Source organism: Panthera uncia, chromosome X, assembly GCF_023721935.1.
Source record: "Panthera uncia isolate 11264 chromosome X, Puncia_PCG_1.0, whole genome shotgun sequence".
In the NCBI taxonomy this organism is placed as follows: Eukaryota; Metazoa; Chordata; class Mammalia; order Carnivora; family Felidae; genus Panthera; species Panthera uncia.
The window spans coordinates 93,217,228-93,287,991 of NC_064817.1; the positions used below are offsets into that span (position 1 = coordinate 93,217,228).

The window sequence follows — 70,764 nt, forward strand, 5'->3', positions numbered from 1 at the left end:
GCCTGCGGCTTCTTAATTTAGAAGACACGGATCTCCAGCCATCTAATCGAGTTACTCTGCGTTTCGTGAATAACATACAGAAATAGAAAATGCCCATTTTATTATCACTGGCTTGATCTGATTATGCCTAAGAATGTTTTCGCCAGCTGAGGGCAAAAGCTATATTTAAATAAGGCCACAGATGTCCTTAGAAATAAAGGGGACAGGGGCGCTTGCGTGACTCAGTCGGTTGAGCATCTGACTTCGGCTCAGGTCATGATCTCGGGGGTCGCAAGTCGGAGCCCCGCATCAGGCTCTCAGCTGTCAGTGTGGAGCCTGCTTCGGATCTTCTGTCCCCTCTCTGTCTCTCTCTGCACCTCCCCCACTCATGCTCTCTCTGTCTCTCAAAAATAAATAAACACTAAAAAAAAAAAAAGTAATAAAGGGGGTGCGAAAGCAGATTTGCCAGCTCAGGAGTTATCCGATCTTTTTACTTCTGTTGAAGGCACATTTACTTACTTTCCTAAGCTCACCATTAAATAAAAGTGAAGAGAATCCTAAAATAGTTTGAGGTAATCGCAACTTGCTTTGTATTCGTGCAATTCTCTTTTGCTCTTACCTGGTACCCACACAAACTTGGGGGAAAGAGAACCCAAATGGGTAGAAGACACACACCCCACTTTGCACAGTGTAGGGAAACCAAGCACTGAAATGCCTATGGGCTCCCTGTTCTGATTAATGGAGGGGAGGAGAGATTGTATCATTTACCATGTTTTGGCCCTTAAAAAATTTCCTTCTAAAAGGTATGCCCTTGTCCTAATACTGATGCTTTCCTCGGTGAAGACTCCCTTAGAGCAGACCGCCTGTCTAAAACATCTCAGCTCCCCATTACCCACACCTCTTTTGCCTATGTGTCTCCATATCACTTACCGTCAGCTAATATGGGACATGATTTGTTCGTTGTCTCCCCACCCCCCACTCGAATGTCAGGTTCATGAGGCACGGATTTTTTTGTGTGTGTCCATTTCATTCATGACCGTGTTTCCCCCCCATGCCTAAACCACACTAAAAACTAAGCACGTGCTAAACAAACAATTCATTATTTAAATAAACTTTTAATTTTAGAAGGGTTTCCGAGTTGAGAAAATGTTGCAGAGGACAGAGATTTCTCCCACTGTTACCATGGCACACTCGTATGAGGCATGTGTGACAGTTAGAGAACCAATATTGGCATATTATTATTTTTTAATGTTTATTTATTTTGAGTGTGTGTGTTGGGGGGGGGGAGTGGTGGAGGGACAGAGAGAGAGGGAGAGAGAGAATCCCAAGCAGGCTCCGTGCTGTCAGCACAGAGCCTGATGTGGGGCTTGAACTCACAAACCAGTAGATCATGACCTGAGCCGAAACCAAGAGCCACCCAGGTGCCCCTGATGGGTTTTTTTTTTTTTTCCCACACAACGTTACGTCAAATGTGTTCAATAAAAAATTGAAAATAACCATAGCTTTATAATAAGTCTTGGTATCATGGGGGGTGGTAAATCCTGCATTTATCATTAGTATTATCAGTTGGTGTTATCCTGGCTACTCTTGGCCTTTTATTTTTTAGTACAAATTTTACAATTAGCTTTTGAAGGAAAAATTTTGTTGGAATTGCATTGGATTTACATCTGATTTGTTTTTGTTTTTGTTTTTCAAATGTTTGTTCGAGGGCAGAGGGAAGGGCAGAGAGAGAGGAAGAGAGAGAATCCCAATCAGGCTCTTCACTGTCAGCACAGAGCCTGACTAGGGGCTCGAACTCACGAACCAAGAGATCATGACCTGACCCGAAATCAAGAGTCGGATGTTTAACCGACTGAGCCACCAGGGCGCCCCACATCTGGTGTTTTTTAACATGAGTTTATAAAAGGGTGTGGGGAGAGGAAACCCACAGAGGTCAAGTGCCCTTCTCATCACATCCTATCAAGGGTACACGCTATCAACGTAACTTATCGCTGTTGACGTTGACTTTGGTCACCTGGCTGGAGGGAGTGTTTATCAGCTGTCTTCACCCTTCCCCACCCTCCCTTTTCATACGACACTCTCTAGCACTATGCCCAGCCCACACTTGAACAGTGGGGAGCTTTGTGCCACCTCTCTAAGGGCAGAAGATCGACATACATTATTTGGAACCCTTCTGCACGGGAGATTTGTCTCTCTCCTCTCACATGTATTTATTTATTCGCTCATTTGTTTCTGTCAGTGGGGACACATAGATATTTATTTTATACTTTGGGTTATAATCCGATACTAGCATTGCCTATTTGTTCCAGCTTTGTTCACTGGAAACTCTTGACCCTACCTTTTACAACCAAAGAAAGGAAAATCTATAAAATGTGCGAAATATTTTATCTTTTAGTTTCAGGAAGCATAAATCAACACTTACTATGTGATATGCTCTTCCCTGTATATTAAACGGAGTTTCCCTTAATGATATATTTTTCTGATTTTCAAAGTTATATATACTCATTCTCGAAAGTTAAAATTGGAACTTACAAAGAAGAAAATTAAAGTTCCCCACAGCCCCACTACCCAGAAGCCATCATTACCTTTTCTAGCCTTTTTTCTTTGCATATATATTTGTAATCATTGAAAAAGCAAAATGGTCGGCGGGGGGTGGGTACACCTGGGTGGCTCGATCAGTTAAGCATGTGATGTTGGCTCAGGTCATGATCTCACGGTTTGCGGGTTCACAGCGCAGAGCCTGCTTCAAATTCTCTCTCCCCTTCTCTCTGCCCCTCCCCTGCTTGTGCTCTTTCTGTCTCAAAAATGAATAAACATCAAAACAATAAATAAAAAGGAAAAAAATGAAAAGGAAAACGAGAAGCATGCCGCATCTACAACGTAATATAAGTGTCCTATACTTACAGGAGAAGCAAAACCCTAACAGTAGGAATTAATGTACCTTCCAGCAATACATTTACAAAGCCAATAACTCTTAACTGCATAGCCAAATAGGAGCTGGTTTTCACAGGCAGCGGACATGTTAAGCCGTTCAAATGTTGTGGGACCATTTAGACATACATATTGGAACTGACAAACACACAACTCTTCCCTTTCTCTCTCATGAGGACTGTAGCCCAAGAAACTGAAGATAAAAACATAGATCGAGAATGACATTAATAGTAAAAACACAGAGGCTGGGTGAATGATCAACAACCAAAAAATGTGGCATATAGCATACAGTGGAACACTATTCAGCCTCAAAAAAAAGAAAGGAAGAAAGAAAGAAAGAAAGAAAGAAAGAAAAATTCTGCATTAGGCAGCAACACGGATGAACCTACGGGACACTATGCTAAGTGAAATAAACCAGCCACAAAGACGGACACTGCATGATTCCACTTATATGAGGTATCTAAAATAGTCAATTCCATACAAAGAGGGGCATGGTGGTTGCCAGGGGGCAGGGGGACATCGAGAAGTTGCTAATCAAGGGGCATAAGGTTTCCGCTAAGTAAGGTGAATAAACTGTAGAGATCAACCTATAGTTGACAATAACGTATTCTACACTTAGCAAGTGAAGAAGGTAGATCCCGTGTTGAATTCTTATCACAATTAAATAAAATTTAAAAAAAAAACTACAAAAATGATTGCAACAGCCAAGCTGGAGAGAAAAGTTTTCACTTTTGTTTCACTTAAGATATGCCATTAGTATAACTAAAGCAAAGTTACAGAGTAAGTCGTGGGGATGAAAAGTACAGCATAGGGAATATTGTCGATAATATTGTCATAACGTTGTATGGTGACAGATGGTGACTGCCCTCATTGTGGTAAGCACTGGGTAATGTGTAGATTTATTTATTTATTTTTAAAGATTTTATTTTTAAGTAATGTCCGTGCCCAATGTAGGGCTGAAACTCACAACCTCGAGATCAAGAGTCACATTCTCTTACCAGCTGAGCCCGCCAGGGTCCCTAAGGTACAGAATTATTGAATCAATAGGTGGTACACCTGAAACGAATATGACATTGCATGTTAATTATACTTCAATCAAAAAAGGAAATAGGGGCGCCTGGGTGGCTCAGTCGGTTGAGCGTCCAACTTCGGCTCAGGTCATGATCTCTGGTCTGTGAGTTCGAGCCCCACGTCGGGCTCTGTGCTGACAGCTCAGAGCCTGGAGGCTGTTTCAGATTCTGTGTCTCCCTCTCTCTCTGCCCCTCCCCTGCTCATGCTCTGTGTCTCTCTGTCTCTCAATAATAAATAAACGTTAAAAAAAAGGAAATAACACCCCGAAAAATAAAATTACACTGTCCTCAGAAAGGCATTTTAAAAATCACACTGTATGGAATCCTGTGTATAATGTATTAAAACAAATGAAACCACAGAGAACCGCATGGGGACAAAGTATATGAAATGTTATAAATAAAAATAAGCATATGACCACACACCTTGCAGGCCTTTACATGCTTGTGATTCTATGAGTCTATGATTTTTCCAAACGTGAGAAAACTGATATTTGATGAAATGTGCAGAGAGCTGCTTGGCAACATTTCCCAAGAGAGCTGGGATCGCAATTAAAAGGGGACATTTCTAGCACATCCCAGGTTGGTTCCAGAGGTCCTAAGGGAGCAGTGTATGATCCCCTCAAAATTACTTATCCCGCTTCTCTTTATACTAAAAATAAATCAAAGCGTAACATTCTTCTTCACCACCCCGCCCCAAAAATCTTTGATCTAAATTGTATTTTACCACCCCGGCTTCTTCCTCCACAAAGCTTTCCTAGACTCTTGATTTCGGCTCAGGTCACCATCTCCCAGTTGGTGAGTTTGAGCCCCGAGTCTGGCTCTGGGCTGACGGCGTGGAGCCCGCTTGGGATTCTCTCACTGCCCCTCCCCCGCTGGCGCGCACGCGCTCTCTCTCTCAAAACAATTAAAACGGGCTTGGGGAAGTCATAAACATAATGTCTCTGTCCCTATAAAGCATTTTAAAAAAATAGAGGAGGGTTCTTGCGTGCACGTTAATTGCAATTTTCTCCTAATGTTAAGACCAGAAGCGAATCACGTTGGGCTCTGTATTTAACCAGCCTGAAGCTTGGCCCCATCTCCCCTGGGCCCTTAGCCAGTGATTAGAGAAAACCCAGCCTCGGATGAATGTCTTGTTGGGAAGTGGGAAGGCACTGTCCCGGGTGTTGGTGTAGGAACAGAACTGGGGCACGGTCAGGATAAAAGGAAAGCACTAGGCCCAGGGGATCAAGGGGTTGTCATGTGTTGCTACCAACATTTCCGTCTTTCTGCCCTTCTGTCCCTGCAGCACCTGTGACTGTCCCTGTCGTTTCGTTAACCACGTGCGGTGGGGCCGCTTTCGTTTCAGACGCTTCTTCGGTTGTTTGTGGGCATTTCTGAACTCCGACGGGGTGGTAGGTCTGCACCCGTAGCCCTCACTCATTGTAGCGATAATGTCGATGTGCCCTAGCCACAGACCTGGCCAGATCGACCCTAGCCAGATGTTCCCTAGCCAGATCGACCTGGGTTTATCTCTTGCTGCAGTGAGAGAGAACGTACACCGTGGAGAACTATGAGGCAGCTCAAGGAAGAGGTATTGGGCGCCTGGGTGGCTCCGTTGGTTGAGCATCCGACTCTTGATTTCGACTCAGGTCATGATCCCAGGGTCGTGGGGTCGAGCCCCGAGGCCGGCCCCGCGGCTAAAGTGTGAAGCCTGCTTGGGATTCTCTCTCTCTCTCTCTCTCTCTGCCCCCTCTCCCCTGCTCATGCTCTCTCTCCCTAAAAAAGAAAAAAAAGAAAAAAAGGAAGAAGTATCAATATGCCGTATGGTGTTAGGATTCAAGCTTCGGTTGGGTGACTTGGGCGAAGGTCAAGGGCAACGTTGGTTCACTCTAGGCCGGGGGCTGTCTGAAAGCAGAACGATCCTGTGATTGGTATTATTTGTTATTGTTATTTCTGTACATTTTATCTGGGGTGGGGGAGGGCAGACGTAAGCGAAGCAGAAGCCACGATTGGTAGAGGAGCAGTGGTCACTCGTGTTATCTGAGAGAGACGGGGGGAGGGGCGGGGAGAGAGAGATTCAGCCATTTCTGTGGTTTGGACAGTACTCATATTTTGTTTGGGTTCAGACACTGAGGGGTAGTCTTGTTAGTTTTGTCTTGAACCATCATAGTTCTAGAGGCGCCTGGTCTGATACGAGTGTCCTGTGAAATTCTGTATGCTCAACAGCCCATCGAGCCCTAGTTTAGGGTCACTGCTGGTGCCGGGTTGCCTCCTTGCAACACCAAGGCTTGGCTGACCGTATCAGGCTAGCTCCTGGATGTCAAGAGATGCTCTCCTCTTTCTCAGTTTAGTGTGTTTTCAGTATTTTTATTGACTTATTTTTTAATGTCTAGTTATTTTTGAAAGCGAGAGAGAGCGCGCACAGGCAGGGGAGGGACAGAGAGAGCCGAAGACAGAATCTGAGGCAGGCTCCGGGCTCCGAGCTGTCAGCACAGAGCCTGACTCGGGGCTCAGAGTCAGGAACCACGAGGTCGTGGCCCGAGCCGCAGTCGGACGCTCAACCGACTGAACCCCTCCCCCGGGCGCCCCAGCTCTTCCTTGCGTGCATTTCAAATAACTCTGACCTCCCTGTCCACCCCACAGGCATTTCCGTCTGGCCTACCCCAAGTCCTGCCTCTTCCACGAAGCTATCTCTGACCATTACACTGTCAAAGACTTTGTTGTTTGCTCTATTTCGTGGGCCCTTTCGGGTTCTACCGAGACTGTCTGGCTCACTACCATGGCTTAGGGCCCAACACGACGCGCAATCTGTTAATTGCCGTTTACTGTGTCTTAACCTCTCCAACTGAACCTCCAGCTCCTTGAGGGCGGGAACTCTGTGCTGAGAGCTCACGGATGTCCCAGGCTCCCCTCTAAGATTTTGTATTTAATACTCACAACAAGCCTGTGAAGTAAGTACTGCGATGATCTCCATTTGCAGATAAAGGCAAAACGCCTCTTCCTAGCCCTTTCTGTTACCCCTTCTGCCCCGTGCCCGTCCGGTATAGTCAGAGGCTGGCTCATGATGGACGGCAACAGGCAGGGAGTGGTTTTCTCCCCTAACACTCCTCACGTATAACCCACTTTACGGAACACAGGTTCTTGAAAATAGGCATTCGTTTTCTAAATTTTTAAAAAATGTTTATTGATTTTTGAGGGAGGGAGACAGACAAGAGCGCGAGTGGGGGAGGGGCAGGGAGAGAGAGAAAAGTCTATGAACTTACTCTATGCCAAGGTAGATCAATGAGATTTGGCATGTAGTATCTCCTTAGACTCTCACGAGACTACCCTGGTCCTCACTGTACAGGTAGGGAAACCAAGGCCCAGAGTGGCTCCCAGGAAAAGAGGAACACAAGATCAAGCAGTAAAAGAGGAGAGAAAGGAAAGTGGGGCTACAGATCCGATGCAATCCTATTAAGAGCCCAATAGCATTTTTCGCGGAAACAGAATAAACAATCCTATAATACGCATGAAACTGTAAAAGACCCCGGAGAGCCAAAGCAGTCCTGAGAAAGAAAAGCGAAGCCGTAGGTATCGCACTTCCCGATCTCAAACTGTACTGCACACGGTGAACAGAACAATATGGTACTGGCATAAAAGAGACACATAGACCATCGGAACAGAATCAAGACCCGGAAATAAACCCACCCATATATGGTCATATAATATTTGGCAAAGGAGCCGAGAATATTCAATCAGGAAAGGATAATTTTTTCGACAACAGTTACAGTAAAACCTTGCATCGCGAGTGACTTGCTCTTGCGAGTGTTCCGCAAACATTTCTAATAAATTTTAACTTGATAAACGAGCGATGTCTTGCAATGTGAGTAGTATATGATGCCGAAGGTCACATGATCACAGCTGAGCCAATGGTTCTTCTCTCTCTTTCTCTCTCTCTGTGGGATTGTGGGTGGGTGATCATCTCCCATGCTCAGATGCTCGGTCTCAGGCCACGGTGTTTGGCAGAAATCGGTGATCTTTCAGAACGCTGGAAGGTGCCCACAGCCCACGCTAGTGTATTTTTTGTCACTTCACAGCACCTCTGGACAGTCCTTTGCTTCTCCAGACAAGAGGAAGCATCGGAATGCTTTGCTTCATTCTAGGTCAGGCTGCCGGCAGATATAGCCCTTTCCTCTGCTGCCTTATTGCCAGTTACATTAAATACAGCATAGGACCAGAGTATTAACACTGTACTGTAGTCAACATCCGTGCGAGCGTCTACAATGGTCCCCATGCGGAACAAGATTCCATTGAGCCAATAGATAGCAGTGATCCCGTTAGTGATTGTGAAAGTCGTCCTACACAATAACCCTCTTCTCTCTAGTCTCCCTGACACCAGCCACAAAAGTTTCCAAAGTGCAGGTTAATTTATTTTTCCTTATATTTTGTATTTTCTTTATTATTCTGTATTACATTACTGTATTATAATCATTTTTTTTCAATATATGAAGTTTAGTGTCAAATTGGTTTCCATACAACACCCAGTGCTCATCCCAAAAGTATAATCATTTTTATATGAATATTTTTGGGTTGTGAGACGAATCATCTGAATTTCCATCATTTCTTATGGGGAAATTCACTTTGATATAAGTGCTCTGGATGACAGGCACGTTTCCGGAACGAATTACGCTCGCAAACCAAGGTTTCACTGTATTAGGAAAACTAGATATTCACATGCCAAAGAATGAAATTAGATCCCCTCCTTGACATTGGTCTTGGCAATGAGCTTTTGGATATGAATCAAAAGTACAAACGACAAAAGCAAAAATCAACAAGTGGGACCACGTCAAACCTTTCAGTGCGTCTGTGCTTCTGCACGGTAAAGGAAGCAATTGAGGAATGACAAGGCAACCGTCTGGGATGGGAGAAAGCATTTGAAAACCATCTATCTGGTAAGGAGTTAATATTCAAAATACATAGGGAGCTCATACAACTCAATAAAAACAGAAAGAAAAATCTAATTTAAAAGTGGCCAGAGGACCCGACTCGACATTTTTCCAGGGCAGACATACAAATGGCCAACAGGCACATGAAAAGATGCTCGACATCACCCATCATCAGAGAAATACAAATCAAAACCACGAGGAGATATCACCTCACACCCGTCAGAATGGCTCACATTCACAGCTCAGGCAACAACGGATGTTGGCAAGGATGCGGAGAAAGGGGAACCTTTTGCGTTGCTGGTGGGAATGCAAACTGGTGCAGCCACTCTGGAAAACAGGATGGAGGTTCGTCAAAAAATTAAGAAGAGAACTACCCTGTGACCCAGCAATCCTACTTCTGGGTATATATCTGAAGAAGTAAAATCACCATCTCAAAGACATTCTGCACGCCCGTGCTCAGACCTGAAAATAACTAAGTGCCCATCGGCAGATGAGTGGATAAAGACAATGTGGTGTATATACAATGGAATATTATTTGGCCATAAAAAAAAAAAATAAGGACATCCTCCCGGCTGTGACAACACGAATGGCTCTTAAGGGCATTATGCTAAGTGAAATGAGTCAGAGAGAGACAAATGACTGTATGAGCTCACTTACGTGTGGAATCCAAAAAAAGCTGAACTCATCAAGCGAGTCGAATGGTGATTACTGGGGAGCCGGGGGAGGGGCTGGGGAAATGGAAAGATGTTGGTCAAAGGGCACAAGCTTTCAGTTTAAGATGAATACGTTCTGTGGATCCAATATACAGCACGGTGACCAGAGTTAACCATAATGCATTATAGTGGCGCCTGGGTGGCTCGGTCGGTTGAGTGTCTGACCCTTGATTCTGGCTCAGGTCATGATCCCAGGGTCGTGGGATTGAGCCCCGCATCGGGCTCCATGCTGAGCGTGGAGTCTGCTTAAGATTCTCTCTCTCCTTCTCTCTCTCTCTCTCTCCCTCTGCCCCTCTCCCCACACCCCGCTCTCTCTTGCTCTAAAATAAACAAACAAAAAACAATCCTGCATTATCCGCTTGAAAGTCGCTAAGAGAGTATATCTTAAAGGTTTTCCCTAGAAAACGTGGCAATTATGTGGCATGTTGGTAGTGTTAACTGTTAGTTAACATGAATGAATGTGATCATTTCACAATATATATATGTGTATTAAATCATCGCATTGGAGGCCTTGACATTGCACAGTGTTATATTTCAATTGTATCTCGATAAAGCTGGGGGGGGGGGGGAAAGGGAAAGAGGTCCACCAGAGGTGAGAAAATGGTGGCTGAGCTTTGTGGGGGGCGCTTAGGAGAGGTGAGGGAAGCTTTAGGCGGGTGTCCTTTTATCGTGAACGTGGCAGAAGGAGTAATGACATCTGAGGTCCGAGTGGCCAAACAAACACGGAACAACAGCCACAAAACCCCCAAACCACAAAAAACCCAACGTGTCTTCACCGCCTTGCAGCAAAGCGCGGCCTCTGCTCCAAAACACGGTCACACCTCTCCACCCAGTGGCAGCGTCTCGACACTGCACCTGGGCTGTCCTTCGGAGCCACCCAGACTGAATGGGACCTTGAAGTGGTGGCGAGGAGCGGCTGTGTTGCCCATACATTCTCTCCTCCGGCCCTTCCTTCCGTCTCAGCAACTGCCACCTCTCGGTGAGCGACTGTGCAGCCAGAGCTGAGACGTACGTTACTGCAGGAGACAAACCCGCCCTGCGCTCACGGGGCTTGCGGGGAGAACGACAGGCAAGCCAATGTCTACTTTGACCCGAGCTGAGTGCTCACTGGCACTTGGGGGTCGAGAGATCGAGTTCTTCCTCCAGACGGTCACGGCCCCACAACTGGGCACAGAGCTCCAAGGGCAGACCGTGGGCTCCACCTCAGGGCACCATGGGCCTCAGCTGGGTACCCTTGTGTCGAGAGCAAGCCGTGCCATCGTACGTGGGACTAGAGGGTAAGGACCCTGCTTCAACTCTTCCCACGGCCCACGTCAAGCAGCTGGAACAGCATGTGCGGGAGAGTATTTCGTGTGTTCTAGAAACCATGACACCAGTGGCAGGCAGAGGCCAGATCACGCAGGGCCTTATGGGGTAGAATAAGGGGTTAGTATCTCATTTAATCCACGAGAGGCCAGGTGAAGGTAGTTAAGCAGGAGTGAAAGAATCTGGGAAATACACACACACACACACACACACACACACATATAATTTTATTAATGTTTATTTACTTTTGAGAGAGAGAGAGTGCACAACCAGGAGAGAGGCAGAGCGAGAAGGGGGACAGAGGATCCGAAGCAGGCTCCGCGCTGACAGCACAGAGTCTGGCGCGGGGCTCGAACTCACGACCTGCGAGATCGTGACCTGAGCTGAAGTCAGACGCTTAACTGACTGAGCCAGCCGGGCACCCCTTATATATTTTAAAATCACGCTGGTTGCTGTGCACAGGATCTACTAGAGGGAGCACACTGAGCCCTCCAATACTAGCGACCTTAATTACTTCTGCAACCTTAGTTCCCCTTTGCCATGTCATCTAGCATAGTCCCAGGCTCCCAGGGATTAGGGTGTGGACGTCTTTGCAGGGGCCAACATCCTGCCTACCAAAGAGCGATTATAACAAAAGCCAGTGGGTGGACGCTACGCTGGGTAAGGGGGCAAACGGAGAAAACGGTAGGCACACGAAGAGGGAGAGACTGGGATGGAAAACGGACTGGAGAAGTATCTGACGGGACTGAAAAACTGGAACTAGAGTAGAAGTCATTTCAATGGCAGTTTCCGGTGATAAAAACAAACAAACAGGCTAGCGTAGGATCGTATCACGGAGATGAATGTGTGACGTAAGGTTGTAGAAAAGTCCAGATAAGGAAGTCATGGAGGTGAAAGTCCAGGGTGAAGAATAAGTGGCCCATGTGGATGTTAGGATCACCAAGGATGATGAACGAGCTTCAGTTTAGGGAGGACAACTGAGTCTGGGAGGGTGAGACATAAACCCCACAAGCCAGGTGAGCCTTCGAGTGGAGAAGAGCCTCCGGCCGTGTCAGCTCGCCCAGGACCAGGGCCCGGCAGGGCAGCGGTTCCTGCTTGACGGGAAAGGAGGAGCCCCCACATCCCAGCCCTCTCCCAGGGGCTGGGCTCAGGTCACAGGCCTGTGCAAGGACCCCTGTTGGGACGGGGGAGGCAAGGTCTAGTCCCCAGAGGCCGGCGCTCCTAGAGGTCCCCTGCCCCTCCCAGGGCTTCTGTGAACAGAGAGGGTGCTGGCCTGGAGCACCTTCACCTGAGGGCTTCAGGCTCCCGTAGGGAGACGGCACTCCCGTGCGGGTGCTTCTCTTTGGCGAGCACCCACAGCCCAGTCTGGCTGTGACACGGTGGACGAGGACGCCGGTGACAGGCAGAGTCGTTCCCTGTGTGGGGCGTGGGCAGGGTCTGTCCTGGGGGCCGTAACCCCTCACTGTACCCAGCATCACGGCCCTACGGGCCCCACACCGGCCACAAGGGCAGAAACCTCACGGGAGGCCATGGGGGGAGAGGATCCAGAGAAAGGAAGAGGGGGTGAGGCCCTCTGCAGACAGCCCAGCCCTCGGCAGGTAGAAGAGAGACGCCATTGATGGTGGCAGTGACTACAAAGCTCTTGGGATTCAGTCAACAAACGTTTGTCAGACACCTGCCTGTGCAAAGACACCAAGGCTGTTACAAACTTGAAGGTCCGGACGTTCCCCCTCAACGGCCTGTGCTTTCATAGGGGAGCTAAACAGTGTCTACACGGGGCACTGTAATTCAGGAGAGGCTGTGGGGGTGGGGCAGGGCGGGGAGCAGACACAGAAAAGAAGGCCGTCTGGAAGCGGTGAGTTTTGGACCAGGCTGTAAAGGAAACCTCTGGATTGGTCTTCGGGGAGTGTCCCTTGCCATGCCTGACATTAAATAGAGACTCCTTCAAGCTGTTGGGGCCTTGGGGCCTTCCCCCTGTCCCATCCTGACCCTGGAGACAGGTCTGCCAATGGAAAGGACTTGGCCACTTCTGTTGATCGACAGGGGGAGTTGAGTGGGCAAAAAGGATACTTTTCCCCAAGGAAATCTGAAATCCTGGGTTGTGCTAATTTCCTGGCTTGGAGAAGATCAGACATCATGGGTGGATGGCTAGAGATGGAGGTCAGGCACCAGCTACAGGGATCAGAGATAGGGATTCTGACCCCCTAGATGGGTTTGCACCCCCGGGAAGCCTCAGGAAGATGACTGAGGCCCTAAACTGTCCCAAGGACTTCTTGGGCCACATACTTGTCATGAAGAGAGCTTCAATGTCGGAGCTGGGAGGACACTCTCCCCCAGCTTTGCTTCGGGTATTTGCTGAACGCACATCTGCCCAGCTTTTTCCTGTCTCCATTGTTTGCTGGCGTTAATTATTCCCCCCCCCCCCCCACCCCTCGCAGACTCGGAGCCAACCCCGACCACCTGGGGGATGGTTTGCTGCCACCGTAAAAGGGCCGTCTCTTCCAGGGTCCTCCTCACTCCTGTCGTTTCATAGCCCTAGGTTTTCATTAACAGCAGCCCACCCTATGGCATCCCTAGTGCCCTGGTCCTCTGCTCTGGGCAGAGAAGAGGTTCCAGGTGCCCACTTCTTCACCGGAGACTTCACGATCAATGGTAGGTCATCATCTCATGTTTCGACCGCGCTGATGAGTAAAGAAGCCAACCAGAGAGGATATGACTGAGTATAAACAGAGTCTTGGCAAAGATATCAGAACACCGACACTGGGAGGGCCTGGCTTCCAGAAGTCTTAGCCAAACCCCCTAGAGGGGCGCAGGAATGATGCGAGGCTCTGGGATGGGGACCATGGACAGGTCCGCCGTCTTTGTGTCTCATGTGTCAAACCAGAACAGGTACAAATGAGAGTTCCAGTGAGACACAGCCCTGGTACATTGGAAGGCACCCAATACATCGATGTGTAAATGCATGATTTAATGAATACAGCTGATCAGTTTGGGTAGGAGGTGAGGAGGCCGGGAGGCACTGTGCTAGGTGAGAGGGGACGGGGTGGCCCACAGAGGGCCTCTGGAAGCCAGACCTCTGGAAGCCAGGCCCTCCCAGTGTCAGTGTTCTGCCACTCTGCCCATGCTGGAGCCATTTCATTCCCTAGACAGGTACACACACACACACACACACACACACACATCTCTTGTACTATCGATGCTGTTTCCTTTACCTACAGTGACCTCCCTCCTTATCCCTTCCTTGCTATCCCTTCCTTACTAGGTAATCTAAGGATCTTTCAGAATCCAGGTGAAATGCTTCCTGTCAAGCACTTTCTCAGGCCCCAATCTCTTCCCCTCGCCCTCGCCACTTAAGCATTCTTTCTCCCGTATTCCCATAGCATTTTGTGTTTATCCCTGGTTTAGCACTTGTCACCTGTGTCATCGGTGTCCAAGTGTCTGCTGCCTCTCTAGACCGTGAACTAGGGCAAGCCATGAGTCCTAGGCATCTGTGAATGGGGACTCACTGGTGTAACTCTACAACACTGTGAACCCCCATTAAACAAAATGTTATTCTCCCAAAAGAACTCCGTTCTTCTCATTAATAGGCCTTTATGATAAAAAAAAAAACTGTATGCAATTTGTTATTATATTTTTTAAGCTTATTTATTTGAGAGAGAGAGTGCACAAACAGGGGAGGGTCAGAGAGAAAGGGAGAGAGGGAGAGAATCCCAGGCAGGCTCTGAGCAGAGCCAGACCTGGGGCTTGATCTCACCAATTGTGAGGTCATGACCTCAACTGTGATCAAGAGTCACCTGCTTAACCCACTGAGCCACCCGCTTAACCCACTGAGCCACCCAGGCACCCCAGTTACTATTATATTTTTAATTTCAACAATCAAATATTTGTGGAAATGTGTTTTTTGTCTTGTTATGTAAGTACCTACATAATGGTCCCGATTTCACCCGTGAGCTTCCCCAAACCCAAATGTTTCCTCTCTGCCTCTTACAGGAGTTTCCCCAACCTAGGTGGTCCACATTGGACCACTATAGTTTTTCAGACAATGGTAAAACTTAAAGGACAAGAGTTGCGCGGACCCGAAAGTAATGGCAAGACCCTAAGGCCTCAAAGAACAAACAGGGAGGTAAAGTGGGAGCAACCCCTAGGGGCCTCGGTCATTCATTGGACGCCGAGCACGTCACTCTTTGCGTCTGGACAAATGAGGGTGGAGCTCAAGAGGAGGGCACGTGGCCCATTGTTGACGCCTCCGGCCCCGCCCACCGTCCTGCGGCCGGTGGCCTCACCCGCCGCGGCCAGCGTCGCCCGAGGGGAGGCCTGGGTGGGCCGCTCCCCACGACCGCCCCCTGCCCTTCCCGTCCGGGGCCTCCTCGGGCACTGCCACCGACTGCTGTCCCCCTCGGCGGCCACCTCACGCCAGGCCCCGTTGCCCTCGGCCTCCCGTCGGCGGCAGCGGGCAGCCTCTGGCGTCGCCGCAGCCCCGTCTGTCGCCTCCCCGGTGAGGTACTCCCTGGTGCCATGTCCGCCTCCGGAGATGGAGGCCAGGCCCCGGGTGGCCAGGAGAGCCCCATGGATGAGGCGGAGGCCCCGGCGGCCGGAGGGGCCAACGAGGTGGCCGGCGGCGAGGCGGGGGCCGGCAGTGATGGAGTAGCCAGGGGCGATGGGGTGGCCGCTGGAGACGGAGTGGCTGGTGGCGATGGGATGGCCGGAGACGAAGCGGTCGGTGGCGACGGAGAGGCAGTGGCCGGAGATGGAGACCGGGAGGCCGGAGACGAGGACAGAGTGGCCGGCGGAGATCGGGTGGGCGGAGGTGGAGTGGCCGGCGGAGAATGGGTGGCCGGAGATGGAGACTGGGAGGCCGGAGACGAAGACAGAGTGGCCGGCGGGGATTGGGTGGGTGGGGGTGGAGTGGCTGGAGGAGACTGGGCGGCCGGAGGTGGAGACGGAGCGGCCGGCGGAAACTGGGGGGCCGGAGATGGAGAGGCCGGCGGAGACGGGGAGGCCGGAAACGAAGTGGCCGGCGGAGACTGGGTGGTCGGAGCAGGAGTGGCCGGTGGAGACGAGGTGGCCAGAGGTGGAGACAGAGGGGCCGGAGGCGGAGGCGGAGACGGAGACGGAGGGGCCGGAGGCGGAGACGTGGTGGCCATGGGCAACAGAGTGGCCGGAGGCGGAGTGGCCGGAGGCGGAGACGGAGTGGCTGGAGACGGAGTGGCCGGCGGTGGAGACCTGATGGCCATGGGCGACAGAGCGGCCGGCGGCGGAGACGGAGCGGCCGGCGGTGGAGACGGAGCGGCCGATGGAGGAGACGGAGCGGCCGATGGCGGAGACCGAGTGGCTGGAAACAGAGTGGCCGGTGGTGGAGACGGAGCGGCCGATGGAGGAGACGGAGCAGCCGGTGGCGGAGACAGAGCGGCCGATGGCGGAGACGGAGTGGCTGGAGACGGAGTGGCCGGTGGTGGAGACATGATGGCCATGGGCAACAGAGTGGCCGGCGGTGGAGACGGAGCGGCCGATAGAGCAGACGGAGCGGCTGGCGGCGGAGACGGAGCGGCCGATGGCGGAGACGGAGCGGCCGGCGGTGGAGACAGAGCGGCCAGTGGCGGAGACGGAGCGGCCGATGGCGGAGACGGAGCGGCCGGGGACTCCGGGCCCCACCCTGCTGAGGCTGCCTTTTTGGCTGCGCCTGCGGAAGGCCTCAGGGAGGAGGCGGTGGGCCCCGAGGGCGGGAACGCCTTCGAGGCGGGCGAGGACTCGGACTTCGGGCCCGCAGACGAGGACGGGGCGGAAGAGCCGGAGGCCGCCGGGGACGTAATTGTGGACGCCCACCATTTCCCAATGGTGGGCTTCCGCTTTACGTTCCTGGACCTGGTGCATTCGCTGCTACACCTCGTCCACTACAACAACCACGTCCTCGTGCGGCCCCGGCCTCTGCAGCTCAACGTTCCCCCTGCGCCCCCAGCGGCGACCGCGGCCCACGAGTCCCAGGGCTCATCGTCGTCGTCAGAGGAGGAGGCTACCTGGGAGACCGCGGAGGAGCCTGACGAGGAGGAGCCGGCAGCCACAGAGGGTGAGGGGGACCCTCGCGTCCCAGGGGCCGGGGCTGTGGGCGGTTGCGGGCGCCCGGGCACAGAAGCCGAGGTTGGGGGCGCCCCCAGACTGAAGGCCGAGGGCCCGGGTGGGAGCCCCGTGCCGTAGCTACCAGTGGCTTTGAGAAGGAAACGTGCCGCCTTCTGGCAGCCGCGGCTAAGACAGCCGAAGGCCGCGGGGTAGGTGGAGGTCTGCACGGGGTAGGTGCAGGTGCAGGAGGGTGGGAGGATGTGCAGGAGGGCGGGCGGGGCTGTGCAGGTCAGCGCAGATGGGGGTGCAGGGGGCGGGAGGGGTCTGCAGTTCAGCGGTGTACAAGGGGTGGGAGGGGTGCGCAAGAGGGCGAGACGGGGGTGCAGCCAGAAGGAATAGAGCGAGCCAGGGGCACACCTCATTTTTGTCCACGGCTGTTAAAAATGCCAAGTTTTAGAACGTTCATCCCCAATCGTTATGAACTGACGTGGGAGCACTTGGGAAAACTGAAATATTCAGGCATTGAGGGACTAATGAGCTTCATGGGAGAATTTGGAGTTGAGGCAAAACATGGTTGCAAGAAATCTCTGACAAGAACACACACAATGCAGCAGACACTTGATGATTCTGATCCCTTCTTCTCCGGAGGGCCAGTTAGAATAGCAGCGCAGGGTGGCAGCTTGACTGGAAAGAAAGAATGTCACTGTGAAAGTGACCAAGCAGCAGAAGGGTGAGGGCCATGGAAGGGCTGTATCAACCAGGAGGAAGGGCCCCAGCTCTTCTCTTCGTTCCTTCTATCCTCCCGCTTCTCCTGCGGGTACTCTACTAGACGTCACTCTTCCTTATGCATCACGGTATTTCTTCCTGTGAATGTCTGCTCCAAAGTCTGTATTATTCTTCACCAAAGGAACAACAAACTATCAGCAGGAAAACTCTGATAAGGAGGCGCAAGTCTCGGAGAGCGGGGAAGAAGAGACGTTTGACAGACAACAAGAAGGATCTCACTGAAAAGCATTTGGACCCACCACAGAACAGGCCCAAAAAATCCAGGTATCCGTATAGCTCCACCTATCACCCAACCATTCCTGACATTTACCTGTTACTGACCGGGTTGTTGTTTTTTTTTCTCTTAATTCTCCCAATAAATTAATAAGTTTGTTTAAAATGAATTCAGACGTTCCGTTCTACCTACTTAGAATGTTAACACAACACTCAGGTACCTAGTAATAGAAATCACAGTATATTTTGAAATCTATTTCATGGCTCCCCATTCGTTCTTGTGAGCTCTTTTGTCCTCTACCTATAAGACTACTAACAAATGGTAAACGTATCAGTAACTGAGACCAGTCTTTGTTTAGAAAACAGCCGAAGCAGCAGCTAAAGTGGCTGGGCTGTTTCCTACTTGGGCATTCATTACTTGGCCATGGAAATGTACCCCCTTGTACTAACTAGGAGACTATACCCTTTCGAATGTGATTACATGCAAATGGCAAAAAGTTCAGAATTTCAAGTAGCACTGCATTTAATGATTAATACCTAAGTATTCGGGTGTGGACTTTTGTATTTTATGTGACAGTCCAAAGAAACTTAGTCATAGTATGGCTATTACTTATCACTGAATTGGTAATTAAGTCTTGAAGTATATCTTGTCTTTGAATGTATCTAAATGATTAACATTTGATTTTTTTTTTCTTTTTTGCGTTTTCAAAGCTGTGTATTTTACAATAACAGCCCGTTTCTCGTATGGTAGATACGGAGAATCAAGGGTCTGGGAGGGTAAGGGAGTATCGTTTGTGGAATGAGCATAGGCTTTTAAGGTGAAGTGATTTTCTTAAATCCCAGAATCCTCTCGAGGGAAAGAAAAAAGCATTGATGGTATTAGGCAAGAGGGAGGCCAGGTTGGTGGGAGCACGTGATCGAAGCCATGGGCCGCACGAGCACCCCAGGCACAAGGGTGCAGGTTACAAGAGGAAACTGTGTTCTCTCCTCGTTGAGAAATAGCCCACGGACGTAGCAGGTATATATAGGGCTGTTTTCATAGGTTTGGAAAGTCACCGTTGGTGGTTACGGCTCTATGATTGCTAATTTTCTCTCATTTCATCCTGCAGCTGGGAGGAACAAAACGAGATGAAGAAAGAAGAAAGAATCTGTCCACTGTTTCCGGTTTCTCATTTTTTAGAAGCGCATGGGAATTTTATTAACACTGACGTCATTCCAAACCGCATCCCCCAAAGAGCGATATCCCATGAAATCTGCCTTTTCTGTTACACTTGACAGATACGTTTGACAGCATGTGTTCTCATCAAAAATAAGTTTGTTTTAAAGTAATAAACTGGAAGGAAGGCAGATTTTATTTAGATAAATCATTTTAACTCCAATCTCTCTTTTATTTTACCTCTTTGTTTTGACGCACCATGCCTTCATTAAAAGGTATCACTGCCTACCATTTGACGAGCCTGTTTTAAATTATTTTATTACGGCCCCAAATAAATTAAAATGTCAAGGTGAAAACAACTTTTGTAAAGAGGGAGATGGAGGTCAGGTCTTTAGAGCTACGTGGCTCACTGTGTCAGGAACTAGCCGCATGTGGCTACTGAAACACGCCCGGTCTCATTTGAGACGCGCTGTTAGGCATAAAAAGGACGTACCTCACTGATAATTTTATACCGATTACATATCGAAACGATACCAAATTGAGTTAAAATGTACTACTGGAATTAATTGTGGCCACTTCTTTTTACTTCTTAACGTGGATACTAGAAAAAGTGACACACGTGAGTTGCATCGTAATGTCTATTAGCACTGCTCTAGAGTGTGGTTTGGAAGGAAACCTGGTGGATGGCCCAGCTGGCCTGCAGGCCACATGGTGCTGCTGGGCCTCGACCCAGACACCGATTTAGAGGGTGGTTCTCAAAGTTTGGGCCCCACGACAGCCTCGTCAGCACCAGCCAGGAATTCTTAGGTTCCACCCAAGACCTGCTGAATCGGAACCTCCGAGGGCAGGCCCAGAAATGGGTGCTTTCACAAGCTCTTCAGGGGATTCTGAGGCAGCTACGGTTTCAGAAGCACTGCTTCAGAGGCACAGGGGAAGCTGAGACTCACCTATGGTAGAACCAGCCTTAATTCACTGGCTTGGGACTTGCAGGTCAACTGAACAGGGTGGCAAGGGCTGGACTGGGGAGGGGGCCAGAACCCACAGGGGCTGAGACACAGAAGGGCTCACATTGGGTGATGGCAGAAAACTGCAGAAATAAAAAAGCTGATTCCAGAAGAATACAAACATGACACCATGTATATAAAGTCTAACGGCACATGCAAAATGATCACCGTGTACTGATCGTGGATACAAACATCTAGAGGAAAAAGCATGCATAGGAGAGATGCCTACAAATGTAGCACGTGTGGGTGGGAAAGGTAAATAACTCATTTAGGGTGGTGACTACCTCTTGGGGAAACGAAGGGAGGAGAATCCTACTGGGGAGGGCTCTGCAGTGGCTTCAACTGTATTTCCAATGTTACATTTCTTTGTTTACATAAGTTTATTTATTTTGAGAGAGAGAGAGAGTGCTCCTGCGCGCACTGGAGCGAGCACAAGCAGGGGAGGGGCAGAGAGGAGAGACAGAATCCCGAGCAGGCTCTGCGCCATCAGAGATCCAGAGTTGGATGCTTATCCAACTGTGCCACCCAGGCGCCCCTGCAGTGTTGCATTTCTTAAGCTGGGTGGTGGGTCCATAGACGTTGATAGAGTATTCTCTCTAATTTTGTATAGATCTGAAATATTTCCTAATAAAAAATGAAAAAAACAAAAGGAGGAGAGAAGAAGCTTAATCTCTAGACTCCGCTTAAGGGGGCAGAAAGGTACAGGCGTACCTGACCAGAGGATCAGAGAAGGGGAAGGGCCCGGGGGTTTGAGAGGAGGGGGCCTCATTTCTGCATTTAGTTAAGGTTTCCCAGGTGCCGCCTTGGAGGCATGAGATAGCTTCTCCCGCATTCTGTGGTAGCTCATTTCATATGCTAATTTATATTAGCATTATTTTTTCATTGAGGTGAAACTCACTTAAAATTGACCATCTACAGGGGCGCTTGGGTGGCTCAGTCGGTTAAGCGGTTAAGCATCCGACTTCGGCTCAGGTCACGATCTCACTGTCTGTGAGTTCGAGCCCCGCGTCGGGCTCTGTGCTGACTGCTCAGAACCTGGAGCCTGTTTCAGATTCTGTGTCTCCCTCTCTCTCTGACCTTCCCCCGTTCATGCTCTGTCTCTCCCTGTCTCAAAAATAAATAAAACGTTAAAAAAAAATTTAAAAAATAAAATTGACCATCTACAACTGAACAATTCAGTGACGTTCACAATTTTGGGCAACTATCACTTCTTCAGTTCCAAAACACTTTGATCACCCTCAAACTCTGTACTCTTTAAGTAGTCCCGCCCCATCCTGCCCTGTCCCAGCCCCAGGCAACCACCAGCGTGATTTCCATCTCTAAGAATTTCCTTATTCTAGACATTACATATAAATGAAAAGCATACAACATGTGAACTTTCGACCCCAGCTTCTTTCACTTAGTCTTAAACTCTTCGGAGGCATCCACGGTGCAGCAGGTAGCCGCACTCCATTCTTTCTTTTGACTGAATAATGTTTTCTTTTTCACTTTTTATTAACGTTTATTTATTTTTGAGAGAGAGACTGAGCGCGAGCAGGGGAGGGGCAGAGCAAGAGGGGGACACGGAATCCGAAGCGGGCTCCAGGCTCCGAGCTGTCGGCACAGAGCCCGACGCGGGACTCGAACTCACGAACCGTGATCACATGACCTGAGCCTAATTCGACGCTTAACCGACTGAGCCACCCAGGCGCCCCAAAGAATATTTTACTGTACGTATAGGCCACAATCTCTTTATCCATTCTTCTGTTGCTAGACATTTACATTGTTTTCCACCATTTGGCTATTGTGAATAGTGTTGCTATGAGCATTCCTGTTCAAGTATTTGTGCGTTACTTACACATACGTGCATCGACCTCCCCCTCACCTCCCCACCCCCTGGCCAGTGAACTTCTGAATTACTGGGACCTTAAAAGGTTTTTATCTTTTCCCCCCAAAGCCCTAGGCACCGAGTTTTTCACTTAGTGGATACTCCACCAAACTCCTGTTGAAGTGAAGTAAACTGAACACTTTCACCATCCTTTTTTTTTAAAGGAGCATTTAAAATGCGTTATCGTGTATTCCTTATGGCTAGAACCGCATGGGGGTGAGACAGAGGCCCAGATGCCTTGTCATCATTACCTGAGTCCACGGGGACAAGGGGTACGCCCCGCTGCCCATGCTCCAGGCCCCGGGCAGCCGGAACAGTCCCAAGCCTGCTGCCAGGGCCTGCGCGCTCCTCTTGGAGCTGTCCTGTGGGGTGGGGGGGTGGGGCAGGAAGACCTACACCATCGGAGCAGAACTTAGAGGGGTCTGAGAATTCCAAATCCCCACTGGCCCTTTCAGGTCATTACGAAGGTACATTTGTCATGGGAGGAGAGAAACTATCCAGTAAAACGTGCTGATTTAAATCTATAAATATATGGTATGTGGCTCCCCCTCCCGAGCTTTTTTTCTGACAACTGCAAATGCTACAGGAGGTCCAGGGTAAATATCCTCGTCCATCACCCCTTTAAAGCACATCCACCTAAATAAACGGCTCACTATGGGAATATAAAGGAAATCAAACCCGATCAATCAAAAACCTAGCATTATCAGAACGGCAAAGATACAGCATCGGGAAAAATCGTTGCCTTATAAAGAAAATGCAAAATCCAGCATATGATTGTACAAGGTCACGTCACGCCATCACCGGCAAAACCAAGCATCGAGGGTTTAAATTCACTTTGGCACCTCACTGCCTCTCTGAATTTTGTTTTTGCATGAGGCAGTGCCCCACTCTGAGTTTAAATGCACAGTTAGATGTCTAGGCTTACATTTCTGTTGAAGCAAAGCAGCCCCGTGGTGACAGAGGCAGACACAGTAAAACGTATACCGAGAAGACACTTTTGGGTCTCCTAAGAAAATGAGCGAGGTACGGCCCAGGCACCCAAAAGAAGCTCTCCCTTCGGTGTGTTTGGGGGCTGGAATGGAAGGAAGGGATCTGGGGTGAGTGGTTCACTGGGGGGAGGTGGGGGCTGTCTAGCCGAGTGACTTTTGAGGTGTGTGCCTCCAGGAATGAGGACAGGCAGAGGCTAGGCGGATGGAATTACTTAAGGCTTCCAGTTGGCAGAAAGTGAACTGTTCTATGGCTTTGGGGTTGTGGTCTTGCTTTGGGCTAAAATCTCGTGAAACAGAGGCTGCCGAGGAGAAGAGACTGGAAACCGAGCTACGTGGAGCTTTCCACCTTAAAACTAGAGCCAGAGAGAAGACAGCTCTCCAGGGGCCCCAGACTTCCTCCAGGAAGGCTTCCCATCTGCCTGATAGAAAGTTTTTGGCGTCTGTAGGATTTTGAATTGGGTCTTTGCTTAAAAAACAAGATCTATATGGCATTCAGCACATCTCGCGGCAACTAAAGAGTCACAGCGGCATTGGGGCAAGAGGTCAAACACTGATGAGCTAACCATCTAAGGGAGGACGATAATCCCCAAGAAATTCTCTGTCTCAGTGGGAGGTGTTCACGGCTACCAGACCTGTGACATGGGGACATGTGCACAGAGGGAGCTCTAAGCTGCAGGCACTGGGGAGCCCCAGGGATACAAGGGCGGTGCTTCAAAGGGCAATGGCGAATTGGAGGACAGGCTGGGCAAAATTTTCCTCGGAGCTTCAGTTCCACCATCTCCTCTAGGGGCCTCTGCAAAGCTTGGAGCAGGAACCAAAGAACTGAAACATTCAACCAGGCTCATAAAACCTAAAAGCCAATCCTTGGGCCAAGCCATCTGGCCATTTCCATTCGAATTAATTTATTTAATCAAGGGAAATGACCGCGTCTTAGTTGCTCCAACAAAATGTTTTTTTGCTTTCCGTCTCCTAAGGCACATTGTCCAACGTTCGAGATTTCCCCACCCTATGGCAGTGCAAACATTGTCACATCGTTTTTATAGAGGAAACGCTGGGTTTTCAGATGTTGGCGGTGACTGTCCTGAAGGTTAGGCATTCATGGCATTGGCTGCATTCTAACAGTTATTAGCTTGCATGACCATCTTAAGGCTCTTTTGCTTAATGAAGAAAAATGGTTAAAAGTCAGTCAGTCACGACTTGGCATTAATATAGCACTTGGCGATTATCATTTGAAATGTTGACTCTCCACCCAGGAACTACTCAATGCATGATTTCTGTTATGTGGCTCCAAGCTTTGGCTTTCTTCTTGGCCACGGAGAACCAGACTGGCTCCTCTGGCTGTACCGGCTCTTGGAGCGTGGCTGGGGGAGTGGAAGAGCGCTGGATTCCTTTTCCCACGGCGAGCTCTTGAAACGTCCCGTCACCTTCAAATCCTACAAGAACCACAGCAAATGACACACAAGCGGTAAGAGACACGGAGCTACGTCGATGGGAGAGCAGTACAGTTCTTCCTCCTTTCAGCTTTCCTCTGGCTTCTAAAAGCCAGCGCATGTGCACTGCCCCGGGTGGGATGTCGAAGGGACAAAATCTACGTGGCTATGGCCACAGGGGCCTGGGCATGGGAAGGCCTGAGAGAAAACACCTACAGCTGTAACGGCCAATCTTTGGCCGGTTGTTGTTACTGGATGGCCTTGCACTTTTGGATTGAGACCAGAGAGGAAGCAGATAGTTATGTTATCTCTTCATTCCGCTTTATGGTTGACTTAGTGGCTTAGACTCAACCCGTGGTTCTCAAGGCGGGTTACACATTAGAATCGCCAAGGGCTTTTCTTTCTTTCTTTCTTTCTTTCTTTCTTTTTTCTTTCTTTCTTTATTTTAAGCAATCAGACATTTGTTTGCTTCGGGAGACACAGATTTGAGTAGAAACCGGACTGGTGTTAATGTCGGGTCCTACTATTTCGTGGCCAGACCATGGTTTCCTAAATTCCTCGTCAAATTCTTCACGAAAGGGACTACGGGAGAGGACAAAGATGATTCAATACAAATCCCTCCCCCCCCCCCCCCCCCCCCCCCCCCCCCCCCCGGCTCCTGCTGAAAAGAAAATCCCCCTGGCACACAACTCTACTGATGAGACCACATTCTTTCTTAATTTTATTTACTTATTGTGTGTGTGTGTGAGAGAGAGAGAGAGAGAGAGCGAGCGCGAGTGGGATAGGGGCAGAGAGAGAATGAAAGAGAATCCCAAGCTGGCTCCGTGCAGCCAGCACAGAGCCTGACACAGGGTTCAAACTCACGAATAGTGAATCCATGACCTGAGCCGAGATCAAGAGTCAGCTCCGTAACCGGCGGAGCCACCCGGGTGTCCCGATGAGACCGCATTCTATTCTATCCCAGCCCAGTGCTCTCTCAGCTGTTGACATCGCCCCACTTCTCACATCTTGTTCAGAAGGTGGAGAAACAGGCGTTTTAAATAGTTAAAAGGAGGAGTGCCTGGGTGGCTCAGTCGGTTAAGCATCCAACTTGGGCTCGGGCCACGGTCTCGCGGTTCATGGGTTCGAGCCCCGCATCGGGCTCTCTGCTGTCAGCGCGGAGCCCGCTTTGGATCCTCAGTCCCCGCCCCCCCAACCCCTCCCCTGCTTGCATTCTCTCTCTCTCAAAAATAAATAAACATCAAAAAAAAAATAAATAGTTAAAAGGAACAATTCAATACCACTGGGCCTTCACAGTGGATTAAAGTGCAATTGGGGCTGTAGGAGGCAAGAAAATACTGTTTCCCATGAACTGGAAAGTAGCTTTTGCTTCTTTCCTCCTGAATACCAGCCGCAGGAACATTTTAGTGAGTGATCACAATTTTGTGCCTGTAACAGCGTCCTCGATGAGGCGGGAGCCCGGAAGACCCTCTGGAAGTTTCACAGTGGACTTAGAGCGGTCGTAATAACTGGATTTGCCTAAAACAAGCTAATATCTGCACCTAATGGAAGAGCCGTGAGAATCATGAAGCTGATTCGGGGCGGGGGGGGGGGGGGGGGGGTGAGAAAAGGAAGGCGGGGATTGTTGCCAGGGTCCTTTTTCGGGGGAGGGTGTGTTTTTACCTCCTTTGGTAGGCTGAAGTAGCTTCTTCAGTGCCATCTGCCCCTGTTTATTGACATTGAAAATACAACTACTTGCCAGTTGGTTTTCATCTTCTAAGATACCTCCCTTTAATACAAAAAGCGACAACGAAAGGCTTGTAAGTCCTGACGTGGAAAAGAGCCAGCCAATCGCTTATTCAGAAAACCACAAGGGGCAAAGCCTCGTCCCAGGTATGAGTTCAACATTAGTCAAAAGGAAAGAGAGAGAGGGAGACAGAGAGAGGGAGAGAGAGAGAGAGAGAGAAGGAAGGAAATAGCACTGGGAGACCTTGGTTCAGAATTGAGGTTCACAAAACCTTAGCTGGGTCAAGTTTACCACCTCCGAGATCTGGAAGAAAAAGGCTGTTCTAATCCCACAAATGGTTTAATTATGCTTAAAATAACATGATTATTTAACCTGAGAACAACCTTTTCCCAAGCACATCACCGGCACTTAACAGCAAGCTGACGGAATGTGGCGGTTACAAATGAATCTTGTCAGCGAATGGAAGTGAGTTCCATAGGATCTCACTTAGCCAAACTGTTGACATCTGCCTTGCACTCTTCGCATTAGAAAGAGATGTAGCCATGAGTCTTTTCGGAGTTATACAGTTGAAGCTTTTCAAACGAACCTCTGCACAACTGGTCTTAACGAATGGGTTTATACACCCTACCACATTTCCCCGACAACAGCTTTAACTAAGGTGGACTTGGCCCCTCTATGGTCCTGTTCCCACAAAGATACTAATGATGGAAGGTCAAAAAAAACTCTTTAAAGCAGAGTTCAACAGATCTGAACGTGATCCGTCAACAAATACAGGAAGCACTTACGAGTACGGGACCTTAGACATATCTCTTTTTTTAATGTTTCTTTTTAAAAAAAATTTTTTTAAGTTTATTTATTTTTGAGACATAGAGAGACAGAGCATGAACGGGGGAGGGCAGAGAGGGCAGAGAGAGAGGGAGACACAGAACCGGAAGCAGGCTCCAGGCTCTGAGCCATCAGCCCAGAGCCCGATGCGGGGCTCGAACTCACGGACCGCGAGATCGTGACCTGAGCCGAAGTTGGACGCTTAACCGACTGAGCCACCCAGGCGCCCCTAAAAAATTTTTTTTAACGTTTATTCATGTTTGAGAGACAGAGACAGGGCACGAGTAGGGAAGGGGCAGAGAGAGAGGGAGACACGGAATCCGAAACAGGCTCGGATCCGAGCTGTCAGCACAGAGCCCGACACGGGGCTCGAACTCACCAACCGCGAGATCATGACCTGAGCTGAAGTCGGACGCTCAACTGACTGAGCCACCCAGGTGCCTTTTTTAACGTTTATTTTTGAGAGACAGACAGAGAGAGAGAGAGAGAACAAGTGGAGGAGGGGCAGAGAGAGAGAGAGAGAGAGAGAGACAGACAGACAGAATCTGAAGTAGGCTCCAGGCTCCTTGAACTGTCAGCACAGAGCCCGATGCAGAGCTCGAACTCACAGACCAAGAGATCATGACCTGAGCCAAACTCACAAGCTTAACCAACTGAGTCACCCAGGGGCCCCGTAGATATATCTCTTGATATGCAAATTTGATTTGTTTTCTGGACAGTTTCGACAAGAGGGCTTCTCATTCCAACACCTCCAAAGACATTGCAAATGGGACACTGAAAGCAAAACACCACCCCATCACCCCCCATCCGCATGTGGGACCATTAGTCTAGCTCATCACGTAACTTTTCTTCTAACCTATAAGGAGGTGCCACACCAAACCAAAGCAAGATGTGAAACCCCAAATAGCAAACATTGCCTTTATAAGGTAAACTGCTGTGTATGATATGGAAAGGTATCCAGAAGTGAAATGTTACATGGAAAAAAAAATATGGCTAGTTTGAGTCCATTTATAGCTTTTTCTATGATTTATTCCTCACTTCTCAACCGACTTCATGGAATACTGCTCTATAATATTTAGGACAGGATTGGATTTACAGAACCTTTTTGTATTAATTACTTTTCATGAGCCCTTTAAGACCATAAAGCAGGGCACGTCATTTTTTTGTTTATTCATTTTTGAGAGAGAGAGAGAGACAGAGACAGAGAGAGAGAGCGTGGGAAGGGCAGAGAGAGAGGGAGACAGAGGATCTGAAGCAGGCTCCAGCTGAAAGCTCGATACGGGGCTCGAACTCACGAAACGTGAGATCATGACCTGAGCCGAAGTCAGACGCTCAACCGACCGAACCACCCAGGCGCCCCAGCAGGACACATTATTGTATGAGTCCAAGGCAAGACCTTTCCCCCTGAAGAGCCTCCCGGCCTTGATTAATGCACCGACAGAGGTGGGAAGCTGCACGCTTGGCCAAATTCCCAATGCGAGCTTAGTCAACCAGTTCTAACACCCTTCGGGAGTGTTCTGCGGGCGGCCGCACGTCCTACCGCACGTGAAGGCTCTTTGATCGCGGCTCTGTTCTTGGTTCTCAGCTCTTTCCTAGGAAGGAGGGCCTGAGAACTCTTCTGCTTCTCCTTTACCTCGGTTATCCAAGTTGGCTCCGAGATGCTATAATATTCCTGTCGACCAGGAGCCTTTCCTGAGAAAGGAAAGAAAGTAGTTACAACCGAAGTGAGGCAGGCAGCGTCTCGGGCCAGGCTGGGGCGGACCCATGATAACGTAACCGCGTGGGATCCTCATTAATTGCCAGATGAAAATAAACAGCTATCGCACAGAAAAGGCCCCTTTCTTCTGTGCCATCCCCACAACTTGGCAAAGGCAGGAGCTCCTTGTGGAGATAAGAGGCTGTACCTCCACGTTTGCACACTGTTCTCTCACCAGTCCCTTTCCCTCCCTTGTCCATCCCTCTTCCTGTCCCCAAGTCAGGGGAGGACAGTCGTTGCCAGGTGGGCCGCGAAAACTCCCCAGAGGCCAGGGGCTCAGGCTATTGATGTCATTCCTGTAACCCCAAGGGATACCTCATAGCCTTATGGCCCCTCACCCAAGTGTGTGGTTCCACGGGTGGGGTTACGGGCCTACTCAAGAGTATGTGGTGGCCAGTCTGAAGGTACAAAGGCTTTGAGAGAGACCAGTGCCCCAAAGACCACCTAGCTCAGGATTCTTAGGCATGTCAGGGGTGTGAAGAAGCTAAGGAACTATGAACATTCCCAGTGAATTAAGATTTCGGCCTGAGAGGCTGCCCATAGCGCTCTACTAATGAGTTGGCTTTGAAAATCCCCACGGTGTTGTGGGCAGAGCATAGGACGTGTGAAAGTATTTGGAGAAAAGTATACAATTCCACCTCAGGGTAAGGTGTACAGAGGGTCAGGGGAGAAGGAATAAGGAGGTGGTCGTGTGTCCATCAGAGAATGTGGACAGCTGTCCAGATGGCTGGATCTCCTCGGGAAAGGGAAGATTCACAACTGACCGTCTCCACGTCCATTCATCTAGAACGGGGCACCACCCTGCTCAGAAAATGCACCAAGACAGCCCCATCGAAGCATCAGCTCAGCCGGCCAGGCTAGAACAGACTTCCTCCCGTTCAAGGCTTTGATTTCTCGTGCTTCCCTCCACTCGGTACTTGCCCTCTGGAAAAAGAAAGTCTCACCTGGGACCTTGTAAGCGGGTTGATTCCCAGCTATGATTTCAGATTTGGGCCTGTCCTGTTGCTTCTCTGCAAACTCATATCCTGGGATGAGGTGCTCTGCGGTGCCCAGGAACCCATGGGAAGCGCTTCTTCTGATTCGCTTCCCTTTACGTACAGGAAATGACTTTGGGCCCAGGGAGAGTGAAGAAAGCTTGGTCCGGTCATCTTGTGTCTCACCCTTGAACTTGTCCGAGGTAGGGATTTTTCTCAGTCGAATTCCAAAGACGTTTTCAACATCAGCCTTGGTGGTGGCCACGTCTGAGTGGCTGTTATTTGGATCGCTGCTCTTGACAACTTCCTCCTTAGGGTACGTGACCCCGGAAGTGGATGTTTGGCTGGCGGGAGCAAAAGTGAACTTCACGGGTTTCGCAGCAGGAGCCAGGATATTCTTAATGAGGTCTTCAGAGCTGTGGCTACGCTTCTTGGTTCCGTGTGGAGAAGCCGGGCCTTTGGGGACGGACCAGCTGCTAGGATTGCTCCCAGAAATGGCTCCCTCAGCAGCAGCGCCCGCGGAACCGGAAGGAACCTGTTGCTGACGTTCAGGGTCTGCAAAAGCCCAGAAGGAGGATCTGCGAGGCAGGGGCTCCTCAGAACAACTCCACCCCACAGGCACACTCGCTGAGCCTGTTGAGGAAACATGTGGTTGTGATTCAGGCCCCTTCTTGGCTTGGGAAGGGCCTCCAGAAGGCAGCTTGTCTTCAAAACTCTTCCTGTCTTCAAGAGCGCTCACAGAGACCAGGGAGCCATCTTGCTGGTACTCAAGCTTCCCCAGTGCCTGGGAAAGGTATCTGGGAGGCGGCTGCTTTTTTGAACCACTCGACTTCACGGGAGCGCTCTCCGAATGCGAGGAGACTTCTTTGGGGTCTTGGGGCCTCCCTGAGGACTGTAAAGGGCCTTTCCAAGGCAGCAGCTGTGAGGAAATGCCTCCCCCCATGTTGGCGTTCTCCTGACCTGAGAAGACTTGGCACTGGGCCTCGGGCCTCATCGAAGGTTTGGAAGGTGGATTTGTAGATGGGGGATTCGTGTGAAATCCCCACTCGGCCGCGGGGCTCTCTGAAAAGACTCGTTCTGCCATGTACTTCACAAATGACTGGGAAGGATATCTAGGAATCGGTGACTTCTTAGACATGTTTCCTTCAAGGGCCTTGTTCTCTAGACGCAAGGACATTTCCTGGACTTTAGACCTGATCAAGACCTGGGTAGGATTCTTGGGAGGCAGTGGCTTCCCGGAGACGGCGCCCTCCACAGCATTGCTCTCAAAATTTGAAGATATTTGCTGGACTTTGTGTCCCGCAAGGGACCTGGAAAACTGCCTGGGAGGCAGTGGTTCTGCAGAAGCCTCCTTCTTGGCGGCCACGCTCTCCGGCCCTGCAGAGACTGCTTGTTTCCCCACGGGTTTCATCGGGGACTGAGAAGACATTCTGGGCGGGGGCTGTGCCTTGGACCCGCCCTTCTCGGCCACAGCGCCCTCCAGACCCGTGGAGGCCGCTTGCTTGGATTTACGGTTGCCCAGGGCCTGCAGAGGGCTTTTGGGAGGCTTTGGCTCCACCAGAGTGCTCCGTGCTGCGGGAGCACTCGCTGAACCCGAGGAGGCTTCTTGCTCAACTCTGGGGCTCACCCAGGCCCGGGAGGTGTGTGGGGGAGGCATCTTCTCCTCAGGACCGCTGCCCTCAGAAGCCCTCACCGAGTCGGGGGGGAGGGTCTGTGCCTGGAGTCTGGGCCTCCCCGATGGCTGGGAAGGGCCTCCGCGAGGCGGCTCGGCAGACGTGCCCTCGTTGACCGCAGCGTTCTCTGAGATCTGCTGGCTTTGAGGATTCACCAGGGGCCGAGCAGAATGTTTGGGGAGCAGTGGCCCCCCAGAAGCGCCCCCCTCAGCTGCAGCGCTCTCCGGACTCGCAGAGACTTGTCGCTGGACCAGAGGTTGCCTCGGGGACTGATGTTTGGGGACCAGCGGCTGCATAGAAGTGTCCTTCTCAACCACAGCACTTTCCGCACCGGGGGGGACTTGTTTCTCAACTACCGATCTCAGCGAGGTCCAGAAAGGACCCTTGGGTGGCAGCACTTGCTTCGAAATAGATACGTGCTCTGGACCTGGAGGGAATGCATCCCCCGCCGGGAGTTTCGGGGGAGGCTTAGAATGACATTTGAGGGCCGCGGGATTGACCCCTGGGGTCATAGCAATTTCTGGACTTTTGGAGACCGGTTGCCCAACTTTACGCCTCATCAGGAGCTTCGAAGAGGTCCTGGGAGGCAGCGGCTCCAGGGAGAGGCCCCAGTCCCTGGCAGTGCTCTCCAGACACGCCGAGGCTTGCTGCTCGGCCTTGGCACCCGTCCCGGACTGGGGCAGCAGGTGCTCCGCAGAGCCGCTCCGCTGTGCCAAGGCCCTCGCCGGGCCGGACGACACTTGCTGCCGAACAGCCGGCTTCGCGAAGGACTGAGGAAGCTGTTGGAGAGCGAGCCGCTGCATGGAAACATCCCACTCCTTAAGCGCGCTCTTCGAAACTGAGGGGGTTCCTCCTTGGTCCTTGGGCTTCTCCTTCCAGGCCCGGGGAGGGTCAACACTCTTGTACTTGTCAGCGTAACTGTGCCACTCGGTGGACGCTTTGGGCTCCCCCAAGACCTCGGAAGCGGAGCTCTTGGTCTCCGTGAAGACTTCCTGGCCACGGTCGGGCTTCCCCGCCGACTGGAGAGAGCGCCTGGGACGCACCTGCTGCTCCGAGGTGTCTTCGTCCTCAGGAGCACTCTCGGAATCCAAGGAGGCCTCTTCAGCTTCGGGCCGCGCCGCGGTCCAGGAAGGGGATCTAGAAGCCGGCTGCTGCCCGGGCCGGCTCGGTTCCACAGCTGAACTTCCTGGTTTGGGGAAGACTTTTTGGTCACCTTTGGGCTTCTCCCGCTGGAAAGCAGGCCTGGGAGGCACCTGCTCAGAACCACCCCCCACCTCTGAAGAACTCTCGGAATCAGAGGACTCTTCTTCAGCTTGGAACTTCACCACGGCCAGGGAAAGGCTCCCGAGAGGCGGCGTCTCCACAGAAACGCCTCTCTTTGCCAAAGCACTTGGCGGAGCCGAAATACCTGCTGTGAAGGCCGGGAGACACTTTCCAGGAGGCTTTTCTCTGCAGACAGTTGGAATACCTTGAACTGACTCCATTTTCAGCTGGATACCTTGCAAATCAGAGCTGCAGGCTTCTTCCCTCTCCGACTGGGTGCGAGAAGGATCCTTAAACACCTCGGCCTCGGTTGCCGCTGACGAGAGAGAAGCTATGGCTTCTGGCCTGTTGGCTCCCGGGGCCCCGTCCTCACGGCATGTCGATGGGTCGCCAACCGTGGACCCTTCCACGTCTTCAGGTACAGATTGGGCTCCTGCTGCGGTTCCAGCTTTAAAATCCATCCCAGTATTTCTCTTTCCCAGGCCATCTTTATCCGAGAGTCCCTCCTGAGGAGTCACGCTTTTGGCCGGTGGAGTCGTGCACTGCTCCAGAGAGAGGTCCACAGAGAAGACAGAAAACTGTTTGAAGGTTCTTCCTCTGAGCCCACACTCACTCATTCCTATAGCACCGGGACCTCTCCTTGCACATTGTCTTCCAAACGCCGCCGTCGACAGGTAGCCCTGAGTGCCAGCAGCCTCTGGGTTTGCGGTCTGCTCTGCCGTCTTCTTATCCGGAGTTTCGGTTTTCTTGCTCTGCTCCAGGCTTGAGGCACCTGTGCCAAAGAGGACACAAGGAAAAGAAAACCATATGGGCCTTTGACTTCCTAAAATAAGACTATTCTGCCCCGGCCCCATGGGTACCTATGTACCACTGAATTCCTCAGGCTAAAAGACGAAGCCATTCAGAAGAAAGGGAGCCCCTTGGTCACCGTCAGCCTCTGCAGCTGGAAATTTTGACATCAAAGTGAAATCCCAGTTTTGCGAACTGGTTACAACGTTGGCTCGTCAACATCAAATCCGTAGTCTGGTCCACCAGGAGGCGTGAGACACAATAAAAGGCAATGTTTTTGGTAAGATTTTTAAAAAAACTGTTTATTTATTTTTGAGAGAGGGCGTGCAAGGGGGGGGGAGGGGCAGAGATGGGGGAGGCTGGGGACAGAGGACCCGAAGCAGGCTCAACGCTGACAGCAGAGAGCCCGATGTGGGGACTCAAACCCACGAACCGTGAGATCACGACCTGAGCCTGAAGTCACGAGCTAGACGCTTAACTGACTGAGCCACCCGGGTTTGAACCCGTCCATAACAAGCATTACCCTTTAGGAAACTGACTGGGGCCGGGCAAAGGGGAATTTCGCTTCCTGATTAGTATTTAGATTTTTTACTTAATTCTAATTTCCATATCATGTGCAGATGTCGCTTTAATTTTTAGCAAGGTGCCAACAGGGGGTCATCTGGGAGGTAGGATTGCGGCCCCCTTTTCTTTTGCTTTTTACTCTCTTGTATTAAATCAATCTGATGTCATGCACATGCAAAGCAATTCTTGGAAAGCCTGAACAGTTACATCAGTCTATACAGGCTTCGGGTCAAGCACAAGACAGCAGTTACACAGATGGCCCCACGCCTCCCTCGTAATTTATGAGGAACCGTTGGGTCCCCAGGTGGGAGGGCCCTCACCGCCTTCTCCTGCTCATCATCTGCCACATGCCCCGAACTCTGTCTAGTTGTCTCAGGTCCCGCATGCAGCACTGGGCATAGCTGGCTGCACTCCAAATTATACGGAAAACCAGCGTGTCTGCCCCCACAGACACGGAAGCAGGTCTAGCCTCCATGTATAAAAGGGACAACTATTAAAAATAAATATGAGGGGCGCCCGGGTGGCTCAGTTGGTTAAGCGTCCAACTTCGGCGGCTTGGGATTCTGTGTCTCCCTCTCTCTCTGCCCCTCCCCCACTCGTGCTCCGTCGCTGTTTCTCTCTCTCTCTCTCTCTCCAAAATAAATAAACATTAAAACAATTTTAAATGTTAAAAAACTTAAACAATAAGAAATATGAGAAAAAGATTAAGAAAGAAGTAAATTGAATTTTCATCGCATTTTCTCCTTCTCCTCCTCTTCCCTCCTCCTCCTCCTTCTCCTCCTCCTCCTCCTTCTTCCTGCAGATGAGTTTTGTGAATTTTCATGGGAAAATGTGTCTAGGGAGCTCCTGTCTTTGAACCCACACGGGGAAATCCTTTGTGGCAAAAATATACCTGTTCAACTTAATTGTGGAGCTAGAATTTTGCTGTATCGAGTATTGCTTGAAATTAGGCTGCCATCGGCAGCAACCAACGTCCCCATACACACACACACACACACACACACACACAGAGATTTTCACCCCAGTGGTATTTGTTATTTGGGGGATTTGGTAGGTGCCGGCTGTCAAGGACACCTATCCACAGCTGCCCAGATCTCTGGCTGGAAACGCATTTAGATAAAATAGAGATCTGGGTATAATCTTTTACCTTAATCCCCCACAAGGGGCAATTGTATTAGCCAGGCAGTTTCAATGGAGGAACCTGGACCCCGTTGGTGTGCACCTGAACTTGAACGCTCTCCGAGGACCGGAGGCAGCAGGCTTAGCTGAATCTCACTCCACAGCTCCTATCACCTACCCCTGTGCCATAAAGCTCCTAATACGCGTTTCTGAATGAGGGTAAGGATGTGCCAACCTGCACTGTCGTTTTTCGGCTTCTTTTGGACAGCTTCTTGGGATGTCGTTGTACTCTTCTCTTCTTGAGACACCAGCGGAACACCTGGCTTCCCCTGTTTTGGCTCCCCCTAAAAGAGGGAAAGAAAGCGCTTGAACCCGACTGAAGGGTTTCCCACCCACCCTTGCGTGGTTGCCAAAGAAAGTAACATCAGGGGGGAAAAAAAGTCCTTGATATCCAAATGGCTCAGCTGGGAGCATAACGACACCATTAACCATAGAAATCATGTCCAATCGCATTCATCCTCCGCTGATCCTTTTCCCTGTTGGAAGTGATCATTTTACCTATTGGAAGCGAGTCACGCGAATTCCAAGTTTCTGACCCCTGAGCGATGTGCTGTAGGGAACCTTCTAAAACTAACCCCGGAAACCGCCGAACCACGCTACCAGGCCGTCGGTCTGCAGCCGTGGTTGTTGGGCCGGACGGCAACCAGCTTCTTGGCGACGCGGGCATTCCCAAATGCGTTGCACCCGACCTGGGAGCCAAATTCAAAGCCCGTTTGGCTTCTTTTCAGGGAATTTAGTGAAAGCACGAATCAGGCCTCTCCAGCTCCAAGGAAGCAAAGAGGATCGGAGGTTTGCTGGGAAAGAAGAGAGAACACGACGAAGGGTTCAGCCCTTATGCGGAAAGGGTTGGGCTTGGTTTAACAATAAACCGGGTTTACAGATGATTACAGCGCAGCTTTGGAAATGTCAGAGGAGCAGCGTGCCGAGCGGTGACCGAAATTTGGTCCGTGCGAGCCTTTATGGACGTACCTCTGATCTATTACTGATACTGATACTGATCTGATGTATCAAGTGTGTTACCGTTGACGCCCTCACTCGAAGTGCCTGTGCAGACAGACTCAGGTCAAAGTAATCTACTGGTGAGTGAATGAGGTGAGGTAGACCCGGGCTCAAGTCTCTGCTCCATTATTTACTCACCGTGTGACCTCGGCCAGTTATTCTTGAAATCTCTGTGTCCACGTCTATCTCTAAATCTCTACACCCACATCTATAAACCAGGGGGTGAGGAGAAAAGCCAAGAGATTCCAGAGCAAGGAGCAGGTGGCAGCAGCCTCTGTGTCATAAATGATCCCGAACCCTTTCGTATTCGCCCACGAGTCAGGGAGAGTCGCACGGAAGAAGACGGGCTGACCTTCTTAGAGACCGATGCCCAGGCGTTTTCTTAATTAGGTCATGCAGAAGGAAGGGAGTCAGAGGTTCACGCTAACTCTCCCTCGGCTACCCCACCCCCCCATCTCCTAGGTTTGTGGCGAGGTGTCCAGGCGACGATGCACGTAAATAGGGTTTAGTGCACAAGGATGAGTCCCCTTCTGCTGGACAACCAAGGAGATCCTCTCAGGGCCACCAGAGGGCCCCCCGGACCTGCTGTCCTGCCACCTCTTCTTTCTTTTTAAAAAAAAATTTTTTTTAACGTTTATTTATTTTTGAGACAGAGAGAGACAGAGCATGAATGGGGGAGGGTCAGAGAGAGGGAGACACAGAATCCGAAACAGGCTCCGGGCTCTGAGCTGTCAGCACAGGGGCCCGATGCGGGGCTCGAACTCACGGACCGCGAGATCATGACCTGAGCCGAAGTCGGCGCTCAACCGACTGAGCCACCCAGGCGCCCCATGCCACCTCTTCTTTCAACCCACAGTTTGTTCTCTTTCTGAAGCTAAATTGAGGTGTCCGAGCTGAGCTCTCTCTCTGCCCCTCCCCCACTTGTGCTCTCTCAAAACTAAAGAAATGTTGCAAAAATGATAATTGAAAGAAACCTGATCTGGGCTACGGTTGAATACCCTCTACAAAGAAAGGCTGAGTGAATTCCCAGCAGTTTCTGGGGTTTAGGTCACTGTGTCTGCTTTCTTCAGTCCCTTTTATGGAAGTTCCGCACGCGGGTTCGCTCCCCTCTCGGGGGTGGGGCGGGGTGTCGAGTTTGGGACCGTGCCCTTGACTTTACCATCCCTCCTCGGGGTATGGATCCCCCAAACCATACCACTCCCCCAAGAGCAGTTTGTGAAGGTTGGAACCCATTCTCTTAGGATATGAGGGTTTTTGTCCCAGGCCTCTTGAAAGACTCACAGTCGTTTGAATGTTCTTCTGCTTCTGCTTCCAGGGATTTAAAGCCATCTTGTGTCAAGCACAAGGGGCTGAAGAATCCCAACAGGCCTTCGGGGAGGCTGGGGTGCTAAAACCAATGGGCAGCTGAGCGCTGCTGGGAGAGGTTATCATGGTAAATGTGGTCAAGGACTGTGAGTGGACGGTTCCGGGTGAGGGCTCAAAGGAGCTCTGGAGAGAGTGGGAGAAAAGAAATGAGGCAGCTCCGCGTGCTGGAAATTGTTCCGGCTGACGACTTCCCAAAGAAGAAATCTCTCCTGACGACTTCCCAAAGAAGAAATCTCTCCTGATTTCTTTACGTGTCCCTTTCCCTCCAGCAATATTCACGCTTCTGGTCAACGGGCTCACTTCTGCTGCTTCCCTCGTAGGGGAGGGCAAGAAACCTGAAGTTCAGGGGGCTCCCCTGCTTCGAAAGGATGCGGGGGCTCCCCTCTGCCCTCAGAGAGGAACTCAGCCACTTCATGGAGCTTACAAGGTCAGAGGATTTGTATTTTCTCTCATCCCCTACCCCCCGTTTCGTAGCAGGAGGGGCTGACTGGGGTGAGAGGCCCAGTCTGTGTCAATAAAACCCAATAGGGTTCTGGGGTTTCTCCATAGGAGGGGGGGAGGGCGCGGAGGGGAGAAAATCAGGGTGGAAAAGGGGCTTGTCTTTTGCCTAAACAGCACGCTGCTTTGATTGACATTTACTGTTCCAGAATGAGGAAGCAGGACCCTGAGGAACTGAGCGTCCTCACCCGCGATGAGGTGGGATGGATCCTGTCACCTTTGCCTCGTTATGGCTGGCTTCCCCTTATTGCCAAACCATCCGGGCCTGGGGCTCCCCAGTCGAGCTCCTCTGTAGAGGTTTCCAAATAGCCTTCTCTGGGCTTCCCGCCGTCGCCTTTGCTACACCTCAAAGGCACAGCCCAGAGCACCTCCCGCTCCTGAGAAACTCCAAATATCTGTGTTTAGGAGAGCCCCTCCGAAGGCCAGGTGATGAGCCATCTCTTCCCTGGACACCAGTGGCAGGCGATCGGGTTCCGCGGGTGGACGGAATTTCCATTTCTGTGGACTCGCTGGCTCTTTCCAACCTGGCTTGTCACCGCACCCGGGGCCCCTCTGGTATCCGCGGCTTTCACATCTCTTCACATGTCCCCACCTCTGCTGTGTGTTGGTCCGGTGATACCCTAAGGGGCTCCAGATACGGTCCGGTCCTCGTATGGCCTGTGACTCCAGTGCCTGGGGACATAACACGGTGTTAACGGGTCGGCCAACGATCTGCCCAGGTCACTATTCCGTTTCCGGTTCTAGGCAAGGCTGAAGGAACGCTAGCTTTTGGAGGGTCCATCGCCCAAGATTAGGAGGGGTCCCGGGCCTTTCTTAACTTCTTTATTCGTGAATTCATGGGACACCTCTTCCTGGTGGTGTATATTTGCCTGCGTTATCTACAGGAACAACACGTGTTATTGCTGGGCACGCTGTTCCTGCACGTTCTGGTGGCTTGCCTCTCTTACTTCCTTTAGGTCTTGATACAAAAGCCACCTTCTCAGTGACAGACACCTTCCCTGGCTAACCTATTTAAAATTTTAGCCGCCCGGGGGGTTCAGTCGCTTAAGCATCCGACTTCGGCTCAGGTCATGAGCTCCCGGTTCGTGGGTTCGAGCCCCGCGTCGGGGTCTGTGCTGACAGCTCGGAACCTGGAGCCTGCTTCCGATTCTGCGTCTCCCTCTCTCTCTGCCCCTCCCCCCCCCGAAAAATAACTAAACGTAAAAAAAAGAAAGTCTCCATACGTGTGAGCAGCTGTTGCTGTTTGGGGCGCTGGTTGTATAAATTTAGAGAGCTGCTAGAGTCCACGTGGTTTGGTGAAAAAGTGGTGTGGATTTAGGCAGGAATCCCGCGTTTGAATCAGCTTCGGTTGGCTCTGTAGCCTTGGCCAAGTCATTTCACCTCTCTGAACCTCTTTGGGTTGCTTTGTTTGTTTCCACCTAAAACGGGAATAATAGTATCTTCCCTACCTACCTTACTGAGTTACTGAGACAATCAAATGCACCTATATGTGCAAAATCACTTTGTAAGCTACAAATTTCCATGCAACGGCAGCGGGGGTGGGGGCATTACGCCCTCCTTTGATGTGTCAGGGGATTTAAAAAAATATATCACTGGGCTTCAAAAACCTATCTATAAATACTAATGGTGAATTATGGAATAGGCCCTCAGGGGTAAAGCAAAAGACGCGGTAAGGAGGCAATCCTGCCGGACTCTAAATTAACTCTTCATTAGCCTATACGATGTTAGGACTGGCAACGGCTTAACCTCACCACGTTCAATAGCAACATTCACCCTGCAGTGGAGCTAAAGCCCAGGTGCTTGATCAGCTCAGACTATAAGCACCTAAGTACTTGATACACCCCTTTCCCAAGAGCGAAAAGCGATTGGGTTGTGTATGCATGGCTTCTCTTTCGCACACTTATTTTTCCCCGTGAAAAGCAATATTGAAGAAGAAAGATCATCTACGGGCTCATCAGGGAATACAGATGAACATGAGCCAGGTTGGGAAAGTGGCGGGGGGTCAGGGAAGTGCTAAGCAGGAAGATCCTCTGGTCCAAGGTGGGGGCTAAAGATGGCCGGCGGGGTGGATGAGTCAGGCCCTGTTAGGTCAGACCGTCTGGGCTTGTGTGTCTCTGTGTGGTAAGAGCCGACATCAAACAGAGTCACCATGGCTCACTATGTCACTGGGTCGCCTGCGCTCTGCAAAGGTATCTGTTCGTCCCCATTGCCAGTCTCGCCTCTACTCAAAGGACACAAGCCACTGAACCAGGACAGAGGGCTGTGAGGCCGAAAGAGGAAGATCACTCAGGGGGGTTTCGCTAACCACAACTGCAAGGGGCAAAGCGCTCAACTCTTCACCCAAGGAAACGTGGAAGACACAGGCTGAGGCAGCGAGGCTTCAGGCAATCCTTCCTGTTCTGCCCCCGGGAGGGGGTGGGGTGGACCTGGAGTAAAAGGTCGGCGGTGTCCTTTGAAAAACGTCTCTTTATCATTACTTTTTGCCATTTTAATTATGAGTCCTGGTGTCCTTGAAGGGTAATGGGTTTCCCCCCTGGTACCAGTAGGAGGCAGCAGCTTGGAGAAGAAAATAAAACAGCGAACTTGAACTTGGAAAGACTCCTTGGAGATGGAGTCCTCTTTTCGTCTGACTTTCCTATTTGGAGGATTTGGTTTGGCGCCGAGCTCCTTAGTCGATCCTCAGTGAGAAGGCGGTAGGAGTTGGGTTGGTGGGGAGGCCTCCAGGGATAGACTGCTTGGGGGTCATAATTTATGGGAAGCTTAGAGAAGCCTCCGGGCCAGCATATCTGGTTGGGATGGTGATTCCAGCGATTTCTTGGGATGACGCGGTTGCCACCACCTGTCCCCCTTGTGTTCACCACGGTGAACTAATGAACCAAGAAGCATGGCAGAAACAGCCAAGAAACTCTCATGCCTGGGGGTGATAGGAGGTTGACTAGACCACCAAAGATTAGACTTTCTGTCTGCCAGCCCAACGCTTAACGTACTGCAAGCAACCTGACTGAATTCTTGAATTTACTAATAGGAAGTTCATGACACTCCAGCAGGACGAATGTTTAGACTGGTGCTTGGAAATGTTGACTATAAATAATTTAACTCTGTTCATTAGCCTATAAAATGCATAGTTAGCCTACTCAAATTCACAGCAAGAGAAAACTCTGTATCTTAAAATGTCAAAGCTAGCAAAAGGAAGTAAGTAATAAAGATTAAGGCAGAGACAGTGAAATGGGGAATAGAAAAAACAATAGAGAAAGTCGATGAAACCAAAAGTTGGTTCTTTGAAGAGTAAAACAAAATCGACGAATCTTTAGGAAGATTTACTGAGACAAAAAGACAGAAGACACAAATCCCTAGAAGTAGAAATGAAAAGGGAAAATTACTATGGACTTTACAGAAATAAAAGGAATTATAAGACAATACTATACATAATTGTATGTCAACAAATTAGATTACCTAGATGAAAGAGATAAATTCCTAGACACATCCAAAGTATCAAAATTGACTCAAGAAGAAATAGAAAATCTGAATTGACCGATAACGAGTAAAGATACTGAATCAGTAATCAAAACTTCCCAACAATAACAAAAAAGACCAGGACCAGATGGCCTCACCGATAAATTTTACCAAACTTTTAAATAGTTAACACCAATCCTTAACAAATATTTCAAAAAAAAATTGAAGAGGAAACACTTGCTGATTCTACGAGGCCACCACTGTCATGATTCCAAAGCCAAATAAAGGTATCATGAGAAAAGAATACTTTAGACCTATGTCCCTCGTAAATACACACGCAAAAATACTAGCAAACAAGGTCCAACAGCATATTAAGGCAATTGTATAGCACGGCAATCAATTGCAAGGAGGTTTCATATGAAAATCACTCAATGTAATAATATACCATATTAATAGAATGAAGGAAAAAAAACTACACGATCATTTCAATTGATGTAGAAAAGCACTGTTAACAGGCGTGCCCGGGGTGGCTCAGTGGGTTAAGCATCTGACTTTGGCTCAGGTCATGATCTCATAGTTTGTGAGTTTGAGCCCCATATCAGGCTCTCTGCTGTCAGCACAGAGTTTGCTTCAGATCCTCTGCCCCACCACCACCCCCCCCCCCCCCCCCGCACTCTCTCTCTCTCTCTCTCTCTCTCAAAAATGAATAAACATTTAAAAAAAAGGAAAGAAAAGCATTTGACAAAATCCAACACTTGTTCATACTAAAAACACCTAACAAACTAGGGATAGAAAGCTTATATGAAAAATCCATAGCTGATATCATACTCAATGGTGAAAAACTGAAATCTTTCCCCCTAAGATCAGGAATAAGAAAAGGATGTTTGCTTTTGCCACTTTTATTTGTTTTACTGGAAGTTCTAGCCAATTAGGCAAGGAAGAGAAACAAAACGCATGCAAACTGGAAAGGAAGAAGTAAAACTATCTCCATTTATAAATGGCATGATCTTATATATAGAAAATTATGTATCTACAGATATATATACACATATACATATGAATGGAGACATATATATACATATACATATATGTATATATATGTCTCCATTCACCTGCAGTTAACTGATTTCCAACAAGGGCACCAAGAACATTAAATGGAAGAAATAATAGTTTTTTCAACAAACAGTGCTGGGACAACTGGGTGGTCACATGCAAGCCATGGCAACACTGTATGTTAACTAACTTGAATTAAAAAGAAAATGAAGTTAGACCCTATCTCACCCCATATATAAATATGAACTAAAAACGGATCAAAGACCTAAATATAAGAGCTAAAACTCTTTGAAGGAAACATAGGGGTAAATCTTCATGATCGTAAGTTGGGCAATGGCTTCTTAGATATGACACCAAAAACACAAGTTATCAAAAGAAAAAATATCAATAAATTTGACTTCGTCAAAATTAAATTTTTAAAAAATTTTATTCTTTTGATAGAATTAGAAGACAACTCGCAGAATAGGGGGGGAACGTTTGCAAACCATAGATCTGAAGAGGGTCTAGTATCCAGAATATATAAAGAATTCATAACTCAACAACAAAAACCAACGCATTAAATAAAAAATGGGCAAAGGTCTTAAACAGACATGTCTCCAAAGAAGGTATACAAGTGGCCAATGAGCACAAGAAAAGATGGTTAACATCATTAGTCACTAGTGAAATACAAATCAAAACCACAATGAGATACATACACTTCACAGCCACTAGAATGACTATTTTTAAAAAAATGGAAAATGACAAGTGTTGACCGGCACGTGAAGATACCGGAACCCTTAAACATAGCTGGTGGGAACGTAAAGTGGTGCAGCTGCTGAGAAACACGGTTCGGCGGCTCCTCAAAAGGTTAAATACAGAATTACCATATGATCCGGCAATCTCACTGCTAGGTATACACCCAAAAGAGCGGAAAACATATGCTCAAACACAAACTTGTGTACGAACGTTCATAGCAGCACCATTCATGATAGCCAGTAGGTAGATAGGACCCAAATATCCATCAGTGGATGAAGAGCTACACAAAATATGGTATGTCCATACAATGGAGTATTATTCAGCCATAGAAACAACTGGAGTACTATAACATGGGTGAATCTCAAAGGCATGGTACGAAGTGAAAGAGGCCATATACAAAAGGCCATATATTGTGTGATTACACTTATATGATAGGCAAATCCAGAGGCAGAAATCAGACTGGTGGCTGCCAGGGGCTGAGAGGAAAGAGGAATGAATGATGAATGACTGCTTAATAAGTGTGGGGGAATCAAAACCATTCGGGACCTAGATAGGAGTGATGGCTGTGAATTAATGCCACTGAATTGTATGCTTTAACGTGATACATTTTTTTGAAGTCTATTTATTTATTTTGGGGGGGGGGCGCATGGAAGGGGCAGAGAGAAAGGGAGAGAAAGACTGCCAAGCAGGCTCTGCGCTGTCAGCACAGAGCCTGTCGTGGGGCTGGGACCCACGAACCATGAGGTCATGACCTGAGCCAAAGCCGAGAGCCAGACGCTTAACTGACTGAGCCACCCAGGCGCCCCTAACATGATAAAGTTTACGTTATGTGTATTTTATCACAATAAAAGTTATCTAATTCAATCCTTCCACCAATTCAGACTAATTTGTCTGATTTAGCAGTATTCTGCTGAAAATACTTACAGTCATAGTCTAAATCCATTGGCTGGTGAGGAACCATATCCACCTACCATTTGCCTATGCTTTAATTTTGTTCCTAACTTGACTGGGGTTTTGTTGTTGTTGTTGTTGTTGACATATTTAACTGAAGGCTGCTTCCCTCCATTGGATCTTTTAACATCAAAACAGTTTTGTGCTGACTGGTCAATTATCTTCATTATAAATTACCTTCCTGTTTACTTTTTAGTTCCCAACGTTAATTGTTCTAAATGCTACTTCACTTTAAAAGTCCTAGGGCACCTGGGTGGCTCAGTGGGTTAAGCACCCGACTCGATTTCGGCTCAGCTTATGATCTCATGGTTCATGGGCTCGAGTCCCACATTGGGCTCCACACTGACAGTGTGGAACCTGAATGGGATTCTCTCTCTCCCTCTCTCTCTGCCCCTCCCCTGCTAGTGTTCTCTCTCTCTCAAAATAAATAAGTAAACATTAAATATATATATATATATATATATATATATATATATTTAAAAGTCCTTTCAAGTTCACTAACAACCAATTAAATTAACCATTCATTAGTTTGAGAACGGAAGTATTGATATGGGTACAATCTACTAATTTTCCAGTTGTTGATGGATATGACTTCATTGACAAACCCAGATGCATAAAATGCACAATACATGCCCTTTCACGTGTCAAATGATTTTTCACATGGGTGTGCGTCTACCAAACAATACTACATGCCCTAACCCTTGAGATTCTGCCATTCGAAAACACAGAGCCTTTACTCCCATAAAAATCTCCATTGTTTTCTTCCCGAAATAACTGAAAACCTCGGCAAACTATTCTTGTTTTCTGAAATACTGTCTTCTGTTGCTCATCAACTAAAGTGCTGATGATTTGGTTTGTAGACTGGGCAGAAAACCACCATGCAAGTCAAAAGTAAAAAATGGCCGCTCCTTCCCCAAATGTCCCCCTAGTGCTCAACTCCAGTGGAAGAGAGTGCAAGCAGAGATCATGCCTCCGACCTGTGCCCCACAACCAAACCAAGCCCTAGGAGGGGGCTAACACTCACCTTCTTCATTGTCAAGATCTGCTCTGAAACGTCCTTTGGTGAGCTCTCAGGTGTCTCCTCATCAACAGAGATTTCCTCAAAGTCCTTAGAGATTGTGTCAGAACGGATAAGAGGTGGGCTGATGCTTCGTTGGCGTGGCAGCAGTGATGGGCTCTGTTAAGGAGGAGAATAGAAGGAAAAGTTAAAACCTGTGCGCTTTCTTCCAAATTACTGATGTCCTCTTGTTGCTTGATGGCGGAAGGGCTAAGAACCCAAAGTGAGAAAACAAGCCAAGAAAAGAATCTCCCACCTCCCTGTCTTCAGTTCTTATACCTATGCAAGCCGAAGCCCAAGAGTTTTGGTTTGCCCTCTGGGTTGCTGCACACTTCTGCCAATCCCCACACAAAGACAGAAACTTCAAATTGCTTGTTTGATCAAAATGAAAATTCTGGGCTGCAGGGCTGGTTCCATATCCACAAATCAATCAACATGATACGTCACATTAATAAAAGAAAGGATAAGAACCACATGATTCTCTGAAGAGATGCAGAGAAAGCATTTGACAAAATACAGCATCCTTTCTTGATAAAAACCCTCAAGAAAGTAGGGATAGAAGGATCCTACCTCGAAATCATAAAAGCCATAAATGAACGACCCACTGTTAATATAATCTTCAATGGGGAAAAACTGACAAATTTCCCCCGAAGGTCAGGAACAAGACAGGGATGTCCACTCTCAGCACTGCTGTTCAACACAGTGTTGAAAGCAATCAGACAACAAAAAGAAATAAAAGGCATTCAAATCAGCAAGGAAGAAGTCGAAACTTTCACTCTGCACAGACGACATGATACTCTTTGTGGAAAACCCAAAAGACTCCACCAAAAAACTGCTAGAGCTGATACATGAATTCAGTAAAGTCGCAGGATATAAAATCAATGTACAGAAACCTGTGGCATTTCTAGACACCAATAATGAAGCAGCAGAAAAAGAAATCAAGGAATCAAGCCCATTTACAATTGCACCAAAAACCATAAAATACCTAGGAATAAACTTAACCAAAGAGCAAAAGATCCATACACTGAAAACTACAGAAAGCTTATGAAAGAAATTAAAGAAGACACAAAAAATGGAAAAACATCCCACGCTCACGGATTGGAAGAACAAATATTGTTAAAATGTCGATAACTACCCAAAGCAATCCACATATTCAATGCAATCCTTATCAAAATAATGCCAGAATTCTTCACAGAGAGAGAACAAACAATTCTAAAATTTATATGGAACTAGAAAAGACCCTGAATAGCCACAGTAATGTTTCAGAAGAAACCAAAGCTGAAGGCATCACAATTCCGGACCTCAAGCTGTATTACAAAGCCATAATCATCAAGACAGTATGGTACTGGCACACACAGATCAATGGAACAGAATAGGGAACCCAGAAATGGACCCACAAACACATGGCCAACTAATCTTTGACAAAGCAGGAAAGAATATCCAATGGAAAAAAGACAGTCTCTTCAGCAAATGGTGTTGGGAAAACTGGACAGCAACATGCAGAAGAATGAACCTGGACCACTTTCTTACACCATACACAAAAATAAACTCAAAATGGATGAAAGACCTAAACGTGAGACAGGAAGCCATCAAAATCCTACAGGAGAAAACAGGCAACAACTTCTTTCACCTCAGCCACAGCAACTTCTTACTAGACATGTCTGTGGAGGTGAGGGAAACAAAAGCAAAAATGAACTATTGGGACCTCATCAAGATAAAGAGCTTCTGCACAGCGAAGGAAACAATCCACAAAACTAAAAGGCAACCGCCAGAATGGGAGAAGATATTTGCAAATGACACATCTGATAAAGGGTTTGGCTAGTATTCAAAATCTATAAAGAACTTATCAAACTCAACATCCAAAAAACAAATAATCCAGGGAAGAAATGGGCAAAAGACATGAACAGACACTTGTCCAAAGAAGACATCCAGATGGCAAAGAGACACATGAAAAGATGCTCCACATCACTCATCATCAGGGAAATACAAATCAAGACCACAGTGAGGTACCATCTGTCACGTGTCATGATGGCTAACACTAAAAACTCAAGAAACAATAGACGTTGGCGAGGATGTAGAGAAAGGGGGATGCTGTTGCACTGCTGGTGGGAATGCAAACTGGTGCGGCCACTCTGGAAAACAGTTATGGAGGTTCCTCAAAAAATTACAACTAGAACTACCCTACAACCCAGCAATTCCACTATTAGGTATTTATCAAAAAATGCTGATTCAAAGGGGTACACGCACCCCAATGTTTATAGCAGCGCTATCAACAATAGCCAAATTATGGAAAGAGCCCAAATATCTATCTACTGACAAACAGATAACGAATATGTGGTATATATATACACAAGGGAGTATCACTCGATCAAAAAGAATGAAATCTTGCCATTTGCAACAACGTGGATGGAACCAGAGTGTATGATGCTAAGCGAAATAAGTCAGTCAGAGAAAGACAAATATGATAGGATTTCCCTCATATGTGAAATTTATGAAACAAAACAGATGAACATAGGGGAAAGAAAGGACAAATAAGATCAAAAGAGAGAGAGAGGCAAACCATAAGACACTCTTAAATATAGAGAACAAACTGGGGATTACTGGAGGGTAAGTGGGTGGGGGGATGGGCTCAATGGGTGATGGGCATCAAGGAGGACACTTGTTGGGATGAGCCCTGGGTGTCCTATGTAAGTGATGAATCACTAAATTCTACTCCCCCACCCCCCCCAAAAAAGGGTCAGCCACTTAACTCACTGAGCCACCCAGGTGCCCCAACAATGCATGATTATTAATGAAGGTTTGGAAAAGACTACAATGTAAAGGGAAAAAACAATCCAATCCTGCAGGCACTGTAACATTTTGACATATTTCAGGTCATCTAGCTTGTAAAATTCCCCATTCAAAGAATCTTGGCTGGTTCTTAACTTTAATCATTATAAAATATTGCATCCTGTTTTACTAAAAAAAAAAAAAAACACACAAACCCACCCAGAATTATGGTGTTCTCTCTCTACTGATGCTAACTATAAATCTTATTTGAGTCCCATCTTTGTTTTGATTTTGGCTCTATCTTTGGAAGTCCAGTTCTTGCGGAGGTGAGTTTGGGGGTTAGGACCTAGGCTTGGCATCCAAACTACGAGCCTTGCTCCTATCATTCCGGGAATTGTCTGGATCAGATCTTGGCTGTGTCGATTGTTTATCTGAATCCTGTCAAGACTGATTTTTCTAGAGTTATGAGAAAATCTGCAGAACCAGCCCCGAGCAGAACAGCTTTACTAGTTTTCCCAAGGGAATAAAATTGGTCATTTGAGTTTTCCTTGGGCTTCAGCAGACTCATTGAGTTGATTCTACCTTGAAGCTCATGGTACACTTGAATCTGAGGCACTGGTCCCTGCCATGGTCATTTTGACGTGAATCAGAATCCCCGGGTTTATCTTTAATACTGGCTAAGCATCCACAGCGTGCCGTGCCCCGATCTGAGCATTGGGCCTATAACAATGAACAAAACAAAAGTTTTGCTGTCATGGAGCGGACGTGCTTCTTTCTGTCATAGGCTCTGCTGCTGTTCAGGACAGATGGATTTCAAACCCTCAAAGCCAAAGAAAGGGGGCCCCGACGAGGATTTTTCCAACGTTCTGCCCCTGGGGTACTCCTGGCCAGTGTCTAAGGTGACCCCTCATTCCTACCAGGCCCTACTGGGAGCTCCTGAGATGAAATCTCAAGAGATTCACCATCCCCGAGCCCAATTCTAATAATAAGAACTACAATAATGACAACTAACTTTTACGGAGGCCTCTACGTTGCTTTCATCCCTATTATTTCCTTCCTTTTGCTAGCTTTGGGTCTAGTCTGTTCTTTTCTTCCCAGTTCCTTTGGGTGGCGAGTTAGGTTATTGATTTGAGCTCTTTCTCCCGGACAGGGAGGAAGTGCTCTCCAGAGGCGGATTTCATTTGAACCTTGCAACAATTCCTTGAGGCATCAGCTCTTGTGGTCCCCATTTTACAGATGGGGAAAAGCAGGTCTGAGAGACGATAGGACTGGCCCTAATTCTCGTGGCGGCACCGCAGGCATTCGAAAGGCCTGCTTGCCTTTATAGCCCATGTTCTTAACCCCTGTGGACTCCTATCTCCTAACTATTAGGGGCAGGAAAGGGATGTCCCATACTCAAGTGCAGGGAGTTTAATTTTTTTTTTAATTTTTTTAACGTTTATTTAATTTTGAGACAGAGAGAGAGCATGAACGGGGGAGGGGCAGAGAGAGAGAGGGAGACACAGAATCCGAAACAGGCTCCAGGCTCTGAGCGGTCAGCCCAGAGCCCGACGCGGGGCTCGAACTCACACACCGTGGGATCATGACCTGAGCCGACGTCGGTCGCTTAACCGACCGAGCCACCCCGGCGCCCCAGTCTTGGTATTTCTGACAGAACTGTATACTGGGAGTTCATCTCCCACAATCTCCCAGGTGATCTGAATGCCACTTAATCCATGACGAATCCTGTCCCTTCAAGGGACCCAGCCATTGGCCAATTCCATAGTTGCGTGGCTTCTATGCAGCATTGGGTGTCAGGACCCTCAACCGAATGCTGTCAACCACCCTGTCATGTAGGGTTGTCACCTTGGCGCCTAAGGGAAGTTTCCCGTGCGGAGGTCAAACTGGCGGTTGATGGTTCGGGTTCTGTTAATACGCTACTCTGTCTTCAGCCCTGTTTCCCAGAAGAAGGACTAAGGGACTAGGCCAAAGATGTGAGGAGGGGGCCCAAGCCAGCCATTCCGGCAAACTTGCCTTTGAGCTATTGCAGCTTTCCCTCCCGGCTTCATTGTGAGAGGAAATGCCTCTAGAATCCTTACCTTTAATGCCCCCCCCCTCCATCTCTGCCATAAGAGTCTCTCTGTTGCCGGGACTAAGAGAAGAGGCCTCCAGGAAACAGGGCTCCCCTTTCTGAACTGGAGAGCTAACCGTGTAGCACTTGGTCATGGATAGAGTAAAACCTTGCTTTGTGAGCATGATTCGTTCTGGTCAGGCGATCAGCCCAAGATCATGGAGCCCGTAAGCAGCAGTCTGTCTGACTCAGCCACCGTAGTCGCAACAATCCCACTCCATTACCTCAGTGACGTCGGATCCCCCGGCCCAAAGTGCACTTCTGGGTACATATGGGAGCATAGGTCCAAACGTAACTCCCGAAACAGCTCGGTGCAGACTACCAGTCCCGGTTCTAGGCAGAGTTCTGGAAACATAAGATCTCTGTAGAAGAAAGAAAAAAACACAGCGGTCGGAATGCCTGCACATTGACAGTGGGACGCGACCCTAATATACTTGAAGCATTCTTGGGGTGTGTCCAGAGAAGTGAACGTGGTAATGCCAGGCCACACTGCGTGCTGGGCGCTAGGGAAGCACATCACGCATTTACACGTTCTCCATTCTTTTTTTTTTTTTAATTTTTTTTTAACCTTTATTTATTTTTGAGACAGAGAGAGACAGAGCATGAATGGGGGAGGGGCAGAGAGAGAGGGAGACACAGAATCTGAAACAGGCTCCAGGCTCTGAGCTGTCAGCACAGAGCCCGACATGGGGCTCGAACTCACACACCGTGAGATCGTGACCTGAGCCGAAGTCAGATGCTCAACTGACTGAGCCACCCAGGCGCCCCATCTCCATTCTTTACAATAGCCCTGCGGGGTAGAATCAGCCGAGAAGCAAGCCCAAAGTCCCCCCGTGCTTGTTTTTTGGCAGAGCAGGACGAGGGAACGGAAGAGGAGCAGCCGAATTAGGCACTGAGGCTTGAGTTCACTATTACCTGCAGAGATCTGCCTCTCTGGAGCTCTGGAGAGGGGTAGATTTTACTTGCAGGCTCAGGATCCATCATGAAGATGCTGTCATGGGACAGGGCTTTGCTCCCCATGTTGCTCTTGGCCCTGAACGGGAAGAAAGGGGTCTTGGAAAAGCAGCCCAAGGGCCACAGGAAGTGAAGATACGTGTATATGCATAGAATGATACGTATACCATAGACACGTCAGAAAGAGGGCACATGTGCTGCCATAGAAAGTGTTCCACGAGGGGTGCCTGGGTGGCTCAGTCGGTTAAGCGTCCGGCTTCAGCTCAGGTCACGATCTCGCGGTCCGTGAGTTCGAGCCCCGCGTTGGGCTCTGTGCTGACGGCTCGGAACCTGGAGCCTGCTTCAGATTCTGTGTCTCCCTCTCTCTCTGCCCCTCCCCAGCTCACACTCTGTCTCTCTCTCTCTCTCTCAAAAATAAATAAACGTTAAAAAAATTTTTTTTAAAGAAAGTGTTCCACGAGACAGTAAGTGAAAAAATAAAGGATAGTACGGTCCCATGTAATACATATGCCTATATTACATACGTACATAGTTTATGATCATAGAAAAAAGTCTGCGAGGATATCCACCAAATCATTAGTGGTAGTTCCCTCTGAGAAATGGCACTGAGGACAGGAGGGGGATTTTAATTTCCTACTTTATGTACTTCTCTATAATTGTGAGTTTTTAAATTACCGACACACATCTTTTTTATATAATAGTTTTGAGATGTGGTTTACGTACCATACAATTCACGCATTTAATGTGTACAATTCAATAGTGGCAGCCCTGTGGCATGGGGGAAAAGACCCTGAGTCTTGCTGTTATCTTTTTAAAAATGTTTATTTATTTATTTGGGGGGGGGGAGAGAATCCCAAGCAGGCCCCACACTGAGTGGGCTCGATCCTTGAGCCATGAGATCGTGACCTGAGCCAAAATCAAGAGTCAGATACTCAACCGACTGAGCCACCCAGGCGCCCCTGAGTCTTGCTGTTATTAAGGTGAGAGTTATAAAAGATCTTTCACACTCAAATTTCTCTCTAGTGTTTTTGTTTTGATTTAAAATATCAAATATCTGCCCAGGTACTGGAGACTCTCATTCACCAGATCTTTTCCTCGTTCACACGAGGGTTCTGTGATACATGTGTCCTATCCTCTAAATCATCTTACGCACACGTCCCACCCCACTGTCACCCCCAGATTGCTAAACCCAGAAGGAAATACCTTCTGGACTGGGAATTAAGCCAGGTTGATGACAATTAAGCACTAAGACAAATCATAGAAGTTAGAAATGGAAGGAGGAAGGCACAAAAGGCTCCTTTTGGAATGTGGGAATTTATTAAAATTTCAACCAAAGACATCACAAGAAAACTACAGACTAATATCGCTTACGAATATAGATGTAAAACTCTTCAATAAAATACTAGTAATCCGAATCCAACAGCTGGGGGCACCTGGGTGGCTCGGTCAGGTAAGCATCCGACTTCAGCCCAGGTCATGATCTCACAGTTCGTGAGTTCGAGCCCCGCGTCGGGCTCTGTGCTGACAGCTCGGAGCTCGGAGCCTGGAGCCTGCTTCGGATTCTGTGTTCCCCTCTCTCTCTGCCCCTCCCCTGCTTGTACTCTCTCTCTCTCTCTCTCTCTCTCTCTCTCTCTCTCAAAAATAAATAAACATTAAAAAAAACCTGAATCCAACAACATAAAGAATGAGACACTATTACCAAGTAGATATGATGATGAAAGGCTGAATACTTTCTCCCTCAGATCAGGAAGAAGACAAGGATGTCTGCTCTTGCCACTTCTTTTTTATGGTTGTTGTTATTGTTAAAGTTTGTCTGTTTATTTATTTATCAGTTCTATCGATCTACAGTCAATATCCTGTCGATCACTCAATAGTGGTATGATTTGTGAGCTCTGAAACACGTCCGTCCGCCCATAACCATCTCCCCCACGGTTTTTTTTTTTTTTAAGTTTATTTGTTTTGAAAGAGACAGAGCACACGAGTGGGGGTGGGGGGCCAGAGAGGGAGGGAGAGAGAGAGAGAGAGAGAGAGAGAGAGAATCCCAAGCAGGCTCTGCGCTGCCGGTGCAGAGCCTGAGGTGGGGGCTCGAACCCACGAACCGTGAGAACACGACTGAAGCCGCATTCAAGAGCCAGACGCTTAACCAACTGAGCCAGCCGGTGGCTCAGGCATACACCTGAGCGCGGAGAAAACCGCCGCCGCCCCCCCTGCCCCCGGGGCCTTGGCTGCCTTGGCGGTGGCCACAGCCCCCCTGAGCTTACCGAGGCTCAGTCTGATCTTCATGAACTGGCTTCAGAGCAGAGATGTTGATGTTGCCGCTGGACAGGCTTGGTTTTAGCTTCCTCCCTCCCCGGGCATCCTCGGGCTCTTTTTTCTTCTTCTTGCCAAAGAAGCTCTTGAAGACTTTAAACTTGGATTTCTTCTTTCCTGGAGGGTAGGAAGGCAAGCAAGGCAGGGTGTGACAGTGGAAGGGAGGGACAGGGGAGGAAACAGGGCCTTTGTGACACGAACGAGGACTGGGGTCCCCGGTGCCCCGCAGATCTCGGCCTTCGCCCACCCCCCGGCACCATTCATTTGGCCTGTTCTCTTGTTCACAGCTCAGGATTAACAAAGCGGCTGAGTCTCTGGGGAGCCCGGAAGCTCAGGCCCCAGCTTGCGGCCTTTGGGCCCGCCTCTAAGCTGGCACAACTCACCGGGCATCAGCCCGCCTCTCTATCTCCCCCACCAGCCCACACCTCTTTGCTGACCTAAGACGTTCATTCACATGCAGCAGTTATTAAGCCAATAATGATAATAATAAGAAGCACCGGGCATCCCCCTGACTTCGCCCTGGTGGCCGGAATCATGGCAATCCAGTTGAGGACCCCCGGAGTCCCTGGCGGGGGCTGGTTCTGCACTAGCTTGTGTGTGAAAGGGTGCAGCCCCACGGGGTGAGCGCTGTCGGGAGCGGCGCAGCCCTGGAGGCCGTCCTCAAGGAGGCGGGTTATGAGGTAGGGAGACGGCTGGGGATTGGGAAGAAAGGGCCACCAGGGAAAGAAGCTGCCTGTGCCAGAGGCATGACAGAATCAGACGCCAAAGGGTTTTGCAAGGGGTGCGTGTGTGCGTGCGTGCGTGCGTACAAGCGTGTGGGCGTGCGTGTGTTACGTGCACTGTGTGCGTTCGTCAATTACTGCCAGTTGGTTTGGATTATCGACAGGGCTCCTGCCCTCTGCACACGCAAATAACTGAAAGTTTGCTCGATCTACAATAACTACCAGGGCGGCAGCGCGGAATGGGAGCTGTCGATGCTCCTAAGGCTGTTTGGGCTTTTGTTAGTCTCCTAACAAGCACATGTGCCTTTATCGGGGCTCAGCAGGAGACGGGCAGGGACAGGGGAGTCCGTGCTGCAGCCTTCAGGGGGAGAAATCAGCTCTTACTGCTTTCGCGTGCAATCGTTCACCAGCGGAGCTGTCTCATCCCAATTCCTAACAATCTGGTGTGTGGAGGGTCTATTGCCAGCATAGCAATGCTGGGCTGGCAGGGAAGGGTCTGGGCAAGGGGGTGGGGGGTGGGGGGTGGTCGATGGGGCTGCCACTAGAAAGGCTTAGTGATGTAATGGAAAGTACCACCCAAGAGCCAGAACACTCTGGAATCCTCGGCTTGGCCCTGCTATCGGTTAGCTCTGTGACTTCGGATAAGTGACTCAACCTCTCTGGAACTCTACAGGGAAAAGAAGGGATCACACTAATCAGCATCTCCCAAAGTGCGTTCAGAGGACTGTCGTACGTTATGTCTATTGCATGAGAAAGGGATCTGTGGTCCGGTCGTTCTGGAAAACGCTGGACTAGACGAAGTTTAGAGCTCTGCTTTCCAACAAGACTTTTCTGGAACTTCAAGATGCCCACGTGTACGGTGAAGCTCTACGATACTGGGCAACAGCGTTGTCTCCCAAGTGCAAAGAACCAGAATGTCTGGCAAAACACGCTGGCTGAACTAGGGTTCCTTCTAGCTCTGAAACTCTATGGCCTATTTGCAAACTGATTACTCCCAAACCCGCCTATTAGAAAGGTTTCTAAACTTCAAGGCCTGCCTTAAGTCCAGTGTGCCACCAATCACGACAATGAACCCTTCTCTCTGCACACCTAAAGCTTGACTGTTGGCCCTCCAAGTTTTACATCTGAATGCTCTCTCATCTACTCATCCATCCGTCTATCCATCCATCCGTCCGTCCGTCCACCCACCCATCCAACAAATATTTAAGACCAAGCACTCACTATGCTTTGGGTATCAACGAGAAAGGAATGAGATATAGTTCTGTGTCTTAGCTACTGTCCCCGACATCAAGGCTGTAGGCTGGCCCTCGTCGGCATCTTCTTTAGCATCCAGCACAGCACAAGGCACACAGTAGCACCCAAGGGACAACTGAGTCCTTTGAGGGGTGCAGGATACCAACACAGCTTGTCACTTCCCTTACATTGAGATCACTGAGCAGAGTCATCCTTAAGCATCCTATAATTTAAACACTGGCCCTTGCCGGGGTTGATATAAATTGTAAATAACGTACGTAAAGAGCTTAACATAGGATCTGGCATGTCGCAAGTGCTAATGAATGTGGCCTAGCGCTAGGGAATCAACGATCACTTGTTTCTTTTCTAAAAACTTTTTTTTTACGTAAGCTCTAAGCTCAATGTGGGGCTCGAACTCATGACCCTGAGATCAAGACTTGTATGCTCTACCAGCCTGAGCCAACCAGGCGCCCCCATAATTCCTGATCTATCAATTCTGTCTATCTACGGTTCATATCGTATCGATCACTCAATAGTGAACCGTACGATATGCATGATTAGAAGCAGAAGCCAGCATGGGGTGGGGCAAGAAGACTATAGGACTGTTTGCTTGATCATCAATGCTTCAGTAATTTCCGTTTGCGATGGCTCAGGCAATTTCTCATCTAATAGGATGTACCTAAATAGGGTCACGGTTGGGACCACCTTGGCAAATCTACCTACCGACAGAAAGGATAAAACATGAAGATATAGCAGGAAACGTAATTTGTCCAAGCTTGCTTCTGTAATTGTTTCAGGAAATAATGAAACCAATTTCTATGATAAATTACTTAATAATCATTAAATAATAAGTTATTTTCAATGATGCTTGGCCTCATCGAACATTCAGTGCGAAGGTGCTGAGGAGCATGCTGTACAGTGGAGGCTGGCTCGAAAATGACCAATATTTTGTCCTCTGGCCTCCTCTCTTGATCTCCCTGTCCCCGAGTGATTTCTAAAACTGATTCAATAGTGAGATTTTTATGAAAAATCCTCATTGCTACATTATACCAATTGTTATAACCAGTTCTTTGCCGGAAAAGGTTTACCAGCTGGACCTTGGGGGGGGGGGGGGGCGGGGAATGCCCTTATCTGTGGCATCTGCCCATTGCTCTGGTGTAAATACTCACACTGCGGTCAAGGGCAAGCTCCCACATGCCATTTGGGAACAGATGTGCACCTTCTCCCGAACCAGAGCTAAATAATTGCTGCCCAGTAAGGACGGACTGGCCAGCGTCCCCTCACAAGTGGGAACGAGCACACCATTATCATTTTAGCCTCTGCAGACACTGCCGTTTATCACCCAGAAGGAATAAGATTTATTGGTTGTTGCCCGGCAGTCCCCTTCTGGCCTTCTGGAAGAGGAACAACCTGATGCTCAAGAGTATTTAGAAACACGGCGAGTTTTGCCCCTCTCGCTTCAAAATCCCAGAATAGAAGGCAGGAGAGCATCGGCGGCCGGTGGCTCCGCTTGTGACACAATCTAGAAACACTTAATAATTGAATAAAAACACTTCTCTAAACTCTTCAGGCTATACAACTGAACGTACCAAGCACAGTCGTTGTATGGGCGGACAAAACAATGCACTCACACATTTTTATGCCCCTAAATTAGCAACGTGTCTAGTGACTTTAGAACCATAACCGGGTGCTAAGAATTTAATTCTGCATGTCTTTCAATCTCCCCCCAATTTTCCATTCCTGCCAGGCAACAACAACAACTTGTTTTCCCACGAGGGTCCAAAATACCTTAAGTAATGCATGTCTCTTTTCAACCATGGGCACTAGAAAGAAACTTATGTTTCCATTCGTCCCTGTGGGGTAGCGCTGGGTATGGCGGTGGGAGAGCTTTGTTGGTGGAGCTGGGGGGAGGGGGCGGGGCACCAAGACACGCTAACCACCACACGTGGCAGGTTGGTGGCTCACTGACCCAGGGCAGTGGACTTGGAAGCCAAGACTTGGTCTCGCAGGGGATGGTGGAAGCTGTTTTGGCTTAGGAAAGCTCCCCACCCTCAACCACATCAGATCCCATGTATGGAGATGTGCCCTGGGAAATAGATACAAATCTGGGAATTGTCCACATGCTACGTTTTTTTTGTTTGTTTGTTTGTTTGTTTTTTTGCAACCCTAATGAAATCTGACACAGTGGCCATATATCCAAGTGCACGAGCTGGCCTTTTGAGCCCGGCACAGGCTCGTTTTCAAAAGCTGCTTAACTGCAAAGGGTAGGTGGACCTAGGCAGCAGGTAGAGGTCAAAACCCACATTTGTATCCAGCAATGTTTACGTAGGTCACCTCTACACTGGGTAACTCGTGCCCCCACAGGGTACAGCAGTGGTGGTCAGTGAGCTGCCGGCTGACAGCTGTCTGCACTTCTCCTGTAACAAAGCCATCGATTTCCCTGTCCAAGTCCAAGGACTATGTATTCCCAAACAGTCAGCAGCTTTCAACATCCTCATCCAATGAGGGCCTGTCACGTGCCAGAAAACAGCCGGTGGAAAGCCGTTTTGCCCCCCAGAGAGGAAAACACCATTAACTCCAAGGAAGAAATCATTGCTTCCGGGTTGTAGATTTCCTTATCCACCACGCACACAGGCAGCCCATCTGGGTTGAACTTAATGGGCTGTAAAAATGCATCGCATAATGGTTGACTTTGTTCTCTTGCATCGCTGGTTAGAAAGAAAACATTTCTAACTAGCCTTCCTTTCCGTCAACCCCCACACAGCCGTGTCATTCTCTGGTTAGCAATGACCAGTTCTAAAAACATACCCAAATGTTTGGTCGTTTAAAAACAAAATCTTGGGGCGCCTGGGTGGCGCAGTCGGTTAAGCGTCCGACTTCAGCCAGGTCACGATCTCGCGGTCCGTGAGTTCGAGCCCCGCGTCGGGCTCTGGGCTGATGGCTCGGAGCCTGGAGCCTGTTTCCGATTCTGTGTCTCCCTCTCTCTCTGCCCCTCCCCCGTTCATGCTCTGTCTCTCTCTGTCCCAAAAATAAATAAAAAACGTTGAAAAAAAAATTAAAAAAAAAAAAAAAAACAAAATCTTGGGAACAGAGAAAAGGCACTTCCTTACCTCCACTCTTCATCAAGATGAACCGCATTGCCACCTTCTTTTGTAGGCATCTAACTCATATCCAAAGAGGTCAGTTGGTTTGGTTGTCGGAGCTGCCTTGGTGGAGAGGCCTACCGTTCATTTATTTATTCATTCATCGATCGAATATTTGGGGTGTCTAATTACTCTCTCTGAGACCCGCTACTAAACATTAGTGACACAGAAACGAAGACCCAAGCTCTGTTCTCAAGGATCCATGCACCAAGTTCAGCATCCCCCGCCCCCCATCATCACTGAAATCATGCCCCTGGAAAGCCACAACAGAGTTCCAGTCTATCCTTCCGGACCAAGTCTTCCACATCATGCAACTGCTAAAGAACACTCAACAAAACTTGAAAAACCACCCAGTGAACTGTTACATTTAGTTCTGTCTTTAGACTCAATGTCTTATTTTATGTCTGATGGTTCCTTTCTTTGGGGGGTGGGGTGTCAGTGAAGTTCATCATTTAGTGACCTTTGCCTCCCTTACATGATACTCTAGCCATGGCCACGCATCACTCGTAGCTGGCCCCACAGTTTACGGAATGGATTCACACCCGAGTAAGTTTTACAAAAAGCAGTTTTGTAAATTGAGTCGTATTTAACAGAAGCTTGTGGTGGCATCTTTTACCTGTACTCCCCTCTTTACTCCTCAAACTACAAACTTATCTGTTGGTTAAATCTGGACTACTATCTATAGTATAACTTCAGTCAAATCTCTTGGATCATGGTAGGCTCCGATTTTTTTTTTCTGATTAAGCAGAAATACTTCTCCTGCCTTAGCAAGTAGAACCCGGTAACCATCCCCACAGAGGACTGCAGGGCCTCAGACAAGCCTTCTGATACCAGAGTTGGACACGAAAGAGAAGAGGTAAAAAGACTGCAAAGTAAATGTGCACTGGGTCTAATATTATTAGAAATTTGATATGAACTCGTTTGCCTGTGACTTCATTTTTTCCCCCTAGGGGTTCAACACAGTAAAGAAAGCTAGGTCTAGTTAGCAACATTTTACTGGGCTACTTACCCTCATCACTGGCCTCTAGAACTTCCAGGCTTCCAGAAGCTTCCCTCAGGGATTCAGCCATAGTAGGATCACTACAGTAAAATATTGAGTGAAAAAGCAAAAGATCATCATCTGCTATCCACTCATTTTACACACTCATTTTGTACTTGGATGTGTATCCATTCACACACACACACACACACACACACAGTTCCACCTGGAGATATGGGAGAAGCAACGGAGTGAAGAAATTCAGAAGCCCCTCAGAAATCCCAGGGGAAGACAAGAGAATTCCTTGGGCCAGGAGCACAAATTTTTTTAGAGAAATTCTCTTCCCATCACCACCCATTTCTCTGCATCTCTTTAAAGCAAAACGTTAAAGAGTTACCTCATATGTACTTACTAGGCTTATGTCTTCACTTCTTGTTCTCCTGGGTTCTCTCTATTCAGGCTTCCAACCCAACCTACTTCTAAAACCACTCTACCAAAAACTGCTCTGGCTAAATGCAACCATCAGTTACTTGACTTCCCTGCACCATTGGACACTCCCCCTTTTTGTATAATGTTATCGCTTTGCCTTTCTGAACATCACACTCCCTGAATTTTCCTCCTACCTCATTGGCTGTCCTCAATCTCCTTTGCTGAATCTTTCTCCTCTCCCCAGATATGAAACATTGTTGCACCTAAAAGCTCTGTCCTTGGCCCTCTTTATCTACAATCATTTCCTAGACCAGTGCCATTAAATAGAAACATTAACATGAGCCACAATTGCAAGCCATGTATGGAATTTTTAAAAATATTTATTTTGGGGAGAGCTCGAGCGGGGGAGGGGCAGAGAGAGGGGGACAGAGGGTTCGAAGCGGGCTCTGCAGCAGACAGCCCGATGTGGGGCTCAAACTCACGAACTGTGAAATCATGACCCGAGCCAAAGTCAGATGCTCAACTGACTGAGCCACCCAGGTGCCCCCACTACGTCTGTAATTTTTAAATTTCCAGGAGCCACACTGAAGTTTTAGCTCAACAGAACCAACACATTATCATATTTTAGTTAACTCAACAGAGACCAAATATTAGCAACTCCACGTGTAATCATTCTAAAACTAATGTCAATGGGATATTTTACATTCTTTTTTTTTCATGCGAAGTCTGAAATGTGGTTTGCATTTGACGTGCACAGCACATCTCAATTCGAGCTGGCCAATTTCAAGTGCTCAAGGGTCCCATGTGACTACTGGCTACCATCCCCTAAATGATCTCGTTCAGAGCTGAAATACCCTCTATACACTGGACTCCAAAGTTTCTCCCTCTCGACTGGATGTCTTCTCTGAACTCCATATCCTTATAACCAACTGCCCAGCCAACATCTCCAACCAACAGCGCATGGAACTCTTGCTTTCACTCGTACTCAGTCCTCTCCCACCCCAGTTTTCCCAGGCTCAGAAAATGCCACTAACCGAATGCTCAGACTGAAATCTAGGAGCTCCTGATTCCTCTCTTTCCACCGTATGCCACAGCTAACCCGACAGGGAATCCTGTGAGTCCTTCCTTCTACGTATTTCTGTAATCCGACCATTTCTTGCCTCGGCTGAACCGCCATTAGCTTGTTGCTGCATTACTGCAATGACCCCACTGGTCTCCCTCTTTCCCTTTTTGCCTTCTTACTGTCCACACAGTGGCCACATCGGTCACGTCAGTCCCCTGCTCGACCTCCCCCCACCCCAGTGGCTTGCCATCGCGCTCAGAGCAACATCCCAGCTCCTTATCCTGGGCCCTATGAGATGTGGCCCCACCCCCACGCCCCCTGACTGTCAATTCTGCTACCCTCCTCCTCTGTCCCTCTGCTGCGGCCTCACTGGCCTGCTCACTAATCTCCAACACACTCCAACACACAATCAACAACACACTTTCAGTCTCAGGATCTTTGCACCTGCTGCGCCCTTTGCCTGGAGGGCTCTGTCCCCCGGTAGTTGCATGGTTGACCCCTTTGTAGCATTTAGGCTAGCTCAACCATCCCCTCCCAGAGAAGACCTCCGTGAGCATCTTAGTTAGAGCCTCCTGTCTCTCTCCGTCACATGACCCTTTATTAGCATCTTTATAGCACTCAGGGCCACCTGAAATTATATTCTGTATTACTTGTTTCTTGTCTGTCTTCTCTACCGGAACTTAAATTCCCTAAGGTCAGGGGCGTTGTCAATTTTGTTCATCACTGAGTCTCCCGGCCCCTAGAACGGTACGTAGACGCAGCAGGCACCCAAGAAAGGTTTGTTGAATGAATGCCTACAGTCAATAAAGGAAGGGGAAGGAATGCAAGAGCCGTCTTTGTGGTCAGAAATCTCTCTTTTTTTTTTTTAATGTTTATTTTTGAGAGAGAGAGAGTGCATGCAAGCGGGGGGGGGGGGGGGGCAGGGAGAGGGGAGGAGGAAAGAGGATCCGAAGCGGGCTCCTTGCCGACAGCAGAGAACCTATGCGGGGCTGGAACTCACAAACCGTGAGATCATGACCGGAGCCGAAGTGGGGCGCTTAACTGACAGAGCCACCCAGGCACCCCTGCGGCCAGAAGTTTCTTACAAGTAGAGGTATCTGTAGGAGGCAGAGGAACATTTGTCCTGGGGGAGGAAGCTCCTCGTCTCCCAGCTCCAGGACCCTGGGTGTGGAGCCCCACTCAGCTGGGCTGGGCCCGGATCCTCACGGAGGAAGCTTCAGGAGCAGATATGCTGCCTCCTTCTACTTATAGCCTCCACCGCCAGCAACCCTCTTTCCCTTTGCCCTCAGGCTGACTTTCTTAACCAGCCCTTGGCCTTCCGAACATCTCCTCCGAGAAGCGTCCTTGTGTTTCTTTCACGTGTCCCATTAAGGCTAATACAAATCTGAAGTGAATGTGTTCCTTAGTTAGACCAGGGCTCGTCAAGCGTGACCTTTTGGGGGCGCCTGCGTGGCTCAGTGGGTTAAGCGTCCGACTTCAGCTCAGGTCATGATCTCTCTGTTCGTGAGTTCGAGCCCCGCGTCGGGCTCTGGGCTGATGGCTCAGAGCCTGGAGCCTGCTTCGGATTCTGTGTCTCCCTCTCTCTCTGCCCCTCCCCCCAAAAATAAAATAAACATATATATAAAAGAGTGGCCTCTGGTCTATACTTTTATTTATTTATGACATTTAGCAAAAACTGTCACCTCACTGATATCTCAAAAAAAGTCACAATGTTTGCTCTCAGATAACACTCTGACCACGAGCCTCCCCTGCTTCCACGAGTTCATCAACTTCCTGCCGCCCTCAGGATGAAAGCCAAGTTCTTGATGCTCAAGGCCCTCTGCAATCTGGTGTCCCCTGCCCCCTTTCCATTGTCCCAGAAGTCCACCCCCGCTCACACCCTCACGTCCAGAATCGCCAGTCATTCCCCAAACACGCCACGTCCTCCCACACTCTGGGCTCTCCACAGGCTGCTTGGCCTAGAATACCAATGCCCTAATCCCCAGCGCCTTGAAATCCTACGCGTTCCTCAAAGGTCACCACCCACGCATGCCCCATGCTCTCGGTCCTTTGCACACGCCTCTGTCATAGTTGACATCACCTTGAAGACCGGGACCGCATTTTGCTCATCTGGAGATCCCCAACACCTAGCGCGACACCAGGCGCATCGAAGGTGCCCACCGCATGTTCTTCTGGATGGACCCGGGAGCAGGGAGTGGGGGGTGGCTGCGGTGACGAATGGGAAATCGGTGGCAAAAGTGGCGCCCTTTTCAAACAGACGGGGGCAAGACGATTCACACTTTCGGTAAAAAATCCCCTGTGCGCGAAACCCATGTAAAAGCTGGCCAGCTGAGTAAGGAAAGAGGAGATAATGTAAGTTTTTATCCAGAGCCACTTCCAAGGAACATAAAGTCATGTAATAATGGTCACTGGGAAGGAAAAAAAAAAAAGAGAGAGGTTAGAGTGGGAGAGAGCCAAAGCATAAGAAACTCTTAAAAACTGAGAACAAACTGAGGGCTGATGGGGGGTGGGAGGGAGGGGAGGGTGGGTGATGGGCATTGAGGAGGGCACCTCTTGGGATGAGCACTGGGTGTTGTATGCAAACCAATTTGACAATAAATTTCATATATTGAAAAAAAAAATAATGGTCACTGGGAAGCCTGGCCCCGCAGAGACATGGAGTTTCGTTATGGGTCATCATTTAAATGCTTGCTCGCTCTCTCTCGGCCGACCCTAGATGCTGAGGCCTCGGAGCTGACTTTCGCTTCTCAGACTGTCTGACTTGAGGGCTGAACAAGGGCTCTAGGGGGTAAAAAAAAAAAAAAAAAAAAAAAAAAAAAGACAAAAAGGGAATAAGGCCTGTCTTCCAAGGTTGTTGACATTTTTTAACCACAGCCTGGTTCAGGTTCAAAGATTCGGAAGATTTTGCCTGATAGCTTTGTCCCCCTTCCCAGAGTGGGGAATGCTAATGGAAAGCAGCTGGCCTCTTTTTTCTTTTTTTTTAAAATAATCTGGAAGGGCTGAAATGCTTTTTTTTTTTTTTTTTTTTTTTTTTTTTTTTTACATAGAGCCCGTGGTGGGCAGAATTCTAATACGGCCCCGAAGATTGCTGCTCCCCCCCTAGTGTGCATCCCCATAAATCGCCTCCCCTTGAGTGTGGGTGGGCCTAGCCTAATCAGGTAAGCTCTTCTGAAAAGCATGTCCAGAGGTCAGACAGAGAAGTCAGAGAGATTCGAAGCCACGGCAGACACTCTCCTTTTGGCCTGGAAGGAACAAACACCTATGTCGTGCTGAGGACCCCGTGGCAGGGAATGGCAGGTGGCCTCCAGTAACTGAGGCCAACCCTTGGCTGACAGCCAGTCAGAAAGTGGGGACCTCAGCCCTACGGGCTCCAAAACCCGAATTCTCCCAACAACCAGTCAGTCTGGAAGAAACCCTTGAACCTCAGAGGCGCCCCCAGCCATGGCTGATACACCGATTGCAGCCTGACGACCCCCTGAGCAGAGGACGCAGCTACACCGTGCCTGGGCTCTCGGCTCTCGCAAACTGAGAGGTAATATATTTGCATTGCGTAAGACACGAACATGCTTGTCATTTGTTACACGGCAAGAGAAAACAAATACAAGTCCCACAGGCCTCAGCTCCGGTTGGGGAAGAAGGCAGACGCGGGGTAAGGACCTAAGATGAAACACAGAACTCGGTAAGCAGTCCTCGAGGGGATCCTCTGCTCTCGTCCCCCAGCCCGCTTAGCTTCCTCATGCTCCTAGGAGCAGATGTGGGCGCCCTCACGGTATCCTGGGTAGAGGAAAACAATATATATTTTTTAACGTTTATTTATTTATTTTGAGAGAGGGGCAGCGTGAGCAGGGGAGGGGCAGAGGGAGAAAGGGAGACAGAGAATCCCAAGCAGGCTCCGTGCTGTCAGCGTGGAGCCCGATGCGGGGCTTGAACTCATGTACTGTGAGATCATGACCTGAGCGGAAACCAAGATTCGAATGCTTGACCCACTGGGCCACCCAGGCGCCCCGAGGGAAACAATCTTGATGGTCATTTATCCTGGCTCGGAGAGTCCTTGGGTGGATATGTGCCCAACGCAGAAACTGCCACATGGCCTTTGGTGGCACGTGATGTGATAGGACACCTTCAGGGACTTCCGCAAGCCCACGGGTGTCAGCAGGAAGACGTACGAGGGATACAGGGTCACCTCTCTACGCTCCACACTCACGCCTATGGGCATTTGACCACCGGAACCATGAAGGAGATGCCTAATCACGCTCTCGGGGACTCCCGCCTCGGACACCTGCTCTAGAGAAATTGTCACCAGGGACTTTCTCCCGCTCTAGGAGGCCAGAGACAAATGAAAGCCCGCCGCTCTCCGCTTCCCCGCCACAGGGAAGCCCATTTGAGGAATACCTCTTCTCTCCCTGATCGTCAGCCAAAGAGCATGTCTCTGTCCCGGAGACTGGAGGCAGCCTCAAAAGAATAGGTGTCCTGGCGGGAAGACCGCTGGAAATTTCTGTGGAGATCCGTCCCGCCGCTAGAAGAGAGCAGTGGGAAAGGTCCCGCCTTGTCTTAAGAGCAGCAGTGACAATAGCCGCGCTGGCTGCAGCCTCTTCTCTTCCTCCTCCCCTTCTTCTTCCTTCTTTTTCCTTCTTGGTGTCTTCTCCTCTTCCAGTGGTTCCATTTTAAGGGGGCGCCTGGGCGGCCCAGTCGCTTGAGCGTCCGACTTTGATTCAAGTCATGATCTCAGGGTTTGTGGGTCTGAGCCCCGTGTGGGGATCTCTGCTGCTCAGGGCAGAGAGCCCGTTTTGGATTCTGTTTCTCTCTCTCTCTCTCTCTCTCTCTCTCTGCGTCCCTCCCCTGCTCACACTCTCTTTCAAAAATAAATAACCATTTTTTAAGAATGAACAAAAAGGGGGTGCCTGGGTGGCTCAGTCAGTTGGGTGTCCGACTTCGGCTCAGGTCATGATCTCGTGGTCCGTGAGTTCAAGCCCCGCATCGGACCCTGGGCTGATAGCTCAGAGCCTGGAGCCTGTTTCGGATTCTGTGTCTCCCTCTCTCTCTGACCCTCCCCTGCTCATGCTCTGTGTCTCTCTGTCTCAAAAATAAATAAATGTTAAAAAAAAATTAAAAAAAAAAGATACTTAGCATGCCTCCAGTTCTGCCTTTTCTTTCCCTCCATCGCTCCTCACGCACCACCCCCCCCAGGGCAAACCAGTAGAGGCTCAGAAAGAGCCACCTGACGCCACCCCCAACACTTTAGATCCTCCGGGGGGCTGCAAATGCAAAGAACCTGGCCTACAGCGTTCTTTCTGCCATCTGTCTAGTGGCCTCAAAGCCTAGCTGATGCGCAGCCCCCTTCTGTCCTGTCAGTCCACCCATCCTACGATTAAGGGAGGGCTCCGGTCTTACAGTGAGCATTACAGTGAATACAATGAACGAAACTGCCGAGTCCTTACTCGGTGCCGGGCAAGCGCCGTGAAAACTGGTCTCACGGGCAGTGTTGACTGAATCCTCACAAAGCCCTATGAGGTGGGCATTGCTACTTTCATCCCCGTTTCCCGGAGGAGGAAACGGAGTCTCGCTGAAATTAGGTCACCCGTGCAAGGTCGCACAAGCAGTAAGTCTTAGAAGAGCTAGGACTCAAATCCGGTTCCGGAGGATTTCAGAGCCCAGGACTCAGCCACCGTACTCTTCCTCTTCGTAACTTGGCCAAATCTGCTCCTGCCCCCAAAGAATCTCAGGTCCTGGCCTATGAAAGGACCCGAAAATCGGACAACTAGCCAGGTCACTATCAGCCCCTAACATCTTTTGCAAAGATTCATTGGCCATGTTAACAATGAAGAGTCCTGCTCAAAACGGGGTCCCCGGACACACTTATGGTGGAGGCGTCACACAGTATTACAGGGGACAGGTCTACAGCATGGGCCCCTTGGGTGGCCAGGCTGAAGTAGGGCACCCACAAGGGAAGCAGGAAGCATGAGGACCCTGGGGGAGTCAGGGTAGAGCCAGAATTGAGTCAAGGGCCCCCGAGGATGGATTTCGCTGCTCAAGTCCTTCCCCAGCAGAGTGGCTTTTAATTTTATGACGTATTTGTTGTGGTTTCTGTGATTACAGCTCCTAGCATTCAATGATCCATCTGTTTTGGGTGTGTGTGTGTGAAAAAATCTCCAAAGAGGGGGAAAAAGGCAAAGGGCGAAAGGGGGTGGCAGTGCTGGGGCCGGGCGTGAGTTCTGCGTGGCCGCGGGGATTCTGTGCGCCACGACACAGAGGCTTCCTGGCCTTTGAATTCGAAAGGCACGGAGGAGAGGAGGGGGAACCAGGAGAGAGAAAAAGGAGGAAGAAAACCAAGCCACAGGAAGGTGCCCCCACGACAGGCCGCACTATCCGCCTTCTATGAAGGTACCTTGTAGCTTTTTGGTTTCATCAAGGCCCTTTAAGCTCACGGGGTGGGGGCGGGGGGAGGTCATCTCAGCTTCACCTCCTAGGTACCGTAACTAGCCTTTCACCTCCCGGTTCTGAAGGGCAAGAGACAAGGGTCTCAGAGCGCCCTGTGCCTTAGCAGGGGTGGAGGGAGGAGAGGGGAGAAGAACAGGGGACGCCGCCGTCCATAAGAGGCACACGCCTCCTGAAATGAAAACGCATCCAAGAATCCGAGAGCCCTGGTCATTCTCGGTCAAGGTGATACCTGAGAGCCTAAGGCGTCAGATTTTCTTAGCCCTGAGCCCCACAGACAGCCCTGCAGCCAGGCAGCGGGAGGCAGCTGCGGCCTTGGAGTCACAGGAAGCCTTACCCAAAGGTTCCCCGACCCCGAAATCTCTCCCTTTCCCCCAACCGTGACATTGCCGTCCCTTGCCACACGGCCCCAAATACCCACCATTGCAATCATTCCCTCCGAACCAAAGTCAGAACGGTCTCTCCCAGGACCCCCCCCTCTCCTTACCACCCCGAAGTCCTTATGCAGACCCGCAATGATCCTCCCTATTCTGCGGATGAGGGAGACTGAAAGGCTGAGTAGCTGCCCAGGGTCCCACGCGAGTACGCGGGGAAGGCAGGATTTGAGCCGAAGTGGCCGGGGGCCCAAGAGCGCTGCATAAAATGACGCACTCCCTGGTGACGACGGACCAGGACACGTGAGGGACGGGAGAACGGTGTTTGATCAGGAATCAGGAGGCCTGGGGCCTGACTCTCCCCTTCCAACGGTTTCTCTTTGTGGCCTTGCCGCCCAGTGATGCCTCCTCACTGGGCCTCAGTTCCCCCATGTGTAACGTGAGGAGGTGAACCAAAACCTATCACGTGTTCTCTTATGACGTCCTATGACAAGGACCCAAAGGCTAAACTCTAGGGTAGTGACTACACGGCGGAGGGGTCTGTAGCCCCGAGCGTCTGGGACCAGGAAGCCGGAATGTGCGTTGCTAGGATGTGTGGTACAGGGGGCCAAGGTGAGGCCAGAGAAGCGTGTCCGAAACACGTTGCAAAGCCAAGTCCAGCGGGGAGCAGCAAAGCCAAGCCAGAGAACTAAGATCGAGACGTAAAAGAACGAGGGAAGGCGAGAGTGAAGAGGAAAGAGCAAACGAAAGAATCAGGGAATCGAACTCGTGCAGCCACGGGAAGTTCTAAAGGCTGCTTTTGTGGGTGGCTCCGTTTATAGCAGCAAAAGGGGGGGGGCGCCTGGGTGCCTCAGTTGGTTAAACGCCCAACTTCGGCTCAGATCATAATCTCACGGGTTTGAGCCCCGTGTCGGGCTCTGTGCTGACCGCTCGGAGCCTGCTTTGGATTCTGTGTCTCCCTCTCTCTCTGCCCCTCCCCCTGCTCATGCTCTATCTCTCTCTGTCTCAAAACTAAATAAAACATTAAAAAAAATTTTTTTTTCTTAAATAAAGCGGCAAAAGGGACTACAAGGGACCTATCCGTGTAAGGCTGGGGTAATCATGAGAGGCCTGATAGATGAGACCCACCTTAAGATGGGCCCTCTGCCGGGAAGAAAATTTGTTCACAGCTTAAGCCCTGAGGAACTTACTGGAAAGTCAGCGTGGGTGAGTTAGGGTGGGGGCAGCGAGGGCAAATGACAGCCACGGACCCCGGGTGACCGGGAAGAGCCTGGAAACTCTGGTCCACAACGATGTGCTTGGAGCACTGAGTCACGGGCGGCACCTGCTTCCCTTACATCCCCTCTGCCTCGGGGTCAAGTCTGCTCTCATACCTGACTCTCAGACCTCTTTGGTCCAGTGCCTGGAAAAGAAGCCAGAAGCTCCTGGAGCGCTCCTGACGGGCCACAGGAAGGAGGCTCTAGGACTGGGGACATTAGACAGCAGGTGATTGGAAAAAGGAGCGCCCCGGAGCCTGGCTCTAGTGCCCGGGAGCAGCGCTTAAATGGGGGTGGGAGACGGCCAGCCCCCCTCTCCCCACCCCCACAACCCCGACGGACACCGCTCTGTCGTCCACTTGAGGGTGATTTCCACTTGGAAGCACACAGCCAGCATCCGAGGAATAAATGAGATAGTCCGTGAAAAAGAGCACAGTGCCCCGGTACAAAGTAAGTGCTCACTAAATAGTAGGGTTTTTCTAAAAACTACAACAGATAGGGACGCGGGTGTGGGAAATGAGTTCGAGGCGGAAGTCGACATCCCGTATAACAAACATGGATTCGTGGGCCCTCAGCCCCAGGGATTCTGATTCCCCATTGGCAGCGGGCCCAGAGATCTGCTTGTTCTATAAGCTCCCAGGCGGGTCTGAAGGAGAGGGTCCCAGGCATCCCGCTTTAAGGAAACCCTGTTGTGAATCATGACTGGGGCAGCCATGTCCCAGAAATGGATGGCAGGGCAAGGGTAGTGAAGAAACAGCAACTTGAATGATATCTCGAAAGAACTGTGATCACAAAGGAAGGTATTTTGTTTTTCTAATAAACATCTCTAACATGTGAGCCCCCAGCGGGGCCCATAGCAACTTTTGGAGATTTGACATTCCAGCTTTGCTGTTAATTAGCTGTGAGGCCTTGGCCCGCCAAGTCCCTCCCCTGGGCCTGTTTCCTCACCGAAGAGCTAAGGAATGCAATTAAACTTAGAGTCTAGGATTCCTTTTATCCCAGGCATTCTAGGATTTTCTGATTCATTGAGATAGACAATCTATCAAAATCCCCAGTTCTTCCCCAGAGAGGCCAGATTCTGTCGAGGCCCACTCTAAACCCCGCCTGAGCTGGCCAACAGGGGACCAGCCTACAGAGCAGACCCTTCAGAAGCCTGTCAGTATTTTCAGAAAACTCTCCTACTTTCAGATTGTTTAGAAACCTAAACTATTCTTTCCATTTTAAAAACGCACAGGGGGTGCCTGTGTGGCTCGGTCGGTTAAGCGTCCGACTTCGGCTCAGGTCATGATCTCGCGGTCCGTGAGCTCGAGCCCCGCGTCGGGCTCTGGGCTGACGGCTCAGAGCCTGGAGCCTGCTTCCGATTCTGTGTCTCCCTCTCTCTCTGCCCTTCCCCCATTCATGCTCTGTCTCTCTCTGTCTCAAAAATAAATAAACGTTAAAAAAAATTAAAAAAAAAAAACGCACAGGCTGTGGAAAATAATATGGGGTTTCCTTTAAAACATAAAAATAGGGTCACCATATGATTCAGTAATTCCACTACTGGGTATTTACCCAAAGAAAATGAAAACACTAATTCAAGAAGATATACGCACCCCTATAATTATGGCAGCATTATTTACAAGAGCCGAGATAGGGAAGCCATCCAAGTGTCCATTGAGAGATGAATGGGTAAAGAAGATGTGATACACACACACACACACACACACACACACACAGGAATATTACT

The 70,764-nt window shown here is 49.3% G+C and overlaps 2 protein-coding genes across 3 annotated transcripts; one reads left to right on the forward strand and one right to left on the reverse strand.

Annotated features, from left to right (window-relative positions):
* Positions 1-15,133: 15,133 nt before the first annotated feature.
* On the forward strand, positions 15,134-19,402 carry CT47C1 (cancer/testis antigen family 47 member C1). Its single transcript, XM_049644235.1, has 3 exons — positions 15,134-16,966; positions 17,864-18,006; positions 19,065-19,402. The coding sequence occupies exons 1-2, from the start codon at positions 15,418-15,420 to the stop codon at positions 17,962-17,964; spliced, it is 1,650 nt and encodes a 549-aa protein (XP_049500192.1). The 5' UTR covers positions 15,134-15,417; the 3' UTR covers positions 17,965-18,006; positions 19,065-19,402.
* Positions 19,403-22,607: 3,205 nt separating this feature from the next.
* KIAA1210 (KIAA1210 ortholog) lies at positions 22,608-60,117 on the reverse strand. 2 transcript variants are annotated; one of them, XM_049644236.1, is made up of 11 exons: positions 59,894-60,117; positions 59,512-59,582; positions 53,356-53,521; positions 51,056-51,173; positions 50,365-50,502; positions 45,229-45,381; positions 35,326-35,434; positions 29,653-33,390; positions 28,493-28,644; positions 26,064-26,169; positions 22,608-24,404 (listed from the first exon to the last, which is right to left on the reverse strand). In XM_049644236.1, the coding sequence occupies exons 2-11, from the start codon at positions 59,570-59,572 to the stop codon at positions 24,232-24,234; spliced, it is 4,914 nt and encodes a 1,637-aa protein (XP_049500193.1). In that variant the 5' UTR covers positions 59,573-59,582; positions 59,894-60,117; the 3' UTR covers positions 22,608-24,231. The 2 variants fall into 2 exon arrangements, with proteins under 2 accessions (XP_049500193.1, XP_049500194.1); XM_049644237.1 differs by having other exon boundaries at positions 24,313-24,983.
* Positions 60,118-70,764: the final 10,647 nt, after the last annotated feature.

What these genes read in the sequence shown, in the direction of transcription:
- CT47C1 (XM_049644235.1), top strand. Translation starts at nt 15,418, where the DNA reads ATGTCCGCCTCCGGAGATGGAGGCCAGGCCCCGGGTGGCCAGGAGAGC. An exon ending in GGAGCCGGCAGCCACAGAGG is followed by an intron (nt 16,967 to 17,863) that starts GTGAGGGGGACC and finishes TCTTCACCAAAG; the next exon opens with GAACAACAAACTATCAGCAG.
- KIAA1210 (XM_049644236.1), bottom strand. Translation starts at nt 59,572, where the DNA reads ATGGCTGAATCCCTGAGGGAAGCTTCTGGAAGCCTGGAAGTTCTAGAG. An exon ending in AGAGAGGCAGATCTCTGCAG is followed by an intron (nt 50,503 to 51,055) that starts GTAATAGTGAAC and finishes TTTCTTCTACAG; the next exon opens with AGATCTTATGTTTCCAGAAC. An exon ending in GGGGATCCGACGTCACTGAG is followed by an intron (nt 45,382 to 50,364) that starts GTAATGGAGTGG and finishes CCTCCTTAACAG; the next exon opens with AGCCCATCACTGCTGCCACG.